Source organism: Topomyia yanbarensis, chromosome 1 (genome assembly GCF_030247195.1).
Source record: "Topomyia yanbarensis strain Yona2022 chromosome 1, ASM3024719v1, whole genome shotgun sequence".
Lineage (NCBI taxonomy): Eukaryota > Metazoa > Arthropoda > Insecta > Diptera > Culicidae > Topomyia > Topomyia yanbarensis.
Genome location: NC_080670.1, coordinates 86,135,351 through 86,207,439, shown reverse-complemented (window position 1 = coordinate 86,207,439; position 72,089 = coordinate 86,135,351). Strand labels below are relative to the sequence as shown.

Genomic DNA, 72,089 nt, shown 5'->3' with positions numbered 1-72,089 from the left:
AAAAAAGAAATGGAGGTCATAAAAATAAAAGTACGCGACAATTTGACATTCCCGGAAGCACGCAAACGAGCGGAACATCTAAGTAAAGGCAGCTATGCTCAGGCCACAGCACAACCGAATGAGATCCTTAGCAAGCTGAAAGAGTTGGAACTGGCAATGAAGAAGAAGGACGAAACGATCGCAAAACTTCTGGCGGAGACCAAACGAAAAGACGAAAAAATCGAGCAAATGTTGGCGTACATCCATCAGATGAAACAACAGTCCGCCAGCCAAGAAAAACCACAACACAACAAAGAACAGAAGCAAACGAGCCAACCAATCGGGCCTGTGACGAGATCCAGGAACAACTCACCAGCGATAACTACGGACTCAAAACGAGGAAGACCACAGAAACAACACACCCCGTTCAGCAAACCAACGACAACCTCACCGGATAACCTAAGCCCACCACCAAAAAGAACCGCTGCCACTACCACCAACGAAACTATGGAATATTCAGACGATGAAATTGAGATTACCGAGACGCCTCCTAGCCAGCCTCTTCGATGATTCTCATTTTCATCAACGTTTGGATACCAACGACAACCCACGCACGAATACTGACCACGAGATAGATCGGTTTGGAAGAGAGGAAAGTGTAGTACTCCTTCCAACGCAAGCACAGCAGGATGAAGGAACTATCCGGGCCGTCATACCCCAACCCGTTGATAGTGAATTCACCTCTGTGGCCGATAGGAACACCGATTTCACCACTACAACTTGTAAACCAGCAGACCAAAAACCCACGATCGACAAACAGAAGGAGATCAGCAGAACTACACAAAGTCTATCCCCAGTGCCGACCGCAGTCGGTGTTCGTGAGCATAATAGTGTAGTTTGTACGACAGCGGTTGGCACTGTGGGGCTGGACCTTCCTCAGGTCAGTTCCGAAATTGTCAATCCCCTTGCAGGTACTGCTTGTTCTGATGTTCTTCCAGGTTTGACTGACAACATCGACGACACGCTCCTTCCACATCACCACTCGCTGACGCCCGGAGAAGGTCCATCGAGATATCCGTTTCGAGATGGAACAGCTGTCACCACAACAGTAGCGTCGAAGCAGACAACGAAAACTACACAAAGTCTTTCCCCAGTGCCGGTCGCTGTCGGCAGTTCTGGAAGCAATCGTGTAGTAGTTTCGACAGCGGCTGGCACTGTGGGGCTAGACGTCCCACAGGTCAGTCCTATTCCACCTCGCTCACGAACGGATTCTGTTGCGGTTTATCCCGTTACAGATGTGATCAGCACGCATCGAACGAATAACCGGTTTGGGGAAGAAGAGAAGAAAGTAGCTTCCCCACTTCATCACGAAGGGATCGACCGGGGGGAAGAGGACTGTCCCTACCTCCCGGATATACAGTCCTCGCAATTCTCCTCCTGGCTTTCCGCCGGTGAAGGCACATCACAACAGCAGCTCCAGAACACCGATCTACCAACCACGTCGAGGAACCCTATCGGCGAGCCAATACGATCTCGTAGACGTTCGCCATCAACATCGTCTTCGTCAGCGACAATCACCACTCGTAATAGCAAAAGTTTCGCACTGCAGTGGAACATTCGGGGTCTGCGCTCCAATATCAGTGACCTTAAGCAGCTGATCGCCCAATACGAACCGAGCTTGATAGCGTTACAAGAAACAAAGCTGGACAACCGAGTGATCTCAGCAGATTTCGTCGGTAACAACTACACTCTACTACTTGAGACTGGGAGTCGCCGATACTGGCAACAAGGGGTAGGGCTCGCCATTCGGGATGGTGTACCCTTCGAGAGACTTGAGGTCGGTGGCAATATTCAAGCAATCGCTGTTCGGATACAACTGCCACATCAAATGACGGTGGTGTCGATCTACGTCCCTCCCAGTACTCAACAATGTCAAGAGCAGCTGGGAGAATTCTTTGAGCAGCTCCCACGTCCGGTACTTGTACTGGGCGACTTCAACGCGCACCATATCTGCTGGGGTTCCAATAAATCTACTGCACTAGGCTACTTTATCGCCGAGAAAACATTATCGGAAAGACTAGTCATTCTCAACGACGGATCGCATACCCGGATTGATCCAGCTACCGGTGTCACTTCAGCTATTGACCTCTCGATCTGTTCTGAAACTGTAGCCTCGAAATTTATTTGGCGAACTCTCCCGGACACCCATAATAGTGACCATTTTCCAATTCTCGTTTCCACTCCCGGACTGTCACATACTCCAACGAAAAGACAGAAATGGATTTACGACCAAGCGGATTGGACAACTTACGAACGTCTAACCGCCAGCGCTATTCGACCGGGTGCCGAAATATCAATTGACTGTTTCGTTGACCGTTTGATTAAAGCAGCAAACACTGCGATACCCCGCACAACCGGCAGAGTCGGTCCCAAAGCGGTTCCGTGGTGGTGTCCGGAGGTTAAATCGGCCATCAAAACGAGAAGAAAAACACTGAGAGCACTAAGGCGTATTCAAGCAGAAGACCCACGGAAAGCTGATGCACTTAAACACTTCCAAGAGGCGCGTGCAGCTGCAAGAAAGTCGATCCATGATGCCAAACAGCGATCGTGGGAGGAATTCGTCGCGAAGATATCTCCAAGTTCCAGTGCGACGGAGATGTGGCAGACAGTGAACAGGTTGAGAGGGAAACGTCAGCATCGACCAACTGTCATCAAGCGATCCAGCGGCTACACGGATAAGGCTGAAGAAGTAGCTGAAGAACTGGCACAACACTACAGCGAAAGATCCGCAACCTCCAGCTATTCATCGTTGTTCCAGAGGGAGAAAGAAAAGGCCGAACGAAACCGCATAAACTTCTCGCCAGATAGCGATGATATTTACAATTCGGACTTCACCCTGAATGAGTTGCTGTGGGCACTAGACAGAGGAAGAAGTGGCTCTTCAGGACCGGACTGCATCGGCTATCCAATGCTTCAGCGACTGCCATTGTCTGTGAAAACTGCCATGTTGGAACTTTTCAACAGAATATGGCGCAGTGGCGTATTCCCACCCTGTTGGCGAACCGGAATCATCGTTCCAATTCCAAAGCCAAGCTCGGATGACGCGGGTCCAGCTGCATTCCGTCCAATCACGTTAACTAGTTGCATGGCGAAGGTGTTCGAGCGAATTGTCAACCGACGGTTAACCACCGAACTAGAGTCGAACGGGCGTCTCGACAAACGACAACATGCCTTCAGATCCGGTCGGGGTACTGACACATACTTTGCGGAGCTGGAGAAGTCATTACCCGACCGTGACGAGCACTGTCTGATAGCGTCGCTAGACTTGGCCAAGGCGTACGACACCACTTGGAGATATGGCATCCTACGAACACTGCAGAAATGGCAAATACGCGGAAGGATGATAAACATTGTCAACAGCTTTCTGGCAGAGAGAACGTTCCAGGTCAACGTAGAGGGGCATTTGTCGCCAGCACATCCGCTGGAAAACGGTGTACCACAGGGCTCAGTGCTCTCTGTTACACTATTTCTCGTGGCTATCCAACCCATCTTCCGTGTCGTTCCGAATTCCGTACAAGTGTTGCTGTACGCCGACGATATCCTGCTCCTTGTATGGGGGAAGAAAGACCAGTCGCTCTACCGAAAACTTCAGGCCGCAGTGAAAGCCGTCGATAAATGGTCGAGAAGTGTTGGATTTACGATATCTGCAACGAAATCCAGCATCTTCTATTGCAGCCCTAACGTACGCCGTGAACCCATACAGGCGATAAAGGTAGATGGTGTAGCCGTTCCAACACAAACGCTGCTGAGAACCCTCGGTGTTACTCTCGACCGATCGCTCAACTTTAAAGCGCATTGCAAAGTGGCGAAGAAAACGTGCGAATCCAGGCTGCGTATCTTGAAGATGATTGGCGCCAAGCTACCCCGTGGTCAACGCGCTTCTTTACTTCAAATCGGGTCAGCAATTGTCACCTCTCGATTACTATATGGCATGGGGCTCGTAAGCAGCGGAGGAGATGCCGTCGTCCAAACACTCGCACCTACATACAACAGAATGGTAAGGTTTGCATCTGGTGCATACGTCACGAGTCCAATTCTAGCCATTATGGCTGAAGCAGGTACTTTGCCGTTCGATCTGCTTGTCCTCCAAACCATCGCACGATTGGCTATCCGTATGTTAGAGAATAGTGGGGATAATGCTGCTCTTCCCTTGGTACATAGAGCTTCCAGTCGTTTGATGGAGATAGTCGGAACGCCTCTTCCAAATATCTGCTCCCGCACGCGGCTAACTACCCGAAAGTGGTACGAAGCCAGACCCCAGATCGTGTGGGACATCAAGAAACGCGTAAAAGCCGGAGATCCTTCGGATACTGTCCGTCCAGTCGTCCAGAAGCTACTGACAGAACGTTTCAGCCGATCAACAGTCGTCTACACAGATGGGTCGAAAGACGATATCGCTGTCGGCGCGGGAGTTTTCGGAGAACACTATCAACAGTCGCTAGCTCTTCCACAGCAATGCAGCGTCTTCTCAGCCGAGGCATTTGCAATAAAAACAGCGCTAACAGCATACCACACGTCTAGCGATTTGCTGATCATGTCAGATTCGGCTAGCTGTTTATCAGCAATCGAAGCCGGCACATCCCAGCACCCGTGGATCCAACAGATTGAAAACATGCTTCGGAACCGTCCAATCAATCTTTGCTGGATCCCAGGTCACACTGGCATCCGCGGTAACGAAGAAGCAGACCGACTTGCAGGAGAAGCCAGGGGCGTTCCCCCATTGGATATATCCGTTCCCGGAGCAGATGCCGTTAGTCAAATCAAAACAACTATCCGAAATCGATGGTACCAGCGGTGGTCAGCGTCCACCGAGGTGAAACTACGCGAAGTAAAATTCAACACAACAAAGTGGACAGACCGCGAGAATTCGGCCGACCAACGAGTGCTAACGCGATTGCGAATAGGGCACACCCGATTGACGCACGAATTCCTGCTGAAGAGGACCTCTCCACCAGTATGCGACTGCTGTGGAGTCACCTTAGACGTTCGTCATGTGATCCTTCACTGCAGGATATACGACGAAACGAGGAAAAAGCACGACATCGAGCCGACGAGTTTACGAGCGGCGTTATGCAACGACAACGACAGTGAGCAGAAAGTTTTAAACTTCCTTAAAGAAGCAAACTTGTATAAAAAAATTTGAAGAAAAACTGAATTGTAAAATATTATTTCTATGTTAATGAAAGCGAAATTGAAACTATTTTTTCCGACACGAATGCACCTTTCTGGTGTAAAGTGTCTTTAATAAAGAACAACAACAACAACAATTATTATTATTATTATTATTATTATTATTATTATTATTATTATTATTATTATTATTATTATTATTATTATTATTATTATTATTATTATTATTATTATTATTATTATTATTATTATTATTATTATTATTATTATTATTATTATTATTATTATTATTATTATTATTCATCTGAGTTGGAAACACCGTTCCGTACGGTACATACAACGCGCTTTCGAAAATTTCACACTGTGTTTTTTCGGTGTTTTTCGCGATATTCGCGGTTTATTTTTGAGCGAAAACACGAGTGAAGTGGTTTTTTAGTGACTGACAGTGAAAGTTTCACGAAAATCGGTGAAGAAACGGCTGAAATAAGTGGATTTTAGTTTACCCACGCGGCAATAAAATCAAAACAACCAGCCATCGCTGTGGCTACCAGTACGATCGCCCGGCTAGTTTCATTCACTGGCTGTGCCGGCTGCGTGTGTGACGGTGACGGTGGGCTGGAAGCAAGTTTTTTTTCGAGTTTGGAAAACTGACGAAAAGTTTTTAAAAAAAGAAAAATATTTTTTTTCTTGCTTGATCTACCAAAAAGAGTGGTACAGTATGGTACAGTGCGAATTGGACGCGCCACAGTGCATGCCAAAAGTGTCGAAACAGCGAAAAAAGGAAAAAATTGAAAAGTGATTTTTTTACACGTTTAATTCATTGAAGGCAACGTAGAAAAAAAAAAGGTAGCTGCGATTCTGCCTGCCTACAGTGTGGCCCAAAAGTGTTGGAACACTTCGAAAAAGTCGACGTTGAAGGGGCAAATAAGGTAAGATCTTTCCTTTTCTTCACCTTTTTTGTCCATTTGGGGTTGGTATCGGGTGACCGTGCCACATAGCAGTTTCCAACGTCTGGTGGTGTAATCCAAGATGGCGGCCGCTAGTAGCGGTGATCCGGGAGGGTCAAGCCAAAGGAGATTACCGGAATTTATGGATCCGACAAACAAATTTGGTGAACTGACATTCCTGCAGCTGACAGGTAAAGACGGCGTACCATTGCCAAGAAACCCGTTCGTCATTGGTAAATCGGTGGAGGTTGTCGCTGGAGGCCCAATTGAAGGTGCGAATACCGAAGCTCAAGGGACACGGTATACCCTTCGAGTTCGGAACCCAGTCCAAGTTACCAAATTAATGAAGATGACCAAGCTCATTGACGGTACTGATGTTGTGGTTGAATCCCATCCGAATCTGAACGTAAGCAGATGTGTTATTTCCTGCTACGATCTGATTCACCTTGAAGAGAAGGAGGTTTTACAAGAAATTATAAGCCAGGGTGTGATTCGTGTACAGCGAATTACACGAAAGGAAGAGGAGAAAAGAGTGAATACGCCAGCGCTTATCTTGACCTTCTGCAAGACCACATACCCGGAATACATGAAGATCGGTTTGCTTCGCGTCCCTACCCGCCCGTACTTCCCAAACCCGATGCTTTGTTATGGATGCTTCAAATACGGTCATACGCGTGTTCGCTGTCCTGGCCCGCAACGTTGTCCTAATTGCTCTGGAGAACATCAAGGTGAAGAGAAATGTCAAGCAGCCCAGTTCTGCCTAAATTGTAAAGGTGATCACCAACCAACAAGCCGCCAATGTCCAAATTATAAAAAGGAAGTAGAGGTCATAAAAATAAAAATCCGCGACAATTTGACATTCCCGGAAGCGCGCAAACGAGCTGAACAGCAAAATCTTGGAAGTTACGCCCAGGCTGCAGCGCAACCGAACGAGATCCTGAATAAATTGAATGAACTGGAGCAGACAATGAAGAAGAAGGATGCGCAGATCGTTAAACTTCTGGCAGATAACAAACGCAAGGACGAGAAAATTGAGCAAATGATGGCGTACATCAAACAACAGTCCGCCAGCCAAGAAAAACCACAGCACAGTAAAGAACAAAAACCAACGAATCAGACGGCCGGGCCAATAACACGATCCAGGAACAACTCACCAGCGATAAATACGGACTCAAAACGAGGAAGACCACAGAAACAACACACCCCTCTCAGCAAACCAACGACAACCTCACCGGATAACTTAAGCCCGCCACCAAAAAGAACCGCTACCACTACCACCAACGAAACTATGGAATATTCAGACGATGAAATTGAGATTACCGAGACGCCTCCTAGCCAGCCTCTTCGATAATTCTCATTTTCATCAACGTTTGGATACCAACGAAAACCCACGCACGAATACTGACCACGAGATAGATCGGTTTGGAAGAGAGGAAAGTGTAGTACTCCTTCCAACGCAAGCACAGCAGGATGAAGGAACTATCCGGGCCGTCATACCCCAACCCGTTGATAGTGAATTCACCTCTGTGGCCGATAGGAACACCGATTTTACCACTTCAACTAACAAAACTACAAACCAGAGCAACCCGATCGTCATCTACGAGAGAACGAGCATAACTACACAAAGTCTATCCCCAGTGCCGACCGCAGTCGGTGTTCGTGAACATAATAGTGTAGTTAGTACGACAGCGGTTGGCACTGTGGGGCTGGACCTTCCCCAGGTCAGTTCCGAAGTTGTCAATCCCCTCGCAGGTACTGCTTGTTTTGATGTTCTTTCAGGTTTGAAGGACAACATCGACGATACGCTCCTTCCACATCATCACTTGCTATCGCCCGGAGAAGGCCCATCGAGATCATCACTTCGAGATAGAACAGCTGTAACAACGAAAACTACACAAAGTCTTTCCCCAGTGCCGGTCGCTGTCGGTAGTTCTGGAAGTAATCGTGTAGTAGTTTCGACAGCGGCTGGCACTGTGGGGCTAGACGTCCCACAGGTCAGTCCATCTTCAATTTACCTCCGAACGAATTCTGCTGCGGCTTCTACCGTTACAGATGCGACCAGCAGTAACCGGTTTGGGGAAGAAGAGAAGAAAGTAGCTTCCCCACTTCATCATGAAGGGATCGACCGGGGGGAAGAGGACTGTCCCTACTTCCCAGATATACAGTCCTCGCAATTCTCCTCCTGGCTTTCCGCCGGCGAAGATACACCGCAAGAACAGCTGAAGCACCATAGCACCGATATCCCGGTTGAAATCAGCGCAACCACGTCCCGGTACCAACGGAATACACCGGCGAGAACCCGCAGACAACCACCTTCGCTATCAACATCGTCTTCGTCAGCGACTTTCACCAATCGAGACAGCAGATGCTTCGCCCTTCAATGGAACATTCGGGGCCTGCGAACCAACATCAGCGAGCTTAAACAGCTGATCTGCGAGTACGGACCGAGCCTGATAGCGCTTCAGGAAACAAAAGTTGACAGCCGAGTAGTCGCAGCAGATTTCATCGGCAACAACTACACTCTTTTGCTGAAAACTGGGAGTTGTCGATACTGGCAACAAGGAGTAGGTCTTGCCATTCGGGATGGTGTTCCATTCGAACGAATTGATATCGACGACAGTATACAAGCTATCGCAGTTCGGATCCAACTGCCACAGCAAATGACGGTGGTGTCGATCTACGTCCCTCCCAATACTCAACAGTGTCAAGAACAGCTGGGTGACTTCCTCGAAACGCTTCCACGTCCAGTGCTGGTACTAGGCGACTTTAACGCGCACCATATTTGCTGGGGTTCTACGAAATCTACCGCACTAGGCCACTTCATCGCCGAAAAAACGCTATCGGAACGATTACTCATCCTCAACGACGGATCGCACACTCGGATTGATCCAGCTACCGGTATCACTTCGGCTATTGACCTCTCGATCTGCTCCGAATCAGTGGCTTCGAAATTTGTTTGGCGAACACTTCCGGACACCCACAGCAGTGATCACTTTCCCATTCTCGTTTCCATTCCCGGACTGTCGACTATCCCAACGAAAAGACAGAAATGGATTTACGACCAGGCAGATTGGGCAACCTACGAGCGATTGACCGCCAACGCTATTCGACCGGGCGTCGAAATATCAATCGACTGTTTCGTTGACCGGTTGATTAGAGCAGCAAACACCGCGATACCTCGCACTACCGGCAGAGTCGGTCCCAAAGCAGTTCCGTGGTGGTGTCCTGAGGTGAAAGTAGCTATCAAAAATCGGAGAAAAGCACTTAGAGCACTGAAGCGTATACCAGCAGAGGACCCACGAAAAGCGGATGCACTGAAAAGCTTCCAGGAATCACGGGCAACAGCAAGAAAGTCTATCCATGACGCCAAGAAAAAATCATGGGAAGACTTCGTCGCGAAGATATCTCCAAGTTCAACTACGTCGGAGATGTGGCAGACAGTCAACACGTTGAGAGGGAAACGCCAACACCGCCCAACTGTCATCAAGCGGTCCGGTGGTTACACGGATAAGCCAGAAGAAATAGCTGAAGAACTGGCGCAACACTACAGCGAAAGATCCGCAACCTCCAGCTATTCGTCGTTGTTCCAGAGGGAGAAAGAAAAGGCCGAACGAAACCGCATAAACTTCTCGCCAGATAGCGATGATATTTACAATTCGGACTTCACCCTGAATGAATTGCTGTGGGCACTCGACAGAGGAAGAAGTGGCTCTTCAGGACCGGACTGCATCGGCTATCCAATGCTTCAGCGACTTCCATTGTCTGTGAAAACGGCCATGTTGGAACTTTTCAACAGAATATGGCGCAGTGGTGTATTCCCACCCTGTTGGCGAACCGGAATCATCGTACCAATTCCAAAGCCAAGCTCGGATGACGCGGGTCCAGCTGCATTCCGTCCAATCACGTTAACTAGTTGTATGGCAAAGGTGTTCGAACGAATTGTCAACCGACGGTTAACCACCGAACTAGAGTCGAACGGGCGTCTCGACAAACGACAACATGCCTTCAGATCTGGTCGGGGTACTGACACATACTTTGCGGAGTTGGAGAGGTCATTACCCGACCGTGACGAGCACTGTCTGATAGCGTCGCTAGACTTGGCCAAGGCGTACGACACCACCTGGAGATATGGCATCCTACGAACACTGCAGAAATGGCAAATACGTGGAAGGATGATAAACATTGTCAACAGTTTTCTGGCAGAGAGAACGTTCCAGATCAACGTATAGGGGCATTTGTCACCAGCACGTCCGCTGGAAAATGGTGTGCCGCAGGGCTCAGTGCTCTCTGTGACACTATTTCTCGTGGCTATCCAACCCATCTTCCGCGTGGTTCCGAACTCTGTACAAGTGTTGCTGTACGCCGATGATATTCTGCTTCTTGTGTGGGGAAAGAAAGAACAGTCGCTCCTTCGGAAACTTCAGGCCGCAGTAAAAGCCGTCGATAAATGGTCGAGAAGTGTTGGATTTACGATATCTGCAACGAAATCCAGCATCTTCTATTGCAGCCCTAACGTGCGCCGTGAACCCATGCAGGCGATAAAGGTAGATGGTGTAGCCGTTCCGACACAAACGCTGCTGAGAACCCTCGGTGTCAATCTCGATCGATCACTCAACTTTAAAGCACATTGTAAAATGACGAAGAAGACGTGTGAATCCAGGCTGTGTATCTTGAAGATGATCGGTGCCAAGCTACCCCGTGGTCAACGTGCTTCTTTACTTCAAATCGGGTCCGCAATTGTTACCTCGCGACTCCTCTACGGTATGGGACTTGTAAGCAGAGGAGGAGATGCCGTCATCCAAACGCTCGCTCCTACATACAATAGGATGGTAAGGTTTGCATCCGGTGCATACGTCACGAGCCCAATCGTAGCCATAATGGCAGAAGCTGGAACCCTACCATTCGACCTACTCGTTCTTCAAAATATAGCCCGGTTGGCCATCCATACGTTGGGAAAAAGCAAGGACAATGCCGATCTCCCACTGGTACATCGAGCATCCGAACGTCTGACAGAGGTGATCGGAATCCCTCTTCCAGCTATTTGCAATCGTACACGTTTAGCTGCACGAAGATGGTGCGAACCCAAGCCCCAGATCGTGTGGGACATAAAGAGACGTGTGAAAGCTGGCGACCCCTCGGAAATTGTTCGGCCTGCTTTTCAGGAGCTCCTAGCAGGTCGTTTCAACCGTTCAACTATCGTCTACACGGATGGCTCGAAAGACGACAATGCAGTAGGTGTGGGAGTGTATGGAGAATACTTCCAACAATCGGTTGGTCTTCCATCGTCATGCAGCGTCTTCTCGGCAGAAGCGTTTGCAATCAAAACGGCGCTAGCAACACATAACACGGTCAGTGATTTGGTGGTTATGTCTGACTCGGCCAGTTGCTTATCGGCATTAGAAGCTGGCACATCGCAACACCCGTGGATTCAGCAGATTGAAAACATGCTACGAGGCCGTCCAATCAAGCTGTGCTGGATTCCGGGTCATGCTGGTATCCATGGAAACGAAGAGGCAGACCGCCTCGCAGGAGAAGCCAGGGGTAATGCCCCCTTGCAAATAGCCGTTCCGGGAGCAGACGCGAACAACCAAATGAAAACAGCTATCCGAAATCAGTGGTGCCGTCGATGGTCTGCGTCCACTGAAGTAAAACTTCGCGAAGTTAAATTCGACACAGGGAAGTGGACTGACCGCGAGAATTCGGCTGAACAGCGAGTACTTACCCGGCTTCGCATAGGGCATACCCGGCTAACACACGACTTTCTGCTAAAGAAAACTTCACCACCAGTGTGCGACTGCTGTGGGATCATTGTAGATGTCCGCCATGTGATCCTCCACTGCAGAAAATACGACGACGCTAGAAGGAAGCACGATATCGAGTCGACTAGTCTGCGAGTGGCTCTGCGCAACGATAGGAAAAATGAGGAGAGTATGGTAAAATTTCTCAAGGAAACTAACCTATTTAAAATGTTATAAAATTTTATTTTGATTTGTAACTGCATAACTGATAACTGCATTGTAAAATTTACTGGTAAAATAATTTCTTCCGACACGAATGCACCCTTCCTTGGTGTAAAGTGTCGTTAATAAACAACAACAACAACAACAATTATTATTATTATTATTATTATTATTATTATTATTATTATTATTATTATTATTATTATTATTATTATTATTATTATTATTATTATTATTATTATTATTATTATTATTATTATTATTATTATTATTATTATTATTATTATTATTATTATTATTATTATTACTATTATTATTATTATTATTATTATTATTATTATTATTATTATTATTATTATTATTATTATTACTATTATTATTATTATTATTCATCTGAGTTGGAAACACCGTTCCGTACGGTCTAAACAGCGCGCGTTCTCGAATTTTACACGGTGTTTTTGGCGTGTTTTTCGCGATCGCCGCGATCCAATCAAGTGCAAAAAGACGAGTGAAGTGGTTCTTAAGTGACTAACAGCGAAAAATTGGTGCAAATCGGCGAAGAAACGGCTGAAATAAGTGCATTTTAGTTTACCCACGCGGCAATAAAAACAAAACAAACAGCCATCGCTGTGGCTGCCAGTGCGGTCGCCCGGCTAGTTTCATTCACTGGCTGTGCCGGTTGCGTGTGTGACGGTGACGGTGGGCTGGAAGCAAGTTTTTTTTTCAAGTTGGAAAATTGACGAAAAGTTTTAAAAAAAGAAAATTTTTTTTTTCTTGCTGTGATCTGCCGAAGAGAGTGGTACAGTGTGAATTGGACGCCACAGTGCGTGCCAAAAGTATTGGAACGGCGAAAAAAGGAATAAATTGCAAAGTGTTTTTTTGCGCGTTTTATTCATTAAAGGAAACGTAGAAGCGAACAAAAAGGTAGTTGCGAGTCTGCTTACCTACAGTGTGTCCCAAAAGTGTGGGAACACTTCGAAAAAGTCGACGTTGAAGGGGCAAATAAGGTAAGATCTTTCTTTTTCTTCACCTTTATTGTCCATTTGGGGTTGGTATCGGGTGACCGTGCCACAGCGTATTCTCCAACGTCTGGTGGTGTGATTCAAAATGGCGGCCGCTAGTAGCGGTGACCCGGGAGGGTCGCGAACGAGAAGACTACCAGAGTACATGGACCCTACGAACAAATTCGGCGAATTGACGTTCCTGCAGTTAACCGGCAAAGACGGTGTACCATTGCCTAGAAACCCGTTCATCATCGGTAAATCGGTAGAGGTTGTCGCTGGAGGTCCAATTGAAGGTGCGAATACCGAAGCTCAAGGGACACGGTATACCCTTCGAGTTCGGAATCCTGCCCAAGTTGCTAAGTTGCAGAAAATGACCCAGCTCATTGACGGCACTGAAGTAGTGGTCGAAGCTCATCCGAATCTGAACGTAAGCAGATGCGTAATTTCCTGCTACGATCTGATTCATATGGAAGAGAAGGATGTTTTACAGGAAATCATAAGCCAGGGAGTGATTCGTGTACAGCGAATTACACGAAAGGAAGCCGAGAATAGAGTAAATACGCCAGCGCTAATATTGACCTTCTGCAAGACCACATACCCGGAATACATAAAGATCGGTTTGCTTCACGTTCCTACTCGCCCATACTTCCCGAACCCGATGCTTTGTTATGGATGCTTTAACTACGGCCATACACGCGTTCGATGTCCTGGTCCCCAGCGATGTTTTAACTGCTCGAAAGATAAACACGGCGAAGATAAATGCAAAGAAACGGCGTACTGTCGGAATTGTGAAGGCGATCACCAACCAACTAGCCGCGAATGTCCTGTTTATAAAAAAGAAATGGAGGTCATAAAAATAAAAGTACGCGACAATCTAACATTCCCGGAAGCACGCAAACGAGCGGAACATCTAAGTAAAGGCAGCTATGCTCAGGCCACAGCACAACCGAATGAGATCCTTAGCAAGCTGAAAGAGTTGGAACTGGCAATGAAGAAGAAGGACGAAACGATCGCAAAACTTCTGGCGGAGACCAAACGAAAAGACGAAAAAATCGAGCAAATGTTGGCGTACATCCATCAGATGAAACAACAGTCCGCCAGCCAAGAAAAACCACAACACAACAAAGAACAGAAGCAAACGAGCCAACCAATCGGGCCTGTGACGAGATCCAGGAACAACTCACCAGCGATAACTACGGACTCAAAACGAGGAAGACCACAGAAACAACAAACCCCGTTCAGCAAACCAACGACAACCTCACCGGATAACCTAAGCCCACCACCAAAAAGAACCGCTGCCACTACCACCAACGAAACTATGGAATATTCAGACGATGAAATTGAGATTACCGAGACGCCTCCTAGCCAGCCTCTTCGATGATTCTCATTTTCATCAACGTTTGGATACCAACGACAACCCACGCACGAATACTGACCACGAGATAGATCGGTTTGGAAGAGAGGAAAGTGTAGTACTCCTTCCAACGCAAGCACAGCAGGATGAAGGAACTATCCGGGCCGTCATACCCCAACCCGTTGATAGTGAATTCACCTCTGTGGCCGATAGGAACACCGATTTCACCACTACAACTTGTAAACCAGCAGACCAAAAACCCACGATCGACAAACAGAAGGAGATCAGCAGAACTACACAAAGTCTATCCCCAGTGCCGACCGCAGTCGGTGTTCGTGAGCATAATAGTGTAGTTTGTACGACAGCGGTTGGCACTGTGGGGCTGGACCTTCCTCAGGTCAGTTCCGAAATTGTCAATCCCCTTGCAGGTACTGCTTGTTCTGATGTTCTTCCAGGTTTGACTGACAACATCGACGACACGCTCCTTCCACATCACCACTCGCTGACGCCCGGAGAAGGTCCATCGAGATATCCGTTTCGAGATGGAACAGCTGTCACCACAACAGTAGCGTCGAAGCAGACAACGAAAACTACACAAAGTCTTTCCCCAGTGCCGGTCGCTGTCGGCAGTTCTGGAAGCAATCGTGTAGTAGTTTCGACAGCGGCTGGCACTGTGGGGCTAGACGTCCCACAGGTCAGTCCTATTCCACCTCGCTCACGAACGGATTCTGTTGCGGTTTATCCCGTTACAGATGTGATCAGCACGCATCGAACGAATAACCGGTTTGGGGAAGAAGAGAAGAAAGTAGCTTCCCCACTTCATCACGAAGGGATCGACCGGGGGGAAGAGGACTGTCCCTACCTCCCGGATATACAGTCCTCGCAATTCTCCTCCTGGCTTTCCGCCGGTGAAGGCACATCACAACAGCAGCTCCAGAACACCGATCTACCAACCACGTCGAGGAACCCTATCGGCGAGCCAATACGATCTCGTAGACGTTCGCCATCAACATCGTCTTCGTCAGCGACAATCACCACTCGTAATAGCAAAAGTTTCGCACTGCAGTGGAACATTCGAGGTCTGCGCTCCAATATCAGTGACCTTAAACAGCTGATCTGCGAGTACGGACCGAGCCTGATAGCGCTTCAGGAAACAAAAGTTGACAACCGAGTAGTCGCAGCAGATTTCATCGGCAACAACTACACTCTTTTGCTGAAAACTGGGAGTTGTCGATACTGGCAACAAGGAGTAGGTCTTGCCATTCGGGATGGTGTTCCATTCGAACGAATTGATATCGACGACAGTATACAAGCTATCGCAGTTCGGATCCAACTGCCACAGCAAATGACGGTGGTGTCGATCTACGTCCCTCCCAATACTCAACAGTGCCAAGAACAGCTGGGTGACTTCCTCGAAAAGCTTCCACGTCCAGTGCTGGTACTAGGCGACTTTAACGCGCACCATATTTGCTGGGGTTCTACGAAATCTACCGCACTAGGCCACTTCATCGCCGAAAAAACGCTATCGGAACGATTACTCATCCTCAACGACGGCTCGCACACTCGGATTGACCCAGCTACCGGTATCACTTCGGCTATTGACCTCTCGATCTGCTCCGAATCGGTGGCTTCGAAATTTGTTTGGCGAACACTTCCGGACACCCACAGCAGTGATCACTTTCCCATTCTCGTTTCCATTCCCGGACTGTCGACTATCCCAACGAAAAGACAGAAATGGATTTACGACCAAGCAGATTGGACAACCTACGAGCGATTGACCGCCAACGCTATTCGACCGGGCGTCGAAATATCAATCGACTGTTTCGTTGACCGGTTGATTAGAGCAGCAAACACCGCGATACCTCGCACTACCGGCAGAGTCGGTCCCAAAGCGGTTCCGTGGTGGTGTCCGGAGGTGAAAGCAGCTATCAAAAATCGGAGAAAAGCACTTAGAGCACTGAAGCGTATACCAGCAGAGGACCCACGAAAAGTGGATGCACTGAAAAGCTTCCAGGAATCACGGGCAGCAGCAAGAAAGTCTATCCATGACGCCAAGAAAAAATCATGGGAAGACTTCGTCGCGAAGATATCTCCAAGTTCAACTACGTCGGAGATGTGGCAGACAGTGAACACGTTGAGAGGGAAACGCCAACACCGCCCAACTGTCATCAAGCGGTCCAATGGTTACACGGATAAGCCAGAAGAAATAGCTGAAGAACTGGCGCAACACTACAGCGAAAGATCCGCAACCTCCAGCTATTCGTCGTTGTTCCAGAGGGAGAAAGAAAAGGCCGAACGAAACCGCATAAACTTCTCGCCAGATAGCGATGATATCTACAATTCGGACTTCACCCTGAATGAATTGCTGTGGGCACTCGACAGAGGAAGAAGTGGCTCTTCAGGACCGGACTGCATCGGCTATCCAATGCTTCAGCGACTGCCATTGTCTGTGAAAACTGCCATGTTGGAACTTTTCAACAGAATATGGCGCAGTGGCGTATTCCCACCCTGTTGGCGAACCGGAATCATCGTCCCAATTCCAAAGCCAAGCTCGGATGACGCGGGTCCAGCTGCATTCCGTCCAATCACGTTAACTAGTTGCATGGCGAAGGTGTTCGAGCGAATTGTCAACCGACGGTTAACCACCGAACTAGAGTCGAACGGGCGTCTCGACAAACGACAACATGCCTTCAGATCTGGTCGGGGTACTGACACATACTTTGCGGAGCTGGAGAAGTCATTACCCGACCGTGACGAGCACTGTCTGATAGCGTCGCTAGACTTGGCCAAGGCGTACGACACCACTTGGAGATATGGCATCCTACGAACACTGCAGAAATGGCAAATACGCGGAAGGATGATAAACATTGTCAACAGCTTTCTGGCAGAGAGAACGTTCCAGGTCAACGTAGAGGGGCATTTGTCGCCAGCACATCCGCTGGAAAACGGTGTACCACAGGGCTCAGTGCTCTCTGTTACACTATTTCTCGTGGCTATCCAACCCATCTTCCGTGTCGTTCCGAATTCCGTACAAGTGTTGCTGTACGCCGACGATATCCTGCTCCTTGTATGGGGGAAGAAAGACCAGTCGCTCCACCGAAAACTTCAGGCCGCAGTGAAAGCCGTCGATAAATGGTCGAGAAGTGTTGGATTTACGATATCTGCAACGAAATCCAGCATCTTCTATTGCAGCCCTAACGTACGCCGTGAACCCATACAGGCGATAAAGGTAGATGGTGTAGCCGTTCCAACACAAACGCTGCTGAGAACCCTCGGTGTTACTCTCGACCGATCGCTCAACTTTAAAGCGCATTGCAAAATGGCGAAGAAAACGTGCGAATCCAGGCTGCGTATCTTGAAGATGATTGGCGCCAAGCTACCCCGAGGTCAACGCGCTTCTTTACTTCAAATCGGGTCAGCAATTGTCACCTCTCGATTACTATATGGTATGGGGCTCGTAAGCAGCGGAGGAGATGCCGTCGTCCAAACACTCGCACCTACATACAACAGGATGGTAAGGTTTGCATCTGGTGCATACGTCACGAGTCCAATTCTAGCCATTATGGCTGAAGCAGGTACTTTGCCGTTCGATCTGCTTGTCCTCCAAACCATCGCACGATTGGCTATCCGTATGTTAGAGAATAGTGGGGAAAATGCTGCTCTTCCCTTGGTACATAGAGCTTCCAGTCGTTTGATGGAGATAGTTGGAACGCCTCTTCCAAATATCTGCTCCCGCACGCGGCTAACTACTCGAAAGTGGTACGAAGCCAGACCACAGATCGTGTGGGACATCAAGAAACGCGTAAAAGCCGGAGATCCTTCGGATACTGTCCGTCCAGTCGTCCAGGAGCTACTGACAGAACGTTTCAGCCGATCAACAGTCGTCTACACAGATGGGTCGAAAGACGATATCGCTGTCGGCGCGGGAGTTTTCGGAGAACACTATCAACAGTCGCTAGGTCTTCCACAGCAATGCAGCGTCTTCTCAGCCGAGGCATTTGCAATAAAAACAGCGCTAACAGCATACCACACGTCTAGCGATTTGCTGATCATGTCAGATTCGGCTAGCTGTTTATCAGCAATCGAAGCCGGCACATCCCAGCACCCGTGGATCCAACAGATTGAAAACATGCTTCGGAACCGTCCAATCAATCTTTGCTGGATCCCAGGTCACACTGGCATCCGCGGTAACGAAGAAGCAGACCGACTTGCAGGAGAAGCCAGGGGCGTTCCCCCATTGGATATATCCGTTCCCGGAGCAGATGCCGTTAGTCAAATCAAAACAACTATCCGAAATCGATGGTACCAGCGGTGGTCAGCGTCCACCGAGGTGAAACTACGCGAAGTAAAATTCAACACAACAAAGTGGACTGACCGCGAGAATTCGGCCGACCAACGAGTGCTAACGCGATTGCGAATAGGGCACACCCGATTGACGCACGAATTCCTGCTGAAAAAAGAATCCCCACCGGTTTGCGACAGCTGCGGGGTAACTACTGACGTCCGTCATGTGATCCTCCACTGTAGGAGGTACGACGAAGCCAGGAAGAAGAACGATATTGAATCGACGAGTCTACGAGTGACTTTATGCAACAACAGAGACAACGAAGAGAAATTGCTAAACTTCCTCAAGGAAACAAATCTGTATAAACAAATTTGAAAAATCTGTATTGTAAATTAATGTTTGTGAAAGCGAAATTGAAACTAACTTTCCGACACGAATGCACCCTTCTGGTGTAAAGTGTCATTAATAAACAACAACAACAACAACAATTATTATTATTATTATTATTATTATTATTATTATTATTATTATTATTATTATTATTATTATTATTATTATTATTATTATTATTATTATTATTCATCTGAGTTGGAAACACCGTTCCGTACGGTACATACAACGCGCTTTCGATAATTTCACACTGTGTTTTTTCGGTGTTTTTCGCGATATTCGCGGTTTATTTTTGAGCGAAAACACGAGTGAAGTGGTTTTTCAGTGACTGACAGTGAAAGTTTCACGAAAATCGGTGAAGAAACGGCTGAAATAAGTGGATTTTAGTTTACCCACGCGGCAATAAAATCAAAACAACCAGCCATCGCTGTGGCTACCAGTGCGGTCGCCCGGCTAGTTTCATTCACTGGCTGTGCCGGCTGCGTGTGTGACAGTGACGGTGGGCTGGAAGCAAGTTTTTTTTTTTCGAGTTTGGAAAACTGACGAAAAGTTTTTAAAAAAAGAAAAATATTTTTTTTTCTTGCTTGATCTACCAAAAAGAGTGGTACAGTGCGAATTGGACGCCACAGTGCGTGCCAAAAGTGTCGAAACAGCAAAAAAAGGAAAAAAATTGGAAAGTGATTTTTTTTGCACGTTTAATCCATTGAAGGCAACGTAGAAGAGAAAAAAACGTAGCTGCGATTCTGCCTGCCTACAGTGTGGCCCAAAAGTGTTGGAACACTTCGAAAAAGTCGACGTTGAAGGGGCAAATAAGGTAAGATCTTTCCTTTTCTTCACCTTTTTTTGTCCATTTGGGGTTAGTATCGGGTGACCGTGCCACATAGCAGTTTCCAACGTCTGGTGGTGTAATCCAAGATGGCGGCCGCTAGTAGCGGTGATCCGGGAGGGTCAAGCCAAAGGAGATTGCCGGAATTTATGGATCCGACGAACAAATTTGGTGAACTGACATTCCTGCAGCTGACAGGTAAAGACGGCGTACCATTGCCAAGAAACCCGTTCGTCATTGGTAAATCGGTGGAGGTTGTCGCTGGAGGCCCAATTGAAGGTGCGAATACCGAAGCTCAAGGGACACGGTATACCCTTCGAGTTCGGAACCCAGTCCAAGTTACCAAACTAATGAAGATGACCAAGCTCATTGATGGTACTGATGTTGTGGTTGAATCCCATCCGAATCTGAACGTAAGCAGATGTGTTATTTCGTGCTACGATCTGATTCACCTTGAAGAGAAAGAGGTTTTACAAGAAATTATAAGCCAGGGTGTGATTCGTGTACAGCGAATTACACGAAAGGAAGAGCAGAAAAGAGTGAATACGCCAGCGCTTATCTTGACCTTCTGCAAGACCACCTACCCGGAATACATGAAGATCGGTTTGCTTCGCGTCCCTACCCGCCCGTACTTCCCAAACCCGATGCTTTGTTATGGCTGCTTCAAATACGGCCATACTCGTGTTCGCTGTCCTGGCCCGCAACGTTGTCCTAATTGCTCTGGAGAACATCAAGGTGAAGAAAAATGTCGAGCAGCCCAGTTCTGCCTAAATTGTAAAGGTGATCACCAACCAACAAGCCGCCAATGTCCAAATTACAAAAAGGAAGTAGAGGTCATAAAAATAAAAATCCGCGACAATTTGACATTTCCGGAAGCGCGCAAACGAGCTGAACAGCAAAATCTTGGAAGTTACGCCCAGGCTGCAGCGCAACCGAACGAGATCCTGAATAAATTGAAAGAACTAGAGCAGACAATGAAGAAGAAGGATGCGCAGATCGTTAAACTTCTGGCAGAGAACAAACGCAAGGACGAGAAAATTGAGCAAATGATGGCGTACATCAAACAACAGTCCGCCAGCCAAGAAAAACCACAGCACAGTAAAGAACAAAAACCAACGAATCAGACGGCCGGGCCAATAACACGATCCAGGAACAACTCACCAGCGATAAATACGGACTCAAAACGAGGAAGACCACAGAAACAACACACCCCTTTCAGCAAACCAACGACAACCTCACCGGATAATTTAAGCCCACCACCAAAAAGAACCGCTGCCACTACCACTAACGAAACTATGAAATATTCAGACGATGAAATTGAGATTACCGAGACGCCTCCTAGCCAGCCTCTTCGATAATTCTCATTTTCATCAACGTTTGGATACCAACGACAACCCACGCACGAATACTGACCACGAGATAGATCGGTTTGGAAGAGAGGAAAGTGTAGTACTCCTTCCAACGCAAGCACAGCAGGATGAAGAAACTATCCGGGCCGTCATACCCCAACCCGTTGATAGTGAATTCACCTCTGTGGCCGATAGGAACACCGATTTTACCACTTCAACTAACAAATCTACAAACCAGAGCAACCCGATCGTCATCTACGAGAAAACGAGCATAACTACACAAAGTCTATCCCCAGTGCCGACCGCAGTCGGTGTTCGTGAGCATAATAGTGTAGTTTGTACGACAGCGGTTGGCACTGTGGGGCTGGACCTTCCCCAGGTCAGTTCCGAAGTTGTCAATCCCTTCGCAGGTACTGCTTGTTTTGATGTTCTTTCAGGTTTGAAGGACAACATCGACGATAAGCTCCTTCCACATCATCACTTGCTATCGCCCGGAGAAGGCCCATCGAGATCATCACTTCGAGATAGAACAGCTGTAACAACGAAAACTACACAAAGTCTTTCCCCAGTGCCGGTCGCTGTCGGTAGTTCTGGAAGTAATCGTGTAGTAGTTTCGACAGCGGCTGGCACTGTGGGGCTAGACGTCCCACAGGTCAGTCCATCTTCAATTTATCTCCGAACGAATTCTGTTGCGGCTTCTACCGTTACAGATGCGACCAGCAGTAACCGGTTTGGGGAAGAAGAGAAGAAAGTAGCTTCCCCACTTCACCATGAAGGGATCGACCGGGGGGAAGAGGACTGTCCCTACTTCCCAGATATACAGTCCTCGCAATTCTCCTCCTGGCTTTCCGCCGGCGAAGATACACCGCAAGAACAGCGGAAGCATCATAGCACCGATATCCCGGTTGAAATCAGCGCAACCACGTCCCGGTACCAACGGAACACACCGGCGAGAACCCGCAGACAATCACCTTCGCTATCAACATCGTCTTCGTCAGCGACTTTCGCCAATCGAGACAGCAGATGCTTCGCCCTTCAATGGAACATTCGGGGCCTGCGAACCAACATCAGCTGATCTGCGAGTACGGATCGAGCCTGATAGCGCTTCAGGAAACAAAAGTTGACAACCGAGTAGTCGCAGCAGATTTCATCGGCAACAACTACTCTTTTGCTGAAAACTGGGAGTTGTCGATACTGGCAACAAGGAGTAGGTCTTGCCATTCGGGATGGTGTTCCATTCGAACGAATTGATATCGACGACAGTATACAAGCTATCGCAGTTCGGATCCAACTGCCACAGCAAATGACGGTGGTGTCGATCTCCCAATACTCAACAGTGTCAAGAACAGCTGGGTCACTTCCTCGAAACGCTTCCACGTCCAGTGCTGGTACTGGGCGACTTTAACGCGCACCATATTTGCTGGGGTTCTACGAAATCTACCGCAATAGGCCACTTCATCGCCGAAAAAACGCTATCGGAACGATTACTCATCCTCAACGACGGATCGCACACTCGGATTGATCCAGCTACCGGTATTACTTCGGCTATTGACCTCTCGATCTGCTCCGAATCGGTGGCTTCGAAATTTGTTTGGCGAACACTTCCGGACACCCACAGCAGTGATCACTTTCCCATTCTCGTTTCCATTCCCGGACTGTCGACTATCCCAACGAAAAGACAGAAATGGATTTACGACCAGGCAGATTGGGCAACCTACGAGCGATTGACCGCCAACGCTATTCGACCGGGCGTCGAAATATCAATCGACTGTTTCGTTGACCGGTTGATTAGAGCAGCAAACACCGCGATACCTCGCACTACCGGCAGAGTCGGTCCCAAAGCGGTTCCGTGGTGGTGTCCGGAGGTGAAAGCAGCTATCAAAAATCGGAGAAAGGCACTTAGAGCACTGAAGCGTATACCAGCAGAGGACCCACGAAAAGCGGATGCACTGAAAAGCTTCCAGGAATCACGGGCAGCAGCAAGAAAGTCTATCCATGACGCCAAGAAAAAATCATGGGAAGACTTCGTCGCGAAGATATCTCCAAGTTCAACTACGTCGGAGATGTGGCAGACAGTGAACACGTTGAGAGGGAAACGCCAACACCGCCCAACTGTCATCAAGCGGTCCGATGGTTACACGGATAAGCCAGAAGAAATAGCTGAAGAACTGGCACAACACTACAGCGAAAGATCCGCAACCTCCAGCTATTCATCGTTGTTCCAGAGGGAGAAAGAAAAGGCCGAACGAAACCGCATAAACTTCTCGCCAGATAGCGATGATATTTACAATTCGGACTTCACCCTGAATGAGTTGCTGTGGGCACTAGACAGAGGAAGAAGTGGCTCTTCAGGACCGGACTGCATCGGCTATCCAATGCTTCAGCGACTGCCATTGTCTGTGAAAACTGCCATGTTGGAACTTTTCAACAGAATATGGCGCAGTGGCGTATTCCCACCCTGTTGGCGAACCGGAATCATCGTTCCAATTCCAAAGCCAAGCTCGGATGACGCGGGTCCAGCTGCATTCCGTCCAATCACGTTAACTAGTTGCATGGCGAAGGTGTTCGAGCGAATTGTCAACCGACGGTTAACCACCGAACTAGAGTCGAACGGGCGTCTCGACAAACGACAACATGCCTTCAGATCCGCTCGGGGTACTGACACATACTTTGCGGAGCTGGAGAAGTCATTACCCGACCGTGACGAGCACTGTCTGATAGCGTCGCTAGACTTGGCCAAGGCGTACGACACCACTTGGAGATATGGCATCCTACGAACACTGCAGAAATGGCAAATACGCGGAAGGATGATAAACATTGTCAACAGCTTTCTGGCAGAGAGAACGTTCCAGGTCAACGTAGAGGGGCATTTGTCGCCAGCACATCCGCTGGAAAACGGTGTACCACAGGGCTCAGTGCTCTCTGTTACACTATTTCTCGTGGCTATCCAACCCATCTTCCGTGTCGTTCCGAATTCCGTACAAGTGTTGCTGTACGCCGACGATATCCTGCTCCTTGTATGGGGGAAGAAAGACCAGTCACTCCACCGAAAACTTCAGGCCGCAGTGAAAGCCGTCGATAAATGGTCGAGAAGTGTTGGATTTACGATATCTGCAACGAAATCCAGCATCTTCTATTGCAGCCCTAACGTACGCCGTGAACCCATACAGGCGATAAAGGTAGATGGTGTAGCCGTTCCAACACAAACGCTGCTGAGAACCCTCGGTGTTACTCTCGACCGATCGCTCAACTTTAAAGCGCATTGCAAAGTGGCGAAGAAAACGTGCGAATCCAGGCTGCGTATCTTGAAGATGATTGGCGCCAAGCTACCCCGTGGTCAACGCGCTTCTTTACTTCAAATCGGGTCAGCAATTGTCACCTCTCGATTACTATATGGCATGGGGCTCGTAAGCAGCGGAGGAGATGCCGTCGTCCAAACACTCGCACCTACATACAACAGAATGGTAAGGTTTGCATCTGGTGCATACGTCACGAGTCCAATTCTAGCCATTATGGCTGAAGCAGGTACTTTGCCGTTCGATCTGCTTGTCCTCCAAACCATCGCACGATTGGCTATCCGTATGTTAGAGAATAGTGGGGATAATGCTGCTCTTCCCTTGGTACATAGAGCTTCCAGTCGTTTGATGGAGATAGTCGAAACGCCTCTTCCAAATATCTGCTCCCGCACGCGGCTAACTACTCGAAAGTGGTACGAAGCCAGACCCCAGATCGTGTGGGACATCAAGAAACGCGTAAAAGCCGGAGATCCTTCGGATACTGTCCGTCCAGTCGTCCAGGAGCTACTGACAGAACGTTTCAGCCGATCAACAGTCGTCCACACAGATGGGTCGAAAGACGATATCGCTGTCGGCGCGGGAGTTTTCGGAGAACACTATCAACAGTCGCTAGGTCTTCCACAGCAATGCAGCGTCTTCTCAGCCGAGGCATTTGCAATAAAAACAGCGCTAACAGCATACCACACGTCTAGCGATTTGCTGATCATGTCAGATTCGGCTAGCTGTTTATCAGCAATCGAAGCCGGCACATCCCAGCACCCGTGGATCCAACAGATTGAAAACATGCTTCGGAACCGTCCAATCAATCTTTGCTGGATCCCAGGTCACACTGGCATCCGCGGTAACGAAGAAGCAGACCGACTTGCAGGAGAAGCCAGGGGCGTTCCCCCATTGGATATATCCGTTCCCGGAGCAGATGCCGTTAGTCAAATCAAAACAACTATCCGAAATCGATGGTACCAGCGGTGGTCAGCGTCCACCGAGGTGAAACTACGCGAAGTAAAATTCAACACAACAAAGTGGACAGACCGCGAGAATTCGGCCGACCAACGAGTGCTAACGCGATTGCGAATAGGGCACACCCGATTGACGCACGAATTCCTGCTGAAGAGGACCTCTCCACCAGTATGCGACTGCTGTGGAGTCACCTTAGACGTTCGTCATGTGATCCTTCACTGCAGGATATACGACGAAACGAGGAAAAAGCACGACATCGAGCCGACGAGTTTACGAGCGGCGTTATGCAACGACAACGACAGTGAGCAGAAAGTTTTAAACTTCCTTAAAGAAGCAAACTTGTATAAAAAAATTTGAAGAAAAACTGAATTGTAAAATATTATTTCTATGTTAATGAAAGCGAAATTGAAACTATTTTTTCCGACACGAATGCACCTTTCTGGTGTAAAGTGTCTTTAATAAAGAACAACAACAACAACAACAATTATTATTATTATTATTATTATTATTATTATTATTGTTATTATTATTATTATTATTATTATTATTATTATTATTATTATTATTATTATTATTATTATTATTATTATTATTATTATTATTATTATTATTATTATTATTATTATTATTATTATTATTATTATTATTATTATTATTATTATTATTATTATTATTATTATTATTACTATCCATCTGAGTTGGAAACACCGTTCCGTACGGTACATACAACGCGCATTCGTAAATTTCATACCGTGTTTTTCCGTGTTTTTCGCGATAACCGCGGTCCAATTTACGACAAATAGACGAGTGAAGTGGTTCTCTAGTGGTGAACAGTGAAAGATTGACGTAAATCGGTGAAGAAACGGCTGAAAAAAGTGAATTCTTAGTTTTGCCCACGCGGTGCTATAGGTAAACAAACAGCCATCGCTGTGCCTACCCGCGTGGCTGCCCGGCCAGTTCATTCACTTGCTGTAGATGCCAGTCGTGAGAGTGACGGTGCCCTGAACGGGAGATATTATTGAAGACATAAAAAACGTGAAAAGTTTTGGAAAATTTGGAAAAAATTTTTTGACTTGTTATTTGGTGGTAGTTGAGTATAATACAGTGCGTATTGAAAAATTTGGACGTTACAGTGCGTACCAAAAAAGTTGGAACAATAAAAAGGGCGGAATCCATTAAGTGCGTTTTTTCTTGGCGAAATTCATTCAGTTCGCTTCTCTTGGCTGTGTAGAAGTGGAAAACAAGCAGTAGCGACACTGCTCACCTACAGTGTGTCCTAAAAGTGTGGGAACACTTCGAAAAAGTCGACGTTGAAGGGGCAAATAAGGTAAGATCTTTCCTTTTCTTTACCTTTTTGTCCATTTGGGGTTGGTATCGGGTGACCGTGCCACATAGCAGTTTCCAACGTCTGGTGGTGTGATCCAAGATGGCGGCCGCTAGTAGCGGTGACCCGGGAGGGTCAAGCAAAAGAAGATTACCGGAGTATATGGACCCGACGAATAAATTCGGCGAATTGACGTTTCTGCAGCTGACAGGTAAAGACGGTGTACCTTTGCCAAGAAACCCGTTTATCATTGGAAAATCGGTTGAGGTTGCCGCTGGTGGTCCAATCGAAGGTGCGAATACCGAAGCTCAAGGGACACGGTATACCCTTCGAGTTCGGAACCCTGCCCAAGTTGCTAAGTTGCAGAAAATGAACCAGCTCATTGACGGCACTGAAGTAGTGGTTGAAGCCCATCCGAATCTGAACGTAAGCAGATGCGTAATTTCCTGCTACGATCTGATTCATATGGAAGAGAAGGATGTTTTACAGGAAATCATATGCCAGGGAGTGATTCGTGTACAGCGAATTACACGAAAGGAAGCCGAGAATAGAGTAAATACGCCAGCGCTAATATTGACCTTCTGCAAGACCACATACCCGGAATACATAAAGATCGGTTTGCTTCACGTTCCTACTCGCCCATACTTCCCGAACCCGATGCTTTGTTATGGATGCTTTAACTACGGCCATACACGCGTTCGATGTCCTGGTCCCCAGCGATGTTTTAACTGCTCGAAAGATAAACACGGCGAAGATAAATGCAAAGAAACGGCGTACTGTCGGAATTGTGAAGGCGATCACCAACCAACTAGCCGCGAATGTCCTGTTTATAAAAAAGAAATGGAGGTCATAAAAATAAAAGTACGCGACAATCTAACATTCCCGGAAGCACGCAAACGAGCGGAACATCTAAGTAAAGGCAGTTATGCTCAGGCCACAGCACAACCGAATGAGATCCTTAGCAAGCTGAAAGAGTTGGAACTGGCAATGAAGAAGAAGGACGAAACGATCGCAAAACTTCTGGCGGAGACCAAACGAAAAGACGAAAAAATCGAGCAAATGTTGGCGTACATCCATCAGATGAAACAACAGTCCGCCAGCCAAGAAAAACCACAACACAACAAAGAACAGAAGCAAACGAGCCAACCAATCGGGCCTGTGACGAGATCCAGGAACAACTCACCAGCGATAACTACGGATTCAAAACGAGGAAGACCACAGAAACAACACACCCCGTTCAGCAAACCAACGACAACCTCACCGGATAACCTAAGCCCACCACCAAAAAGAACCGCTGCCACTACCACCAACGAAACTATGGAATATTCAGACGATGAAATTGAGATTACCGAGACGCCTCCTAGCCAGCCTCTTCGATAATTCTCATTTTCATCAACGTTTGGATACCAACGACAACCCACGCACGAATACTGACCACGAGATAGATCGGTTTGGAAGAGAGGAAAGTGTAGTACTCCTTCCAACGCAAGCACAGCAGGATGAAGGAACTATCCGGGCCGTCATACCCCAACCCGTTGATAGTGAATTCACCTCTGTGGCCGATAGGAACACCGATTTCACCACTACAACTTGCGAACCAATAAACAAAAGAATCCCGAGCGACGAACAGAAGGAGATCAGCAAAACTACACGAAGCCTTTCCCCAGTGCCGACTGCAGTCGGTGTTTTTAAACATGATAGTGTAGTTTGTACGACAGCGGTTGGCACTGCGGGGCTTGACCCTCCACAGGTCAGTTCTGACTTTGCCAAACCTATTACGGATACTGCTGCGCTAAATTCCTTTACAGAGTCGACTAACATCACCGTACCCATACATCTCTGGAACCAACCATTGCTTTCACCTGGAGAAAGCATATCTACAGGAATGTTCCACGTTGGCTCAGCAACTCTAGCGTCGAAGCAGCAATCAACGAAAACTACACGAAGTCCTTCCCCAGTGCCGATCGCAGTCGGTGTTTTTGAACATGATAGTGTAGTTTGTACGACAGCGGTTGGCACTGTGGGGCTGGACCTATCTCAGGTCAGTTCCAAGTCTGCTAACCCTTTCACAGATACTGCTGCGCTAAACGTTTTTACAGATCCGGTTGGCAACACTGTTCTTGCTGAACCTTGGCACCAACCGCTGCTTTCACCCGGAGAAGGCACATCGACAAGACTATACCACAACGAATCAGCAACCCGATCGTCGAAGAAGCAATCCACTAAAACTACACAAAGTCTTTCCCCAGTGCCGGTCGCTGTCGGTAGTTCTGGAAGAAATCGTGTAGTTGTTTCGACAGCGGCTGGCACTGTGGGGCTAGACGTCCCACAGGTCAGTCCAATATCGCTTCATCTACGCGCAAATGCTGCTGCTGCTTCCTCTGTTGCAGATGTTACCAGTTCGAGTCCAACGAGTAACCGGTTTGGGGAAGAAGAGAAGAAAGTAGCTTCCCCACTTCATAATGAAGGGATCGACCGGGGGGAAGAGGACTGTCCCTACCTCCCTGATATACAGTCCTCGCAATTCTCCTCCTGGCTTTCCGCCGGCGAAGATACATCGCAACATCACAACCAGTACCAGAGTACCGATCGTTCCGTGGATATCAGCACACGCAACGTGCCAGCTGGACATCGAAGGTCTATTTCGTCTTTATCATCGTCTTCGTCAACGACTTCCGCCAGACGAGATAGTAGATGTTTCGCACTTCAGTGGAACATTCGGGGGCTGCGAACCAATGTCAGCGAGCTTAAACAGCTCATCACTGAATACGAACCGAGCCTAATAGCACTACAGGAAACCAAAGTGGACAATCGAGTGATCCCAGCCGACTTCATTGGCAAGAACTATACTCTGTTGCTTCAGACTGGTAGCTGTCGACACTGGCAACACGGAGTGGGCCTGGCCATTAGGGATGGAGTGCCCTTTGAGCGGATTGACGTCGATAAGGATATCCAAGCGATCGCAGTTCGGGTTCAACTACCACAGCAAATGACGGTGGTATCAATATACATTCCTCCCAGTACCCAACAGTGCCAAGAAAAACTATGTGACCTCCTCGAACAGCTCCCACGTCCTATGTTAGTGCTAGGTGACTTCAATGCTCATCACATATGCTGGGGATCCAACAAATCGTCCGCACTAGGTCAATTCATCGCAGAAAAAACGTTGGAAGAACACCTAGTTATACTTAACAATGGGTCGCATACACGAGTCGACCCAGCCACCGGTGCTACTTCAGCTATCGACCTGTCAATCTGCTCCGTTACTGTGGCCTCGAAATTCACCTGGCGAACGCTTCCAGATACCTATAACAGTGACCACCTGCCAATAACCGTTTCCATCCCCGGGTTCTCACATGTTCCAACAAAAAGGCGACAATGGATTTATGACCAAGCGGACTGGACAGCTTACGAACGATTGACCGCCAACGCCATACAACCGGGCGTCGAAATGTCAATCGACCGTTTTGTCGATCATTTGATCACTGCAGCAAACACTGCAATACCCAGAAGCAGCGGAAAGGTCGGACCTAAGGCAGTTCCTTGGTGGTGTCCGGAGGTAAAAGCAGCCATAAAAAGTCGAAGAAAAGCACTCAGAGCACTGAAGCGTATCGAAATGGAGGACCCACGAAAACCTGAAGCACTGAAAAGCTTTCAGGAAGCGCGGGCAGCAACAAGAAAATCAATCCGTGATGCCAAACAACGATCGTGGGAGGAATTCGTCGCGAAAATATCCCCAAACTCCACTGCATCGGAAATGTGGCAGACAGTGAACGCATTAAGAGGAAAACGTCAGCATCGCCCAGCCGTCATTAAACGTTCAGCTGGCTACACGGATAATGCAGAAGAAGTGGCTGAAGAACTAGCAGAGCATTACAGCGCAATATCGGCAACATCCAGCTACCCTCCTTCGTTTCAAATTGAGAAGGAAAAGGCCGAACGAAACCGTTTCAACTTTTCACTCGAGACCGACGGCATCTATAACTCCGACTTCACTTTGAATGAGCTTGTATGGGCGCTCGACAGAGGACGAAGTAATTCTACAGGTCCGGATTCAGTCGGCTATCCAATGCTACAACGACTACCATTGTCGGTGAAAACTGCTTTATTGGAGCTTTTCAACAGGGTTTGGCGCAGTGGCGTATTTCCATCCTGTTGGCGAACTGGAATTATTGTGCCAATCCCAAAGCCGAATTCGAGCGACACAGGTCCATCTGCTTTCCGACCGATCACGTTAACGAGCTGTATGGCGAAGGTATTCGAGCGGATGGTGAATCGACGGTTAACTACCGAGCTTGAATCGAACGGGCGGCTAGACACTCGACAACATGCCTTCAGATCCGGCCGAGGTACTGACACATATTTTGCGGAGTTGGAGAGGTCATTACCCGACCGTGACGAGCACTGTCTGATAGCATCGCTTGACTTGGCTAAGGCGTACGACACCACTTGGAGATACGGCATCCTGCGAACATTACGAAAGTGGCAAATACGCGGAAACATGATAAACATGCTCACTAGCTTTCTTTCAGAGCGAACGTTCCAGGTAAACGTCGATGGGCATTTATCGCGCAAGCTGCCGCTGGAAAATGGTGTACCACAGGGTTCTGTGCTCTCAGTTACCCTATTCCTCGTAGCAATCCAACCTATCTTCCGGGTGGTTCCGAATACCGTGACAGTGCTATTGTACGCCGATGACATCCTCCTTGTAGTGCGGGGCAAAAAAGAACAACCACTCTATCGGAAACTACAGTCAGCAGTAAAAGCCGTTCATAGATGGGCGAAAAGTGTTGGATTCACGATATCAGCAACAAAATCCAGCATCTTTTACTGTAGCCCGAATGCCCGCCGTGAGCCCACGCAATCCATCAGGATAGATACAGTAGCTATACCATCACAAAATCAACTGAAAACCCTCGGTATCACTCTCGACAGATCGCTGAACTTCAAAGCGCATTGCAAGCTAACGAAGAAGGCATGTGAATCCAGGCTGCGTATCCTGAAAATGATCGGAGCAAAGCTACCACGTGGTCAACGGACTTCTTTGTTACAAATCGGCTCCGCCATTGTCACTTCGCGACTATTGTATGGGATGGGACTCGTTAGTCGGGGCGGAGATGTCGTCACCAAAACTCTCGCGCCCGCCTACAACAGAATGGTAAGATTTGCATCTGGTGCATTCGTTACAAGTCCGATCTTAGCCATCATGGCCGAAGCAGGCACCTTACCATTTGATCTCCTCGTTCTCCAAAGCATAACCCGATTGTCCATCCGTTTGTTGGAAAAAAGCAGAGATAATGCGGATCTCCCACTAGTACGTCGAGCTTCCGAAGAACTGTCAGAGGTGATCGGAATGCCCTTACCAAATATTTGTACTCGAACGCGACTAGCCACCCGAAAGTGGTACGAGCCCAAGCCCCACGTCGTGTGGGATATCAAAAGAAGTGTGAATGCCGGAGATCCCTCTGAGGTGGTCCGTCCTGTCGTTCAGGAGCTCCTGAATGCTCGCTTCAGCAACTCAACGGTTGTGTATACTGACGGATCGAAAGACAACGACGCAGTAGGCGCGGGAATGTTTGGAGAACATCTCCAGCAGTCGACTGGTCTTCCGCAACAGTGCAGCGTGTTCTCAGCCGAGGCGTTTGCAATTAAAACAGCGGTAACTTCGTACTACACTTCCAACGATCTGCTAATAATGACAGACTCAGCCAGTTGTTTATCGGCAATTGAAGCTGGCACGTCCCAGCATCCGTGGATCCAGGAGATTGAAACCATGATACGACATCGTCCAATCAATCTGTGCTGGATTCCAGGACACGCTGGAATTCGCGGGAATGAAGAGGCAGACCGCCTCGCAGGAGAAGCCAGGGGTAATGCCCCTTTGCAAATAGCCATTCCGGGAGCAGACGCCAACAATCAGGCAAAATCAGCTATCCGAAATCACTGGTACCGTCGATGGTCTGCATCCACTGAAGTGAAGCTTCGCGAAATAAAATTCGATACGGTAAAGTGGACTGACCGCGAGAGTTCGGCTGATCAACGAGTGCTCACCCGGTTGCGAATAGGGCATACCCGATTGACGCACGACTTCCTTTTGAAGAGAGAAACCCCACCAGTTTGCGACTGCTGCGGGGTAACCGTAGATGTACGTCATATAATTCTTCAGTGCCGAAAACACGACGATGCTAGAAGGATGCACAACATCGATTCGACCAGCCTGCGAGTGGCTCTAGGCAACGACGGGGACACCGAAGACAAACTGCTAAGCTTCCTCAAGGAAACTAATTTGTACAAACGAATATAAAAATACTGAATTGTAAATTATTATGAGATGTTAATACGAGTATAGAAACCAATTTTCTTCCGACACGAATGCACCCTTAGGTGTAAAGTGTCGTTAATAAACAACAACAACAACAACAACAATTATTATTATTATTATTATTATTATTCATCTGAGTTGGAAACACCGTTCCGTACGGTATAAACAGCGCGCATTCGGGAATTAAACACAGTGTTTTTTCGGTGTTTTTCGCGATATTCGCGGTTTATTTTTCGACAAAAACGTGAACGAAGTGCTTCTCTAGTGGTGAACAGTGAAAGTTTGGTGAAAATCGGTTCAGAAACGGCTGAAAAAGTGAATTTTAGTTTTGCCCACGCGGTGCGATAGGTAAACAAACAGCCATCGCTGTGCCTACCCGCGTGGTTGCCGGGCCGATCTTGCATTCACTCACTGGTGGAGTGTGACGGTGTGCTGAACGGGCGATATTTTTCGAGTCGCAAAAAACGTAAAAAGTTTTTGAAAAATTATTGAATTTTTTTTTTAACGTTGGATTTGGTGGTATTTGAGATACCAGTACAGTGTATACCGATATTTGTACGGTACAGTGCGGGCCAAAAGTGTATGAACGGCAAAAAATAAAAATTGGAAAAGCGCGTTTTTCTTGCTTGTTTTGCTATTTAGAGGCTGTGTAGAAGCAAGCAAGCGAACAGATTCACCACTGCGCATCTACAGTGTGTCCCAAAATTGTGGGAACGCTTCGAAAAAGTCGACGTTGAAGGGGCAAATAAGGTAAGATCTTTCCTTTTCTTCACCTTTTTTGTCCATTTGGGGTTGGTATCGGGTGACCGTGCCACATAGCAGTTTCCAACGTCTGGTGGCGTAATCCAAGATGGCGGCCGCTAGTAGCGGTGATCCGGGAGGGTCAAGTCAAAGAAGATTGCCGGTATACATGGATCCGACGAACAAATTCGGCGAATTGACGTTCCTGCAGCTGACAGGCAAAGACGGTGTACCTTTGCCAAGAAACCCGTTCGTCATTGGTAAATCGGTGGAGGTTGTCGCTGGAGGCCCAATTGAAGGTGCGAATACCGAAGCTCAAGGGACACGGTATACCCTTCGAGTTCGGAACCCAGTCCAAGTTACCAAATTAATGAAGATGACCAAGCTTATTGACGGTACTGATGTTGTGGTTGAATCCCATCCGAATCTGAACGTAAGCAGATGCGTAATTTCCTGCTACGATCTGATTCACCTTGAAGAAAAGGAGGTTTTGCAAGAAATTATAAGCCATATATGTACAGCGAATTACACGAAAGGAAGAGGAGAAAAGAGTGAATACGCCAGCGCTTATCTTGACCTTCTGCAAGACCACATACCCGGAATACATGAAGATCGGTTTGCTTCGCGTCCCTACCCGCCCGTACTTCCCAAACCCGATGCTTTGTTATGGTTGCTTCAAATACGGCCATACTCGTGTTCGCTGTCCTGGCCCGCAACGTTGTCCTAATTGCTCTGGAGAACATCAAAGTGAAGAAAAATGTCGAGCAGCTCAGTTCTGCCTAAATTGTAAACAACCAACAAGCCGCCAATGTCCAAATTACAAAAAGGAAGCAGAGGTCATAAAAATAAAAATCCGCGACAATTTGACATTCCCGGAAGCGCGCAAACGAGCTGAACAGCAAAATCTTGGAAGTTACGCCCAAGCCGCAGCGCAACCGAGCGAAATTCTTAATAAACTAAAAGAGCTGGAGCTGACAATGAAGAGGAAGGATGAGCAGATCGCAAAACTTCTGGCGGAGGCCAAAAGAAAGGATGAAAAAATCGAACAAATGATAGCGTACATACACCAGATGAAACAACAGTCCGCTAGTCAAGAAAAACCACAGCAAAGTAAAGAACAAAAACCAACGAACCAGACAGCCGGGCCAATAACAAGATCAAGGAATAACTCACCAGCGACTAACACGGACTCGAAGCGAGGAAGACCACAGAAACAACACACCCCGTTCAGCAAACCCACGACAACCCCACCGGATAACTTGAGCCCACCACCAAAAAGAACCGCTACCACTACCACCAACGAAACGATGGAATGTTCAGACGATGAAATTGAGATTACCGAGACGCCTCCTAGCCAGCCTCTTCGATAATTCTCATTTTCATCAACGTTTGGATACCAACGACAACCCACGCACGAATACTGACCACGAGATAGATCGGTTTGGAAGAGAGGAAAGTGTAGTACTCCTTCCAACGCACTTCAACTAACAAATCTACAAACCAGAGCAACCCGATCGTCATCTACGAGAGAACGAGCATAACTACACAAAGTCTATCCCCAGTGCCGACCGCAGTCGGTGTTCGTGAGCATAATAGTGTAGTTTGTACGACAGCGGTTGGCACTGTGGGGCTGGAACTTCCCCAGGTCAGTTCCGATGTTGTCAATCCCCTCGCAGGTACTGCTTGTTTTGATGTTCTTTCAGGTTTGAAGGACAACATCGACGATACGCTCCTTCGACATCACCACTTGCTATCGCCCGGAGAAGGCCCATCGAGATCATCACTTCGAGATAGAACAGCTGTAACAACGAAAACTACACAAAGTCTTTCCCCAGTGCCGGTCGCTGTCGGTAGTTCTGGAAGTAATCGTGTAGTAGTTTCGACAGCGGCTGGCACTGTGGGGCTAGACGTCCCACAGGTCAGTCCATCTTCACTTTGTCTCCGAACGAATTCTGTTGCGGCTTCTACCGTTACAGATGCGACCAGCAGTAACCGGTTTGGGGAAGAAGAGAAGAAAGTAGCTTCCCCACTTCATCATGAAGGGATCGACCGGGGGGAAGAGGACTGTCCCTACTTCCCAGATATACAGTCCTCGCAATTCTCCTCCTGGCTTTCCGCCGGCGAAGATACACCGCAACAACAGCTGAAGCATCATAGCACCGATATCCCGGTTGAAATCAGCGCAACCACGTCCCGGTACCAACGAAAAACACCGGCGAGAACCCGCAGACAATCACCTTCGCTATCAACATCGTCTTCGTCAGCGACTTTCGCCAATCGAGACAGCAGATGCTTCGCCCTTCAATGGAACATTCGGGGCCTGCGAACCAACATCAGCGAGCTTAAACAGCTGATCTGCGAGTACGGACCGAGCCTGATAGCGCTTCAGGAAACAAAAGTTGACAACCGAGTAGTCGCAGCAGATTTCATCGGCAACAACTACACTCTTTTGCTGAAAACTGGGAGTTGTCGATACTGGCAACAAGGAGTAGGTCTTGCCATTCGGGATGGTGTTCCATTCGAACGAATTGATATCGACGACAGTATACAAGCTATCGCAGTTCGGATCCAACTGCCACAGCAAATGACGGTGGTGTCGATCTACGTCCCTCCCAATACTCAACAGTGTCAAGAACAGCTGGGTGACTTCCTCGAAACGCTTCCACGTCCAGTGCTGGTACTAGGCGACTTTAACGCGCACCATATTTGCTGGGGTTCTACGAAATCTACCGCACTAGGCCACTTCATCGCCGAAAAAACGCTATCGGAACGATTACTCATCCTCAACGACGGATCGCACACTCGGATTGATCCAGCTACCGGTATTACTTCGGCTATTGACCTCTCGATCTGCTCCGAATCGGTGGCTTCGAAATTTGTTTGGCGAACACTTCCGGACACCCACAGCAGTGATCACTTTCCCATTCTCGTATCCATTCCCGGACTGTCGACTATCCCAACGAAAAGACAGAAATGGATTTACGACCAGGCAGATTGGGCAACCTACGAGCGATTGACCGCCAACGCTATTCGACCGGGCGTCGAAATATCAATCGACTGTTTCGTTGACCGGTTGATTAGAGCAGCAAACACTGCGATACCTCGCACTACCGGCAGAGTCGGTCCCAAAGCGGTTCCGTGGTGGTGTCCGGAGGTGAAAGTAGCTATCAAAAATCGGAGAAAAGCACTTAGAGCACTGAAGCGTATGCCAGCAGAGGACCCACGAAAAGCGGATGCACTGAAAAGCTTCCAGGAATCACGGGCAGCAGCAAGAAAGTCTATCCATGACGCCAAGAAAAAATCATGGGAAGACTTCGTTGCGAAGATATCTCCAAGTTCAACTACGTCGGAGATGTGGCAGACAGTGAACACGTTGAGAGGGAAACGCCAACACCGCCCAACTGTCATCAAGCGGTCCAACGGTTACACGGATAAGCCAGAAGAAATAGCTGAAGAACTGGCGCAACACTACAGCGAAAGATCCGCAACCTCCAGCTATCCGTCGTTGTTCCAGAGGGAGAAAGAAAAGGCCGAACGAAACCGCATAAACTTCTCGCCAGATAGCGATGATATTTACAATTCGGACTTCACCCTGAATGAATTGCTGTGGGCACTCGACAGAGGAAGAAGTGGCTCTTCAGGACCGGACTGCATCGGCTACCCAATGCTTCAGCGACTGCCATTGTCTGTGAAAACTGCCATGTTCGAACTTTTCAACAGAATATGGCGCAGTGGCGTATTCCCACCCTATTGGCGAACCGGAATCATCGTACCAATTCCAAAGCCAAGCTCTGATGACGCGGGTCCAGCTGCATTCCGTCCAATCACGTTAACTAGTTGTATGGCGAAGGTGTTCGAACGAATTGTCAACCGACGGTTAACCACCGAACTAGAGTCGAACGGGCGTCTCGACAAACGACAACATGCCTTCAGATCTGGTCGGGGTACTGACACATACTTTGCGGAGTTGGAGAGGTCATTACCCGACCGTGACGAGCACTGTCTGATAGCGTCGCTAGACTTGGCCAAGGCGTATGACACCACCTGGAGATATGGCATCCTACGAACACTGCAGAAATGGCAAATACGTGGAAGGATGATAAACATTGTCAACAGTTTTCTGGCAGAGAGAACGTTCCAGGTCAACGTAGAGGGGCATTTGTCGCCAGCACATCCGCTGGAAAATGGTGTGCCGCAGGGCTCAGTGCTCTCTGTGACACTATTTCTCGTGGCTATCCAACCCATCTTCCGCGTGGTTCCGAACTCTGTACAAGTGTTGCTGTACGCCGATGATATTCTGCTTCTTGTGTGGGGGAAGAAAGACCAGTCGCTGCTCCAAAAACTTCAGGCCGCAGTAAAAGCCGTCGATAAATGGTCGAGAAGTGTTGGATTTACGATATCTGCGACGAAATCCAGCATCTTCTATTGCAGCCCTAACGTACGCCGTGAACCCATGCAGGCGATAAAGATAGATGGTGTAGCCGTTCCGACACAAACGCTGCTGAGAACTCTCGGTGTCAATCTCGACCGATCGCTCAATTTTAAAGCACATTGTAAATTGACGAAGAAGACGTGTGAATCCAGGCTGCGTATCTTAAAGATGATCGGTGCCAAGTTGCCCCGTGGTCAACGCACTTCTTTACTGCAAATCGGGTCCGCAATTGTTACCTCGCGACTCCTCTACGGTATGGGACTTGTAAGCAGAGGAGGAGATGCCGTAATCCAAACGCTCGCTCCTACATACAACAGGATGGTAAGGTTTGCATCCGGTGCATACGTCACGAGCCCAATCGTAGCCATTATGGCAGAAGCTGGAACCCTACCATTCGACCTACTCGTTCTTCAAAATATAGCCCGCTTGGCCATCCATACGTTGGGAAAAAGCAAGGACAATGCCGATCTCCCATTGGTACATCGAGCATCCGAACATCTGACAGAGGTGATCGGAATCCCTCTTCCAGATATTTGCACTCGTACACGTTTAGCTGCACGAAGATGGTACGAACCCAAGCCCCAGATCGTGTGGGACATAAAGAGACGTGTGAAAGCTGGTGACCCCTCGGAAATTGTTCGGCCTGCTTTTCAGGAGCTCCTAGCAGGTCGTTTCAACCGTTCAACTATCGTCTACACGGATGGCTCGAAAGACGACAATGCGGTAGGTGTGGGAGTGTATGGAGAATACTTCCAACAATCGGTTGGTCTTCCATCGTCATGCAGCGTTTTCTCGGCAGAAGCGTTTGCAATCAAAACAGCGCTAGCAACACATAACACGGTCAGTGATTTGGTGGTTATGTCTGACTCGGCCAGTTGCTTATCGGCATTAGAAGCCGGCACATCGCAACACCCGTGGATTCAGCAGATTGAAAACATGCTACGAGGCCGTCCAATCAAGCTGTGCTGGATTCCGGGTCATGCTGGTATCCATGGCAACGAAGAGGCAGACCGCCTCGCTGGAGAAGCCAGGGGTAATGCCCCTTTGCAAATAGCCGTTCCGGGAGCAGACGCGAACCACCGAATGAAAACAGCTATCCGAAATCAATGGTTCCGTCGATGGTCTGCGTCCACTGAAGTAAAACTTCGCGAAGTTAAGTTCGACACAGGGAAGTGGACTGACCGCGAGAATTCGGCCGAACAGCGAGTGCTTACCCGGCTTCGAATAGGGCATACCCGGCTAACACACGACTTTCTTCTAAAGAAAACCTCACCACCAGTGTGCGACTGCTGTGGGATCGTTGTAGATGTCCGCCATGTGATCCTCCACTGCAGAAAGTACGACGACGTTAGAAGGAAGCACGACATCGAGTCGACTAGTCTGCGAGCGGCTCTGCGCAACGACAGGAAAAATGAGGAGAGTATGGTAAAATTCCTCAAGGAAACTAACTTGTTTAATATGTTGTAACTTGTAATTTGAATTGTAACTGATAACTGACAACCGCATTGAAACATTTTTCAGGTAAAATATTTTTTCTTTCGACACGAATGCACCACTTCTTGGTGTAAAGTGTCGTTAATAAACAACAACAACAACAACAACATTATTATTATTATTATTATTATTATTATTATTATTATTATTATTATTATTATTATTATTATTATTATTATTATTATTATTATTATTATTATTATTATTATTATTATTATTATTATTATTATTATTATTATTATTATTATTATTATTATTATTATTATTATTATTATTATTATTCATCTGAGTTGGAAACACCGTTCCGTACGGTATAAACAGCGCGCATTCGGGAATTAAACACAGTGTTTTTTCGGTGTTTTTCGCGATATTCGCGGTTTATTTTTCGACAAAAACGTGAACGAAGTGCTTCTCTAGTGGTGAACAGTGAAAGTTTGGTGAAAATCGGTTCAGAAACGGCTGAAAAAGTGAATTTTAGTTTTGCCCACGCGGTGCGATAGGTAAACAAACAGCCATCGCTGTGCCTACCCGCGTGGTTGCCGGGCCGATCTTGCATTCACTCACTGGTGGAGTGTGACGGTGTGCTGAACGGGCGATATTTTTCGAGTCGCAAAAAACGTAAAAAGTTTTTGAAAAATTATTGAATTTTTTTTTTAACGTTGGATTTGGTGGTATTTGAGATACCAGTACAGTATATACCGATATTTGTACGGTACAGTGCGGGCCAAAAGTGTATGAACGGCAAAAAATAAAAATTGGAAAAGTGCGTTTTTCTTGCTTGTTTTGCTATTTAGAGGCTGAGTAGAAGCAAGCAAGCGAACAGATTCACCACTGCGCATCTACAGTGTGTCCCAAAATTGTGGGAACGCTTCGAAAAAGTCGACGTTGAAGGGGCAAATAAGGTAAGATCTTTCCTTTTCTTCACCTTTTTTGTCCATTTGGGGTTGGTATCGGGTGACCGTGCCACATAGCAGTTTCCAACGTCTGGTGGCGTAATCCAAGATGGCGGCCGCTAGTAGCGGTGATCCGGGAGGGTCAAGTCAAAGAAGATTGCCGGTATACATGGATCCGACGAACAAATTCGGGGAATTGACGTTCCTGCAGCTGACAGGCAAAGACGGTGTACCTTTGCCAAGAAACCCGTTCGTCATTGGTAAATCGGTGGAGGTTGTCGCTGGAGGCCCAATTGAAGGTGCGAATACCGAAGCTCAAGGGACACGGTATACCCTTCGAGTTCGGAACCCAGTCCAAGTTACCAAATTAATGAAGATGACCAAGCTTATTGACGGTACTGATGTTGTGGTTGAATCCCATCCGAATCTGAACGTAAGCAGATGCGTAATTTCCTGCTACGATCTGATTCACCTTGAAGAAAAGGAGGTTTTGCAAGAAATTATAAGCCATATATGTACAGCGAATTACACGAAAGGAAGAGGAGAAAAGAGTGAATACGCCAGCGCTTATCTTGACCTTCTGCAAGACCACATACCCGGAATACATGAAGATCGGTTTGCTTCGCGTCCCTACCCGCCCGTACTTCCCAAACCCGATGCTTTGTTATGGTTGCTTCAAATACGGCCATACTCGTGTTCGCTGTCCTGGCCCGCAACGTTGTCCTAATTGCTCTGGAGAACATCAAGGTGAAGAAAAATGTCGAGCAGCTCAGTTCTGCCTAAATTGTAAACAACCAACAAGCCGCCAATGTCCAAATTACAAAAAGGAAGCAGAGGTCATAAAAATAAAAATCCGCGACAATTTGACATTCCCGGAAGCGCGCAAACGAGCTGAACAGCAAAATCTTGGAAGTTACGCCCAAGCCGCAGCGCAACCGAGCGAAATTCTTAATAAACTAAAAGAGCTGGAGCTGACAATGAAGAGGAAGGATGAGCAGATCGCAAAACTTCTGGCGGAGGCCAAAAGAAAGGATGAAAAAATCGAACAAATGATAGCGTACATACACCAGATGAAACAACAGTCCGCTAGTCAAGAAAAACCACAGCAAAGTAAAGAACAAAAACCAACGAACCAGACAGCCGGGCCAATAACAAGATCAAGGAATAACTCACCAGCGACTAACACGGACTCGAAGCGAGGAAGACCACAGAAACAACACACCCCGTTCAGCAAACCCACGACAACCCCACCGGATAACGGAGCCCACCACCAAAAAGAACCGCTACCACTACCACCAACGAAACCATGGAAATTGAGATTACCGAGAAGCCTCCTAGCCAGCCTCTTCGATAATTTTCATTTTCAACAACGTTTGGATACCAACGACAACCCACGCACGAATACTGACCACGAGATAGATCGGTTTGGAAGAGAGGAAAGTGTAGTACTCCTTCCAACGCAAGCACAGCAGGATGAAGGAACTATCCGGGCCGTCATACCCCAACCCGTTGATAGTGAATTCACCTCTGTGGCCGATAGGAACACCGATTTCACCACTACAACTTGTAAACCAGCAGACCAAAAACCCACGATCGACGAACAGAAGGAGATCAGCAGAACTACACAAAGTCTATCCCCAGTGCCGACCGCAGTCGGTGTTCGTGAGCATAATAGTGTAGTTTGTACGACAGCGGTTGGCACTGTGGGGCTGGACCTTCCTCAGGTCAGTTCCGAAATTGTCAATCCCCTTGCAGGTACTGCTTGTTCTGATGTTCTTCCAGGTTTGACTGACAACATCGACGACACGCTCCTTCCACATCACCACTCGCTGTCGCCCGGAGAAGGTCCATCGAGATATCCGTTTCGAGATGGAACAGCTGTCACCACAACAGTAGCGTCGAAGCAGACAATGAAAACTACACAAAGTCTTTCCCCAGTGCCGGTCGCTGTCGGCAATTCTGGAAGTAATCGTGTAGTAGTTTCGACAGCGGCTGGCACTGTGGGGCTAGACGTCCCACAGGTCAGTCCTATTCCACCTCGCTCACGAACGGATTCTGTTGCGGTTTATCCCGTTACAGATGTGACCAGCACGCATCGAACGAATAACCGGTTTGGGGAAGAAGAGAAGAAAGTAGCTTCCCCACTTCATCATGAAGGGATCGACCGGGGGGAAGAGGACTGTCCCTACCTCCCGGATATACAGTCCTCGCAATTCTCCTCCTGGCTTTCCGCCGGTGAAGGCACATCACAACAGCAGCTCCAGAACACCGATCTACCAACCACGTCGAGGAACCCTATCGGCGAGCCAATACGATCTCGTAGACGTTCGCCATCAACATCGTCTTCGTCAGCGACAATCACCAGTCGCAATAGCAAAAGTTTCGCACTGCAGTGGAACATTCGGGGCCTCCGCTCCAATATCGATGAACTTAAGCAGCTGATCGCCCAACACGAGCCAAAACTGATAGCGCTACAGGAAACAAAAGTGGACAACCGAGTAGTTCCAGCAGATTTCATCGGTAACAACTATACCCTGCTGCTGAAAACTGGTAGCTGTCGATACTGGCAACAAGGAGTAGGTCTGGCCATTCGGGATGGTGTACCCTTCGAACGAATCGATGTCGACGACAATATACAGGCAATCGCAGTTCGGATCCAACTGCCACAACAAATGACGGTGGTATCGATCTACGTCCCTCCCAATACTCAACAGTGTCAAGAACAGCTGGGTGACTTCCTCGAAACGCTTCCACGTCCAGTGCTGGTACTAGGCGACTTTAACGCGCACCATATTTGCTGGGGTTCTACGAAATCTACCGCACTAGGCCACTTCATCGCTGAAAAAACGCTATCGGAACGATTACTCATCCTCAACGACGGATCGTACACTCGGATCGATCCAGCTACCGGTATTACTTCGGCTATTGACCTCTCGATCTGCTCAGAATCGGTGGCTTCGAAATTTGTCTGGCGGACACTTCCGGACACCCAAAGCAGTGATCATTTTCCCACCCTCGTTTCCATTCCCGGACTGTCGACTATCCCAACGAAAAGACAGAAATGGATTTACGACCAAGCAGATTGGACAACCTACGAGCGATTGACCGCCAACGCTATTCGACCGGGCGTCGAAATATCAATCGACTGTTTCGTTGACCGGTTGATTAGAGCAGCAAACACCGCGATACCTCGCACTACCGGCAGAGTCGGTCCCAAAGCGGTTCCGTGGTGGTGTCCGGAGGTGAAAGCAGCTATCAAAAATCGGAGAAAAGCACTTAGGGCACTGAAGCGTATACCAGCAGAGGACCCACGAAAAGTGGATGCACTGAAAAGCTTCCAGGAATCACGGGCAGCAGCAAGAAAGTCTATCCATGACGCCAAGAAAAAATCATGGGAAGACTTCGTCGCGAAGATATCTCCAAGTTCAACTACGTCGGAGATGTGGCAGACAGTGAACACGTTGAGAGGGAAACGCCAACACCGCCCAACTGTCATCAAGCGGTCCGGTGGTTACACGGATAAGCCAGAAGAAATAGCTGAAGAACTGGCGCAACACTACAGCGAAAGATCCGCAACCTCCAGCTATTCGTCGTTGTTCCAGAGGGAGAAGGAAAAGGCCGAACGAAACCGCATAAACTTCTTGCCAGATAGCGATGATATCTACAATTCGGACTTCACTCTGAATGAATTGCTGTGGGCACTCGACAGAGGAAGAAGTGGCTCTTCAGGACCGGACTGCATCGGCTATCCAATGCTTCAGCGACTGCCATTGTCTGTGAAAACTGCCATGTTGGAACTTTTCAACAGAATATGGCGCAGTGGCGTATTCCCACCCTGTTGGCGAACCGGAATCATCGTACCAATTCCAAAGCCAAGCTCGGATGACGCGGGTCCAGCTGCATTCCGTCCAATCACGTTAACTAGTTGTATGGCGAAGGTGTTCGAGCGAATTGTCAACCGACGGTTAACCACCGAACTAGAGTCGAACGGGCGTCTCGACAAACGACAACATGCCTTCAGATCTGGTCGGGGTACTGACACATACTTTGCGGAGTTGGAGAGGTCATTACCCGACCGTGACGAGCACTGTCTGATAGCGTCGCTAGACTTGGCCAAGGCGTACGACACCACTTGGAGATATGGCATCCTACGAACACTGCAGAAATGGCAAATACGCGGAAGGATGATAAACATTGTCAACAGTTTTCTGGCAGAGAGAACGTTCCAGGTCAACGTAGAGGGGCATTTGTGGCCAGCACATCCGCTGGAAAATGGTGTGCCGCAGGGCTCAGTGCTCTCTGTTACACTATTTCTCGTGGCTATCCAACCCATCTTCCGCGTGGTTCCGAACTCTGTACAAGTGTTGCTGTACGCCGATGATATTCTGCTTCTTGTGTGGGGAAAGAAAGAACAGTCGCTCCTTCGGAAACTTCAGGCCGCAGTAAAAGCCGTCGATAAATGGTCGAGAAGTGTTGGATTTACGATATCTGCAACGAAATCCAGCATCTTCTATTGCAGCCCTAACGTGCGCCGTGAACCCATGCAGGCGATAAAGGTAGATGGTGTAGCCGTTCCGACACAAACGCTGCTGAGAACTCTCGGTGTCACTCTCGACCGATCACTCAATTTTAAAGCGCATTGTAAAATGACGAAGAAGACGTGTGAATCCAGGCTGCGTATCTTGAAGATGATCGGTGCCAAGCTACCCCGTGGTCAACACACTTCTTTACTGCAAATCGGGTCCGCAATTGTTACCTCGCGACTCCTCTACGGTATGGGACTTGTAAGCAGAGGAGGAGATGCCGTCATCCAAACGCTTGCTCCTACATACAACAGGATGGTAAGGTTTGCATCCGGTGCATACGTCACGAGCCCAATCGTAGCCATTATGGCAGAAGCTGGAACCCTACCATTCGACCTACTCGTTCTTCAAAATATAGCCAGGTTGGCCATCCATACGTTGGGAAAAAGCAAGGATAATGCCGATCTCCCTCTGGTACATCGAGCATCCGAACGTCTGACAGAGGTGATCGGAATCCCTCTTCCAGATATTTGCACTCGTACACGTTTAGCTGCACGAAGATGGCACGAACCCAAGCCCCAGATCGTGTGGGACATAAAGAGACGTGTGAAAGCTGGAGACCCTCAGGAAATTGTTCGGCCTGCTTTTCAGGAGCTCCTGGCAGGTCGTTTCAACAGTTCAACTATCGTCTACACGGATGGCTCGAAAGATGACGATGCAGTAGGTGCGGGAGTGTATGGATAATACTTCCAACAATCGGTTGGTCTTCCCTCGCCATGCAGCGTCTTCTCGGCAGAAGCGTTTGCAATCAAAACAGCGCTAGCAACACATAACACGGTCAGTGATTTGGTGGTTATGTCTGACTCGGCCAGTTGCTTATCGGCATTAGAAGCTGGCACATCGCAACACCCGTGGATTCAGCAGATTGAAAACATGCTACGAGGCCGTCCAATCAAGCTGTGCTGGATTCCGGGTCATGCTGGTATCCATGGCAACGAAGAGGCAGACCGCCTCGCAGGAGAAGCCAGGGGTAATGCCCCCTTGCAAATAGCCGTTCCGGGAGCAGACACGAACAACCAAATGAAAACAGCTATCCGAAATCAGTGGTGCCGTCGATGGTCTGCGTCCACTGAAGTAAAACTTCGCGAAGTTAAATTCGACACAGGGAAATGGACTGACCGCGAGAATTCAGCTGAACAGCGAGTGCTTACCCGACTTCGAATAGGGCATACCCGGCTAACACACGACTTTCTGCTAAAGAAAACTTCACCACCAGTGTGCGACTGCTGTGGGATCATTGTAGATGTTCGCCATGTGATCCTCCACTGCAGAAAATACGACGACGCTAGAAGGAAGCACGATATCGAGTCGACTAGTCTGCGAGCGGCTCTGCGCAACGATAGGAAAAATGAGGAGAGTATGATAAAATTCCTCAGGGAAACTAACTTGTTTAAAATGTTGTAACTTTATACTTTGAATTGTAAATGATAACTGACAACTGCATTGAAAAATTTTTCAGGTTAAATATTTTTCTTTCGACACGAATGCACCACTTCTTGGTGTAAAGTGTCGTTAATAAACAACAACAACAACAACAACATTATTATTATTATTATTAATATTATTATTATTCATCTGAGTTGGAAACACCGTGCTGTATGGTATGAACAACGCGCATGCGCAAATAACACATAGTGATTTTCCGTGTTTTTTGCGATATCCGCGTACGAATTGTGGACGAATAGTCGAGTGAAGTGGTTCTCCAGTGGCAAACGTTTAAAGTTTCAGTTAACCCACGCGGTAACATAAACATCATCTAAGTTGGAAACACCGTTCCGTACGGTATCAACAACGCGCATACGGGAATTAAACACAGTGTTTTTTCAGTGTTTTTCGCGCTATCCGCGGTCTAGTTGCTGACAAATAGCTGAGTGAAGTGATTCTCCAGTGATTAAAGTTGAAAGAATTGTGAAAATCGGTGAAGAAACGGCTAAATTAAGTGGTTTTTAGTTTTTACCCACGCGGTACTAAGGTATAAATAAACAGCCATCGCAGTGCTACCTACTGGGCCGACCGGCCCGTGTCATTCACTCGCTGTGGATGCCGGTCGCGTGTGTGACGGTGTGCTGAACGGGGGATATTTTTGAAGCCGTAAAAAAGTGAAAAGTTTTTAAAAAATATTGAATTTTTTTTTTACGTTGGATTTGGTGGTATTTGAGATACCAATACAGAGTGTATCAATATTAGTACGGTACAGTGCGTGTCAAAAGTGTTGGAACGGCACAAAAATCAAAATCGTCAAAGTGCGTTTTTCTTGCTCGTATTACTATCTAGTGACTGCGTAGTAGCTAGTAAGCGAGCAGATTCATCACTGCGCACCTACAGTGTGTCCCAAAATTGTGGGAACACTCGTAAACCGTCGACGTTGAGGGGGCAATTAAGGTAGGATCTTTCTTTTTTTGCCTTTTTGTCTATTTGGGGGTGGTATCGGGTGACCGTGCCAAAGAGTATTTTCCAACGTCTGGTGGTGTAATCCAAGATGGCGGCCGCTAGTAGCGGTGATCCGGGTGGGTCGAGAACGAGAAGACTACCAGAGTACATGGACCCAACGAACAAATTTGGTGAACTGACATTCCTGCAGCTGACAGGTAAAGACGGTGTACCATTGCCAAGAAACCCGTTTATCATAGGGAAATCGGTTGAGGTTGCCGCTGGAGGTCCAATTGAAGGTGCGAATACCGAAGCTCAGGGGACACGGTATACCCTTCGAGTTCGGAACCCAGCCCAAGTTGCCAAACTTATGAAAATGACCAAGCTCATTGACGGTACTGATGTTGTGGTTGAATCCCATCCGAATCTGAACGTAAGCAGATGCGTAATTTCCTGCTACGATCTGATTCACTTGGAAGAAAAGGAAGTCTTACAAGAAATTCTAAGCCAGGGAGTGATTCGTGTGCAGCGAATTACACGTAAAGAAGCCGAAAACAGAGTGAATACGCCAGCACTCATCTTGACTTTCTGCAAGACCACATACCCGGAATACATGAAGATCGGTTTGCTTCGCGTCCCAACTCGCCCGTACTTCCCAAACCCGATGCTCTGCTATGGTTGCTTTAAATACGGCCATACGCGTGTTCGCTGTCCTGGCCCGCAACGTTGTCCTAACTGCTCTGGAGAACATCAAAGCGAAGAAAAATGTCGAGCACCCCAGTTTTGTCTAAATTGTAAAGGAGATCACCAATCAACAAGCCGCCAATGTCCAAATTACAAAAAGGAAGCAGAGGTTATAAAAATAAAAATCCACGACAATTTGACATTCCCGGAAGCGCGCAAACGAGCTGAACAGCAAAATCTAGGAAGTTACGCCCAGGATGCAGCGCAATCAAATGAGATCCTGAATAAATTGAAAGAACTGGAGCAGACAATGAAGAAGAAGGATGAGCAGATCGTTAAGCTTCTGGCAGAGAACAAACGCAAGGACGAGAAAATTGAGCAAATGATGGCGTACATCAAACAACATTCCGCCAGCCAAGAAAAACCACAGCACAGTAAAGAACAAAAACCAACGAATCAGACTGCCGGGCCAATAACACGATCCAGGAACAACTCACCAGCGATAAATACGGACTCAAAACGAGGAAGACCACAGAAACAACAAACCCCGTTCAGCAAACCAACGACAACCTCACCGGATAACCTAAGCCCACCACCAAAAAAAACCGCTGCCACTACCACCAACGAAACTATGGAATATTCAGACGATGAAATTGAGATTACCGAGACGTCTCCTAGCCAGCCTCTTCGATGATTCTCATTTTCATCAACGTTTGGATACCAACGACAACCCACGCACGAATACTGACCACGAGATAGATCGGTTTGGAAGAGAGGAAAGTGTAGTACTCCTTCCAACGCAAGCACAGCAGGATGAAGGAACTATCCGGGCCGTCATACCCCAACCCGTTGATAGTGAATTCACCTCTGTGGCCGATAGGAACACCGATTTCACCACTACAGCTTGTAAACCAGCAGACCAAAAACCCACGATCGACGAACAGAAGGAGATCAGCAGAACTACACAAAGTCTATCCCCAGTGCCGACCGCAGTCGGTGTTCGTGAGCATAATAGTGTAGTTTGTACGACAGCGGTTGGCACTGTGGGGCTGGACCTTCCTCAGGTCAGTTCCGAAATTGTCAATCCCCTTGCAGGTACTGCTTGTTCTGATGTTCTTCCAGGTTTGACTGACAACATCGACGACACGCTCCTTCCACATCACCACACGCTGTCGCCCGGAGAAGGTCCATCGAGATATTCGTTTCGGGATGGAACAGCTGCCAACACAACAGTAGCGTCGAAGCAAACATCGAAAACTACACAAAGTCTTTCCCCAGTGCCGGTCGCTGTCGGCAATTCTGGAAGTAATCGTGTAGTAGTTTCGACAGCGGCTGGCACTGTGGGGCTAGACGTCCCACAGGTCAGTCCTATTCCACCTCGCTTACGAACGGATTCTGTTGCGTTTTATCCTGTTACAGATGTGAACAGCACGAATCGAACGAGTAACCGGTTTGGGGAAGAAGAGAAGAAAGTAGCTTCCCCACTTCATCATGAAGGGATCGACCGGGGGGAAGAGGACTGTCCCTACCTCCCGGATATACAGTCCTCGCAATTCTCCTCCTGGCTTTCCGCCGGTGAAGGCACATCACAACAGCAGTTCCAGAACACCGATCTCCCAACCACGTCGAGGAACCCTGTCGGCGAGCCAATACGATCTCGTAGACGTTCGCCATCAACATCGTCGTCGTCAGCGACAATCACCACTCGCAACAGCAAAAGTTTCGCGCTGCAGTGGAACATTCGGGGTCTGCGCTGCAATATCAGTGACCTTAAGCAGCTGATCGCCCAATACGAACCGAGCTTGATAGCGTTACAAGAAACAAAGCTGGACAACCGAGTGATCTCAGCAGATTTCGTCGGTAACAACTACACTCTACTACTTGAGACTGAGAGTCGCCGATACTGGCAACAAGGGGTAGGGCTCGCCATTCGGGATGGTGTACCCTTCGAGAGACTTGAGGTCGGTGGCAATATTCAAGCAATCGCTGTTCGGATACAACTGCCACATCACATGACGGTGGTGTCGATCTACGTCCCTCCCAGTACTCAACAATATCAAGAGCAGCTGGGAGAATTCTTTGAGCAGCTCCCACGTCCGGTACTTGTACTGGGCGACTTCAACGCGCACCATATCTGCTGGGGTTCCAATAAATCTACTGCACTAGGCTACTTTATCGCCGAGAAAACATTGTCGGAAAGACTAGTCATTCTCAACGACGGATCACATACCCGGATTGATCCAGCTACCGGTGTCACTTCAGCTATTGACCTCTCTATCTGTTCTGAAACTGTAGCCTCGAAATTTATTTGGCGAACTCTCCCGGACACCCATAATAGTGACCATTTTCCAATTCTCGTTTCCACTCCCGGACTGTCACATACTCCAACGAAAAGACAGAAATGGATCTACGACCAAGCGGATTGGACAACTTTCGAACATCTAACCGCCAGCGCTATTCGACCGGGTGCCGAAATATCAATTGACTGTTTCGTTGACCGTTTGATTAAAGCAGCAAACACTGCGATACCCCGCACAACCGGTAGAGTCGGTCCAAAAGCGGTTCCGTGGTGGTGTCCGGAGGTTAAAGCGGCCATCAAAACGAGAAAAAAAACACTGAGAGCACTAAGGCGTATTCAAGCAGAAGACCCACGGAAAGCCGATGCACTAAAACACTTCCAAGAGGCGCGTGCAGCTGCACGAAAGTCGATCCATGATGCCAAACAGCGATCGTGGGAGGAATTCGTCACGAATATATCTCCGAGTTCCACTGCGACGGAGATGTGGCAGACAGTGAACAGGTTGAGAGGGAAACGTCAGCATCGACCAACTGTCATCAAGCGATCTAGCGGCTACACGGATAAGGCTGAAGAAGTAGCTGAAGAACTGGCACAACATTACAGCGAACGATCCGCCACCTCCAGCTACTCGCCATTGTTCCAAAGTGAGAAGGAAAAGGCCGAACGAAACCGCGTGAATTTCTCGCCAGATACCGACGATACTTACAACACAGACTTCACTCTGAACGAGCTGCTTTGGGCACTCGATAGAGGACGAAGTGGCTCTTCAGGCCCGGACTGCATCGGTTATCCAATGCTTCAGCGACTGCCATTGTCGGTGAAAACTGCCATGTTGGAACTATTCAATAGAATATGGCGTAGTGGCGTGTTTCCACCCTGTTGGCGAACTGGAATCATCGTACCAATTCCAAAGTCAAACTCGAATGACGCGGGTCCAGCTGCATTCCGTCCAATAACCCTAACGAGCTGTATGGCGAAGGTTTTCGAGCGAATAGTCAACCGACGGCTGACCACCGAACTAGAGGCGAACGGGCATCTCGACAAACGACAACATGCCTTCAGGTCCGGTCGGGGCACTGACACATATTTTGCGGAGTTGGAGAGGTCATTACCCGACCGTGACGAGCACTGTCTGATAGCGTCGCTTGACTTGTCCAAGGCTTACGATACCACGTGGAGGTATGGCATACTACGAACACTAAAGAAATGGCACATACGCGGTAGAATGATCAACGTGTTGAACAGCTTCCTGACAGAAAGATCGTTCCAGGTTAATGTAGAGGGTTACTTATCGCCAGCGCATCCGCTGGAAAACGGTGTGCCACAAGGCTCAGTGCTCTCGGTTACGCTGTTTCTCGTGGCCATTCAACCCATCTTTCGCGTGGTTCCGAACACTGTGAAGATCTTGTTGTACGCCGACGATATCCTACTCGTAGTTTGGGGGAAGAAAGACCAGCCGCTTTATCGAAAGCTTCAGTCAGCAGTAAAAGCCGTCCATGAATGGGCAAGAAGTGTTGGATTTACGATATCTGCAACAAAATCCAGCATCTTCTATTGTAGCCCTAATGCCCGTCGTGCACCCAGTCAAGCAATCACGTTAGATCGAGTTGCTATACCGACAGAAACACGCCTGAAAATTCTCGGCGTTACCCTCGATCGATCACTCAACTTCGCAGCGCACTGCAAATTGACGAAGAAGGCATGCGAATCTAGGCTGCGCATCCTGAAGATGATCGGTGCCAAACTTCCCCGTGGTCAACGCTCATCTTTACTGCGAATTGGATCCGCAATTATTACTTCGCGACTTTTGTACGGTATAGGAATCGTTAGTAGGGGTGGAGATGCTGTCATCAAAACCCTTGCACCCGCATACAACAAGATGATCAGATATGCATCTGGAGCATACGTCACCAGTCCGATCATAGCCATTATGGCTGAAGCAGGTACTCTACCGTTAGATCTTCTCATTCTCCAAACTGTAGCCCAATAAGCCATCAGAATGTTGGGAAACAGCAGGGAGAATGCTGACCTTCCCCTGGTTTGCCGAGCTTCCGAACGTTTGACAGAAATAGTCGGAACTCCTCTCCCAAACATCTACACCCGAACGCGACTATCTGATCGAAAGTGGTACGACCGCACACCCCAGATCCTTTGGGAAATCAAGAAGCGCGTAAAAGCTGGAGACCCCTCGGGTATTGTTCGTCCAGTTGTTCAAGAGCTCCTGACAAATCATCTCAGCCGTTCAACAATCGTCTACACAGATGGCTCGAAAGACGATACCGCAGTAGGTGCCGGAGTTTTTGGAGAACACTTCCAACAGTCACTTGGTCTTCCACAGCAATGCAGTGTCTTCTCGGCAGAGGCATTCGCAATAAAAACAGCGCTAACAACATTCAACACGGTCAGCGACTTAGTAATAATGTCCGATTCGGCCAGCTGTTTATCGGCAATCGAAGCCGGCACATCCCAGCACCCGTGGATCCAGGAAATTGAAAACCTGCTACGAAATCGTTCAATCAAGCTTTGCTGGATTCCAGGTCACGCTGGCATCCGTGGCAACGAGGAGGCAGACAGACTCGCTGGAGAAGCGAGGAACATTGCTCCGTTAGCTATATCTGTTCCGGGGGCAGACGCCGTCAAGCATATAAAAACAGCTATCCGAAACCAATGGTACCGTCGGTGGTCAGCGTCCACTGAAGTAAAACTTCGTGAAGTTAAATTCGACACAGTGAAGTGGACTGACCGCGAGAATTCGGCCGAACAGCGAGTTCTTACCAGGCTTCGAATAGGGCATACTCGGCTAACACACGACTTTCTGCTAAAGAAAACTTCACCACCAGTGTGCGACTGCTGTGGGATCGTTGTAGATGTCCGCCATGTGATCCTCCACTGCAGAAAATACGACGACGTTAGAAGGAAGCACGACATCAAGTCGACTAGTCTGCGAGTGGCTCTGCGCAACGACAGGAAAAATGAGGAGAGTATAGTAAAATTCCTTAAGGAAACTAACCTATTTAAATTGCTATAAATGTATATTTTGATTTGTAACTCCATAACTGATAACTGCATTGTAAAATTAACAGGTAAAATATTTTCTTCCGACACGAATGCACCCTTCCTTGGTGTAAAGTGTCGTTAATAAACAACAACAACAACATAAACATAACAAACAGCCATCGCTGCGGCTGCCCGGCCGAGCCCGGCCGAGTTTTCATCCTACCCTACCATTCGACCTACTCGTTCTTCAAAATATAGCCCGGTTGGCCATCCATACGTTGGGAAAAAGCAAGGACAATGCCGATCTCCCACTGGTACATCGAGCATCCGAACGTCTGACAGAGGTGATCGGAATCCCTCTTCCAGCTATTTGCAATCGTACACGTTTAGCTGCACGAAGATGGTACGAACCCAAGCCCCAGATCGTGTGGGACATAAAGAGACGTGTAAAAGCTGGTGACCCCTCGGAAATTGTTCGGCCTGCTTTTCAGGAGCTCCTAGCAGGTCGTTTCAACCGTTCAGCTATCGTCTACACGGATGGCTCGAAAGACGACAATGCAGTAGGTGTGGGAGTGTATGGAGAATACTTCCAACAATCGGTTGGCCTTCCATCGTCATGCAGCGTCTTCTCGGCAGAAGCGTTTGCAATCAAAACAGCGCTAGCAACACATAACACGGTCAGTGATTTGGTGGTTATGTCTGACTCGGCCAGTTGCTTATCGGCATTAGAAGCTGGCACATCGCAACACCCGTGGATTCAGCAGATTGAAAACATGCTACGAGGCCGTCCAATCAAGCTGTGCTGGATTCCGCGTCATGCTGGTATCCATGGCAACGAAGAGGCAGACCGCCTCGCTGGAGAAGCCAGAGGTAATGCCCCTTTGCAAGTAGCCGTTCCGGGAGCAGACGCGAACAACCGAATGAAAACAGCTATCCGAAATCAATGGTTCCGTCGATGGTCTGCGTCCACTGAAGTAAAACTCCGCGAAGTTAAGTTCGACACAGGGAAGTGGACTGACCGCGAGAATTCGGCCGAACAGCGAGTGCTTACCCGGCTTCGAATAGGGCATACCCGGCTAACACATGACTTTCTGCTAAAGAAAACCTCACCACCAGTGTGCGACTGCTGTGGGATCGTTGTAGATGTCCGCCATGTGATCCTCCACTGCAGAAAGTACGACGACGTTAGAAGAAAGCACGATATCGAGTCGACTAGTCTGCGAGCAGCTCTGAGCAACGACAGGAAAAATGAGGAGAGTATGGTAAAATTCCTCAAGGAAACTAACTTGTTTAATATGTTGTAACTTGTTTAATATGTTGTAACTTGTATTTTGAATTGTAACTGATAACTGACAACCGCATTGAAACATTTTTCAGGTAAAATATTTTTCTTTCGACACGAATGCACCACTTCTGGGTGTAAAGTGTCGTTAATAAAAAACAACAACAACAACAAGTTAACCCACGCGGTAACATAAACATAACAAACAGCCATCGCTGCGGCTGCCCGGCCGAGTTTTCATCCACTCGCTGTGAATGCCGGCTGCGAGAGTTACGGTGCGCTGAACGGAAGATTTTGATTGAGTCAAAAAATTAAAGGGTTGTGTACAGGACACGACCACAGTGACATTAAAAATGAAGCTTTTTTCAAGAGCGTGCAAATGAATTTTATCTATCACACATATCGACTCACGTTCTTGCTCACTCGTCTATTTTCATATGTTACAATTTGCTATATACCCTCCCCATTAAAACATAATTTATTGAAGGTCATTTAACGGTTATCTATTATTACAATTAATCAAGTATCTCACTAGGTGATTGGCATTATTTGGCTGATCCATCTAGTAAAAATAGGCTGGTCTGTCCAGAAAATATATTCAAAAGAAAAGTTCCATATTGAGAACTGTGATGAGGAAGCACACGCAGAGTCTCCATGAAATATGAAATTTCATTTTCCATTTAAATTTTCAATAATGTACTAATGAACTTAAGTAAACAATCTTAAGGTTAAGTATTTCTTGATCGATTAGTGGTTGAACAAATGAAATTATTTGATAAATTACGTTGTTATATAACGTTCGCACTACCGGTTAAAACGGGTTTTTATGCTATCTTGGTGACATTTTTCTTGTTGCTAATTATTATAACGTGTTATAACTCTGTAGTGTAAAAATTGTATTATTAAACCAGTTCTGCAGCGTTTTATGTTATATAGGTGTTTTATGTTGTAATAGGACTGACATAATTATATCTTCAGTACAGCGGTTTGTTTCATAATTTAAAACAGATCTATTTTAAAATTTAAATTGGTATACCTAACCGTTCTATTTGTTGTATACTTTGAAACGCGATTAGAACTGTGTTTCAAATACATAGAGCAGGACAGATACTCTGACTGCATAAACTGGGAAAACAGTTTTAAGTCCAGTAACGCTTAAGACATGGCTTGAATTTGAATCGAAAAAGAACACCCGCTTAAATTGCTGCTGGGACGGTAAGTTCTGTTTTAAAATTTTCCGTTGTGTGCAGTACGAAACAAAAGTGTTTGAAATTAGAAAACAAAAAGTTCTGCTGGGAATGTGATTGTTTCCGATGCAATTACAGGTTTCTTTTACGCGGGGGATACAGGCCGCGCAAAATGAAAACCGCGTAAATTTCAAAAACCGCGCAAAAAAATCGCGTAAAAACCTGAGTGTACTCTCCTATATAAAATACTACGCTGCTGAACAGTGCAATAACTACAGAAGCACGTTGTCAGATGCCTTACTGATAAAAAACATATAACCGAAATATGAAACATATGAAAGCCAATAGGCTCTTTACCCTACGCAGCTACAAAGCGCCGTAAACATGGATTAACAAGTTATAATGCACACGCATGCATAAAAATAAATATTTTTTTTTCAACGCAACACTCTCAAGCAGCACACATAAGTCGCATCCTGCCGTATTGAATTAAATCCAAACCCCCCACCCACCCACTTTGCAAATCATTCTGTGACACCGTGCTGGTACCCGATAAATCCGCACACGGCCACCGCTTAGCGTAGCGCCCAGACGCTGCAGCCATGATCTTACCCGTTCGACATAAGAACAAAAACTGATTCAAACGTGTACGTGTCACCTCTATTTATAAACTAACCGTATATAGCTTAGTCACTTAGGTACGAGTGTGTGCAAATGCCAAAGTTGCCGAAAATCGATAGCGCTTATTGCATCGCCCGTAGACGATGTTGCTCGTATGGGATAAGAGCAACAACTGATTTAAACGGAAATGCGTCGCTTCTATTTATGACTTTTCGTGTTTGATTGAGCGACTAAGGTACCCTCTAATGACGGCTGTGTCTGAGAAATCTGCCTCACGAATGGTAATTTTCCCGTTTTTCGTGAACTTTTTAATTTTACCAATTTCCAAAAGTCTACTTTTATTGGGGAGATATTAAATTATTAACAATATGTAAGTTAGGTGTTTCTGAATCGGTTGGTGTATGAATGATTAAAATCCATCTAGTAATATCGGAGTTATAAGCGTGCAAACCTTACATAGTTTCGTTACATGGGAGATAGTTTAGATTTTAGAATGACACCTAGCCCCAGATAGTGGAGTAAGACATTTTTAATGTCAAAAGTTGCGAAAAGTTTTCGAAAATTAGTGAAATATTTTCGACTTGCTATTTGTTGGTATTGAAGGTTGTGATACAGTGCGCATCAAAAGTTACACGCTACAGTGCGTGCCAAAAGAGTGGGAACGGTGAAAAAAGAGAAAAAAGTAGAAGGTGCTTTTTTCTTCTTCCCTTGCGCGTTGGAGTCGTTAAAGGTAACGCAGAGGCTGCAGAACAAGCTGTTTTAATACTGCTCACGCACAGTGTGTCCCAAAATTGTGAAAACACCTTGGAATAATCGACGTTGAAGGGGCAAATAAGGTAGGATCTTTCTTTTTTTTGCCTTTTTGTCCATTTGGGGTTGGTATCGGGTGACCGTGCCAAAGAGTTTCCAACGTCTGGTGGTGTAATCCAAAATGGCGACCGCTAGTAGCGGTGACCCGGGTGGGTCAACTAGGAGAAGATTGCTAGACTATATGGACCCGACGAACAATTTCGGCGAGTTAACGTTTCTGCAGTTGACAGGCAAAGACGGTGTACCATTGCCTAGAAACCCGTTCATCGTCGGTAAATCGGTAGAGGTTGTCGCTGGAGGTCCAATCGAAGGTTGCTAAGTTGCAGAAAATGAACCAGATCATTGACGGCACTGAAGTAGTGGTCGAAGCTCATCCGAATATGAACGTAAGCGGATGCGTTATTTCCTGCTACGATCTTATTCAGATGGAAGAGAAGGATGTCTTACAAGAAATTATGAGCCAGGGAGTGATTCGTGTACAGCGAATTACAAGAAAGGAAGCTGAGATAAGAGTGAATACGCCAGCGCTAATCTTGACCTTCTGTAAAACCACATACCCAGAATACATAAAGATCGGTTTGCTTCACGTTCCTACTCGCCCATACTTCCCGAACCCGATGCTTTGTTACGGATGCTTCAACTACGGCCATACACGTATTCGATGTCCTGGTCCTCAGCGATGCTTTAATTGCTCGAAAGAACAACACGGCGTAGAAAAATGTAAAAAACAGCGTACTGTCGGAATTGTGAAGGCGATCACCAACCAACAAGCCGCGAATGTCCTGTTTATAAAAAAGAAATGGATGTCATAAAAATAAAAATCCGCGACAATCCAACATTCCCGGAAGCACGCAAACGAGCGGAACATCTAAGTAAAGGCAGCTATGCTCAGGCCCCAGCACAACCGAATGAGATCCTTAGCAAGCTGAAAGAGTTGGAACTGGCAATGAAGAAGAAGGACGCATCGATCGCAAAACTTCTGGCGGAGACCAAACGAAAAGACGAAAAAATCAAACAAATGTTGGCGTACATCCATCAGATGAAACAACAGTCCACCAGCCAAGAAAAACCGCAGCACAGCAAAGAACATAATCTAACGAACCAGGCAATCGGGCCCGTAACGAGATCCAGGAACAACTCACCAGCGATAACTACGGATTCGAAACGAGGAAGATCGCAGAAGCAACACACCCCGTCCAGCAAACCAACGACAACCTCACCGGATAACTTTAGCCCACCACCAAAAAGAACCGCTGCCACTACCACCAACGAAACGATGGAATATTCAGACGATGAAATTGAGATTACCGAGACGCCTCCTAGCCAGCCTCTTCGATAATTCTCATTTTCATCAACGTTTGGATACCAACGACAACCCACGCACGAATACTGACTACGAGATAAATCAGTTTGGAAGAGAGGAAAGTGTAGTACTCCTTTTTTTTTTATCTTGATGATGATGGTCCCACCTCATACCCCCACAAAGGTGTGAGCTGAACGATTTATCTAAAAGATAATTAATATTTTGATCCATAACAAAACCAGTTAACAAAAAGAAACGGACTGGTTCAATTTGCAGACATAGCCTTTCCTTCAAAAGAACGTAACCAGATACATTTCGAATATTCCGCCAACAACCAGGGTTCATCAAGAAAATTTCCATTCCGGGAAGATACTTGATAGAATCGGGAATTGAACCCAATAGCTTCCATTTCCGATAATTCTCTGTAAGACTCCTCCCGCCTGACCAAGGCATCGGTACTACCACCTGCTAAGGTGAGCAGTGACGAGCCTAGTGGCAGTGCAGAGTCCGGTCGAGTTATATCATCCACATCAGACCCCTTTATTGAAAGTTTCCTACCATTAACCCAAGGCAATTAAGGGATACTCCTATCCGAGAACATCCTTGATTGATCAGGAATTGAACCCGATATCTAGTAGTTATCAGAAGGAGTCATCAAGCCCCATTCTCAACGTGCTAACTCCGTTATTACCACTATCGCAGCAATAACCGAAATTAACTCTATTGTCGAGCAAACAACTCCATCATCAAATCAGACCCTGATCACAACAAAAGTCTAAAAGCTTCGATTCAACCCGATGAGCTTTTAGTGCTGGTCACCATGTTCGATTTCAAGTTAGTCTCTATCTGCTTAGCGCGCGCGTGGCTCAGACTTTTGTAGACATCTCATTATTTTTTAATAACTTTAATAAACAATTAACAAAAATCCATCATCATCATAGCGAATATAATAACTTAGTGTGACTAAATGCAAATAATAGAAGAGAAAAAAATACAATTTTCGTGTTATTACATAGTTATTCAAATAACTCCAAAATATAAAAATTCAAAAAATCTGTCTACAAAGCAGATTTTACGTGTGAAATACATAGTGTTTTGAACTCCGCTAATGTTGCTGCACGTTTAATATGCCTAGGCATCGAATTGAAAAAGCTTATTCCTTTGTACAACAAGGAGTTCTGTGATCTACTAAATAAAAACGCAAGCACAGCAGGATGAAGGAACTATCCGGGCCGTCATACCCCAACCCGTTGATAGTAAATTCACCTCTGTGGCCGATAGGAACACCGATTTCACCACTACAACATGCGAATCAGCCAACAAAAAAATCCCAATCGACGAACAAAAGGAGATCAACAAAACTACACAAAGTCTATCTCCAGTGCCGACCGCAGTCGGTGTTCGTGAGCATAGTAGTGTAGTTAGTACGACAGTGGTTGGTACTGTGGGGCCGGTCCTCTCTCAGGTCAGTTTTATGTTTGCCAACCCACCCACAGGTACTGCTGCGCTAAACGTTTTTTCAGATATAATTGACAATACTCTTCACATGGATTCCTGGCACCACTCGCCGCCCTCACCCGGAGAAGGCCCATCAACAAGATCATGGCCAAAGAAGCATCCAACGAAAACTACACAAAGTCTTTCCCCAGTGCCGGTTGCTGTCGGTAGTTCTGGAAATAATAGTGTAGTTTTTACGACAGCGGCTGGCACTGTGGGGCTAGACGTCCCACAGGTCAGTCCCATTTCAGTACACTTACGAACGGATTCTGTTGCGGTTTATCCCGTTACAGATGTGACCAGCACGCATCAAACGAATAACCGGTTTGGGGAAGAAGAGATGAAAGTAGCTTCCCCACTTCCAATCATGGTAGGGACTGATCGGGGGAAAAGGAGTGTCCCTACCTCTCAGATACACAGTCTTTGCAATTCTCCTCCCGACTTTCCGCCGGTAAACCATCATCGAGTCAAAGAGCACCAACACGTAACAAGTCAGTAGAATCGGCATCGTCATCTGCTTCAAACAACTCCTCTTGTTTCGCGCTGCAGTGGAATCTGCGTGGACTGCGAGCGAACATCGATGAATTAATGCAGCTGGTTGCGGAACATAATCCGTACATACAGTTTGCTTTTGAAGTCCAAAAGCGATCATTACTGGCAGCACGGTGTTGGACTAGCGATACGAGAGGGGATACCGTTTGAACGAGTGCAAATTACCACGAGTTTGCATCTTATCGCTGTGCGAATTCACAAACGGATCCTGGCAACGGTTGTGTGTATACGTTCCCCCAAGTGCCCAACAATGCCAATCTGCTTGCTTGAGTACCAAAGTGTGCTGACGTCGACCGCCACGCTGGGTTTTCACTGTGCGCCATAGTTCAGTAGTCGTGCTGTTCGGTGAGATTTATTCCACAAAATTCTCCCAGGACTGCCGTTTGGCTGTTTTAACCGCTTTCCGTGCTGTTGCCTTCGCCTCCTGGGACCTTTTCAAGGCTGCGGGTTTTTCAGGATCGGTGGTCTGCATACGACGTAGGGCTCGAAGATGTTTGCGTCGTTGTTTGATAGTTTCTTTCACCTCGGGACACCACCATGGAAACGCTTTTGGACCAACTCGACCGCTGGATCGTGGTATACACTTGATGGCTGCTTCAATGATTTTCTCCGTGAAATTTTCGATATCCCACTCGACGTCTGCGCGGATTGAAGTGGTTGTGGTTTGTTCGTATAGAGGCCAGTCTGCTTGGTCAAAAAGCCACTTGCGTCGTGTTGTCGTGGCTAATGACCATCCTGGGATGGAGATTGTTATCGGAAAATGATCAGTTACATGTATCCGGTAGTGTTCGCCAAGTAAGCCTTCTGGCCAGATTTTCAGAGCAGAATGAGATATCGATGGCCGACGTGTTGCCTGAGACCGGATCGATACGAGTGGGTGAACCATTGTTTAGAATTACAAATTTTCTTGTTAGAGTAGTCTCTGCGATGAACCGACCGAGCGCGTTAGTTGACTGTGACCCCCACGCTAAGTGGTGGGCATTGAAATCGCCTAGGAATATTATTGGTCCGTCCAGCTCTTCGAAGAGGTCATTAAAATAGATTAACCCAAAGATTTTTGATATCATGGCATTAAAATTTTAAATAATGTTCAACATAGTCAAAATACCACGCATTTGCACACAGAAGGCTGTGCTTCCCTAGTCTGGAACGATAGATTTATGTACCTAACGCGCAACGCTTCTATGAATGACGTCATCATCGACTATTTAAAGAGCAGATTTGGTTGGGCAAGCTCAGTTGCCTCTTGGATGGCAGGCAGAGCAGATCACTGCGCTGCATGCTCCCACAGCCAGTGTACCAGAGGCTAGCATCGTAGTACTATTTGTCTCTTTCGCTCCACCCATCATCACCAGCGTTAACTCATTTTGCTTGATGCGTATCTTCCATTCGTGAACGGATACGATGTACTGGCACAGCTTTTTGATTCAAGCACGGTTTTTCATTCCTTGCTAGGCTGACTTTTGTGCTAGCCTCTACCATACCATGTGAGGCTGACTTTTGTGCTCACCCTTAACATGCCGTGTGAGACTGACTTGGATGCTCACCCTTTCACTCCTCTGCCACGCCATGAGGCATCGATAGCTAAGTCCCAACATACTACGCTACGACCCTCCCATCTTGGCATGAGGCAGTCCACTTATACGCCTATACACTCACTCTTCTGTCTTGCTTCGGGGTGGCTGGGTCAAACCTGCCTCGGCATGAACAGACCATTCACTCCCTTTTTTGCGCTTGGCCATTTTCGCTCCAGCTAACCAATCACTAGTTAACCGTGCCCGTCGTCTGTTGCTCGGTTCGCCAGATTACCTGTAGCCTACTGGCAATCTGGATGGTAGCAGCCGAGACTGCGTTCCACTTTTCCACCGATTGACACATCCGCTGAATAAGGGTATCAGGGGTTGTGTCCCAGCCACAGACGTCAAGCATTGCTCTTCTTTCGACGTCGAACCGATGACATACGAACAGTATGTGTTCGGCAGTTTCGTCTACACCTGGACAGTCCGGGCAGACTGGGACCTCCGCGTGCCCGAAGCTGTGGAGGTACTGTCGGAAACAGCCATGGCCTGACAGGAATTGTGTCAGGTGGAAGTGAACTTCCCCATGGGGTCTTCCCACCCAGCTCGATATGCTAGGTATCAGCATATCGAGCTGGGTGGGTCCACCTACCTTTCGAGGAGTTGTCCCACTCACGCTGCCATCTGGCGACCGAGGTCACCCTGGTGCGCTCGCGGGCTCCCCTATTTCCACGTAGCTCGAAGCACTCCTCATCTTCCCGAATGACCAGCCCGACTGGCATCATGCTCGCTATCACGCAGGATGCATCGTGTGATACCGTGCAGTAGGCAGATATCACTCTGAGGCACATCACGCGGTAGGTGTTCTCCAGTTTCTGTAGGTAATTGGTTACCCTCAGTGCTCTTGACCATGACGGGCCGCCGTACCTGAGGATAGATATGGCAACGCCTGCCAGTAACCTACGTCTACTGGCGCACACCTTTGAGCTGTTGGACATCATCCTCGATAGAGCCGCAACAGCAGTCGACGCTCTCTTGCATGTATAGTCGACATGGCTATCGAAGGTCAGCTTGTCGTCCATAATGACTCCGAGAGACTTCAGACTTCGCTGTGAAGTGATCGCGACTTCTCCCACATGGATAACTGCATGTTGTGCCGACTTGCGGTTGTTGACGATAACTACCTCCGTCTTATGATGAGCGAGCTCCAGGCCTCTCGCGCTCATCCATTCCTCCACCGTGCTGATCGCGTGTTCTGCGGTTAGTTCTACCTCTGGAATTGACTCCCCGTAGACCTCCAAGGTTACGTCGTCAGCAAAGCCGACGATCTTGACCCCAGGAGGGAACTTCAGTCTCAGAACCCCGTCATACATGAGGTTCCATAGCACCGGGCCTAGGGTAATCGGAACCCTTTTCTGACCGGCATCGGTCTCGTATAGCAGTACGCGGTTCTGGAAGTAACTTTCCAAGATCCGGTACAGACCCACCGGTAGGCTAAGCCGGTGTAACGAGAGCGCGATGGCATCTCAGCTTGCGCTGTTGAATGCGTTCTTCACGTCAAGTGTCACTAACGCACAGTATCGAATACCTCGCCTTTTCCGTTGGATTGCTATCTCGGCAGTATTTATCACTGAGTTGAGAGCATCCACTGTGGACTTACCCTTCCGAAAGCCAAACTGGTTGCTTGACAGACCGTCCGTACCTTCCGCGTACGAGGTTAGCCTGTTGATCCTCTCAAGCAGTTTGCCAGTCGTGTCGATCAGGCAGATTGGTCTGTACGCCGATGGGTCGCCTGGCGGCTTCCCGGGCTTCGGCAACAGCACCAATTTCTGCCTTTTCCATCTATCGGGGAAACGGCACTCGTCAAGGCATCTCTGCATAGCTAGCCTGAACATGTTCGGGTTCGCTATGATCTCTGCCTTGAGAGCGTTGTTTGGAACTCCAAGCGGCCCTGGAGCTTTGTTCATTGCTAGGGATTTAGCCACTGCGAGTGAGGCGAATGTGTAAGTATATCCAAGTGTTGCGTGTATGATAGAAATCTGAGCTTTCGTTGCGCGAAGCGAAAGCTTTCGTTTTTTCTTTGTGTTGTCATCTCCATGACAGGGAAAAGAGACGAAAACTTTCTTCGAATGGATAGAAGAAAGTGCAACGAAGATTTATTATTTACGTTTCATCAATTTATTGATTCCACGAGATTCCTTTCCACTCAACCTATCCCACTTTGATTCTACCAATACATAGGTACTACAAAGCCTATTTATGAATGGATGCACTGTTAGTTAAAAAATCGCTACAAAAAATGCATCTAAGTCCAATGTTGCTTCATAATCTTCATCGCGACGAAGCACGGTGAATATGAATCACCGGCATTCGTCCCACATCGTTCTTCGCTGTTATATTCAACTTGCTGTTGATATTCATCCACGAATGAAGCCGACTACCAATCCGTGTTTATCCGAATGCCTTATCCATATGTTCTTGCCTTGCTACTCATCGAACGACCGAATGAACTGCACGAAGAAGCTATGAAGTGAATGACGAATAAACGAATCAGCAAACCATTCCTCACCATAGCGATGATCGTTTACAACTTTTGGCGAAGATGACTTCAATTTTATCTTCGCAGATGGCTCGCGAAGAACTATATTTGTATTCTGATGCGTTGTAGTACTGTTCGGAACAAGCCAATGCGCTACTGGTTCTTCAGTACAAAACTATGGGTTAAATTAACAGCCGAATCAAGGCAATATTTGTTAAATATAGTACAATCTTAATAGAAGCCTTGTGTGTCAAGTATTCAAAGGAGATTGAACCCATGTTTGGTGATAAAACTCGGCATAAGCAAAACAAAATTCTTTTGGATGAAGCTTTGATTTTAATCTGCACATGGTGTTATATCACAATAATTTACCCTATTGCGCATGTTTTGCTAGTATCACGACGAAATCGCTTAATCAGCACGGTTGTTTAAAAATAAATTAGCTGTAGAATGAACAGTTACTTCTTGTTCCCCCATCGGGAAAGACTTGGCATAAAAAACGTGCTGTAATTATTTTACTCCATATTGTCGAGATCCTTAGATACCAACAAAAAATATAAAATGTTTGATTTTCGATTCTTTAATGCATTCCCTTCTAGGGATTAGCTATAATGATTACATTGCATGTGCACATCTCACGAATTCAACCATGACTGCTAACTTTGTTAACTAGTGCTATAAAGATAGATTGATGTTTAAGGTGAGATTTTTTGTGACGTGGTTAACAATAACAGTAGGTACCACAGTTTGATAAAAAATACATCATTTAACGCAAATTTATTAATTAGGGGTCATACACTAATTACGTAAGGACATATGGGGGGAGTGGGTGTTTCAAAATATCTTACCAATTCTCACCTGGGGGAGGGAAGGTTTGTCCTTTCTTAAGTAATATCATAAAACATGTATGAAAAATGAAATCGATAAGAAAAATATTCTTCTCGTAAAAAAAGAAACTATTTCTTATTTGTGCCATGAACATTTTATATTTCAAACAAAATGAGCACATACTGTACATCATGGTCATGGAAACGCAGACCTCAAATTGAAATGTTTTGCAGCGACAGAATATGATTGTTAAATTAGTTATGGAATTTATTGTTGCCAACGTAAGGGGCGGCTTAATTGTCAATGGTTTTGGAGCAGTTACAGAAATTTCTTGACTCTTGGTGGTACATTGTTCTGATCGGGAACTGGAGTCACAATCTGCTTTACTAGTTAAGAAGTGTTGAGACCCTTCGTGTTGTTAGGCCAACATCCTTCTTTTCAAACTTTCGCTTCAAACCCGCAAGGTATACGAAAAATTTTCTGTCATGTGATTGTCAAAGAACTTGTTGGCCGTACAGTTCCAGAGTGTGAACTGTATTTTACTTCAAGAAAGTCGAAGGTAGCCATGTCGGAACTATGCGTACGATAAGCGTTATAGTTGGAACTCCGAACAAATTCACACCAGAAGAGGTTATAAATTCTTTTGAGTTCTACATCACAAAGAAATAGATTCAAAGGAAGTGGAATATAGCGAAGCAAATTATGTGGAACAAATCGGAGTTTCTAAATATCTCCCAAAATTTATTCTGAAATTTCTACTGAGCGAGATTAGGATGCAAATGAAATTTATGCAGATGATTATACACACACTTAGAAAAAATCGTATAAATTTACGTCTCCTGATCCTGACATATACGTGCATCAACTGACTTAGTATTACGTTTGATTTTAATTTTAAATGCATTGAATTTCGTAAATCATGTAATTTTGCTCCACATATGGCGTTTGTTCTGAATGAGAGTAAGTGTAATTTTATGTCATTGCGCATGGAAAATGCGTTTCATGTAAAATTAAATGGAACACGATAATGTTTAGTCATTTTGTGAATTATGGTTTGTTAAATTGTGTCATGTTTGCAATTACGTCAATGATAAAATTTATAATTTTTTGGTGTGTAGTTGAATTTTGTCCTGAGTTCTCTTTTAATAATTCAATAAGTATCATTTTCGCTATCGAATAATTTAATGAATTAACAATATGATTTTTAATTACACAAAGCATGATAAAATCTTATGTAGGGGGAGAGGGAGTTCACCAAAATCATACGAACTCTTATCTGGGGGAAGGGGGAGGTTGAATAGTTCTAAAAAAGCCTTACGTAATTAGTGTACGGCGGCCCCGAGCAGAATATTTTCTATGATGAAAGGATTTTTCATTTCAAACATTTATAACACCTTAAGGGATCGAAACAAGTATAAAATTTTTTTAAAAAAATTAAAAACCAAATAGAATACGTTATAGCCAAATGTAGAATATTACGCTTGGTCAAGTCTCCCCATGTTCCCCTACTCTATCGTCGGAGCAATTAAATTTACGTACATTTTCGAAATATGCTAGAAGTACCAAGTTCCAATCAATCCTACATTTAAGATTCACCCACTTAAAATAAACAACTTGATCAAATTTAGTAACTCATGCTTCAAGATAATTAAGCATTTCGCGGAACGCATTTTCACGCTAAACATTTTGCATTTATTTATAAAACTGTTATGAACACTTTTTCATTAAAAATATTTCTGTTTAATATTCCAGTAGCACTGATTATGGCAAGCAAAGCTTATTTCCGTTCAACTTCATAGTATGTCATGACTTGTAGAACACTTGAGCGATATTGGAAAATATTGATATTTTTAACGTTCATTTCTCAAATTATTTAGGCGCTTCTCCACAAAAGAAATTTTGAAGTTTTAGAAGAAAACTTTTGCCTTTAAAAATCTGGCCTAGAGGATTGATATGTCTTGACAACTGTTAATTTAAAAAAATTGTTTTGGCATTTTCAGGCCATTTTTTTCTAAAAAGTTGTATATTCGTTATGGAAAAAACAGTTTTCACTTTCAGGCACTTTATTCGAAGATGACGAAGTTCTTATAACTTTCCAATGAAAATAGTGTAGTGGTTGGTGTCCTTAAACATCTCATGCTCTCTAAAATATTTTTTAATATGTCCAGAGATTACATTTATGTTAAATAATAATTACTAAATTTATCTAAAAACGGTTTTAAAGTGTCACAGCACTGTAGAATAAAAAAAAGTCGCTTTTCAATTTATTAATCAAAAGTGGCTTTAGAATGTTAAAAATCATATCCCAAAACATGGAAGACGAAAACAATACATAAATATTCAGATTTCCAATTCTACCGCAATGCCTCTTATGTATATCTCGTGTGTACTGAAAACTTTAACCGCTTTTTTCTCGAAGCCACTTTTTTTGAGCTGGCCGCAAATGTAACTCGAACAAATGATTTTTGAACGCTTGGAAATTTTCACAGTATATTCAAAATTGATTTCTCCAGCGACGTACGTAGGATTTTTTTTTATTCCTTAGCTTTTTTTAATTAATTTTGTGTCGATTTTTATGACATGTTTGGCGTGCTCTACAGTGGTGTAGCCCCTTAATAGAATATATCCAAATTTTATTTCTTGATGTCATGTCAAGTGAGATATACATATTCAGCCCTTTGTTTGTTGTACAACTTTATTGAAAACATGCTAGATTTTGCTGAAATTAAAACCATAATAGCTGCTATTTTAGCTAAAGAATAGTCTTTCATGGTGCAAAAACTTATGCTTACAAGCAACAATTGAAGTTTTATAGCACGCTACAAGTGCAATTTAAATGTTATGAGTGGCTATAAAAGTACGATAAAACCTCAATTGATACTAGGGTATAAGACTAACCGGTTCAGTTTTGGCAAAAGTTTTATATTTGCTAAGTTTGGTTGAAATCGGAATGCATCGATTTGTCAAAAACTTGTGGCTTAATTATACTTCTATAGATATAGAAATTATATTATATAAGAGTATATCGTCTTAAGGTTGCTATTTGTTGTCATTAAACGTAGATTCAAGGAAACTATCACCCAGTGTTAATTCATCATTAGAAAAACCTCTTTTAATCCACCTAGCGGTGCAATTGTGCCTTTCTCATTTCTCAAAACTATGGCACGGAGGCTTTTTATGTTCAACATAATTGTGGAAATGTCCATTACATTCTTAGTACACTTTGCACTTATACACAATGGCATGCCAGCCACGAACTTGATGAGCTACGTGTCGACGGTGAAACACTTGAAACAAAAAAATATCATACTCCATTAGCCTAATCAGCATTAGATCAATGTTATCTGCTTGCTAACTCATTTTGTCATGCGGGGCTGGGTATGTGAAGAGGGCGAAAGTCCCATGACCGAACGACTCCCCAGCTTAAATTGGTATGCTTTGTGATACAGTGGTGGTTTAAAGATGATGGGGTTGAAAGGGAGGGGTATGAGGGCTGGAGGGGGTGGTGGTCTGAGGGGTGATTTAAGGAGATTTTTAAAGGAGGGGCGCGAACAGTACAGGGGGGGGGGGGGTGTAACCCCTCTCCGTAAACCATCAACTACGCCCCTGTTAAAATCCAGAAACCCTAAACGAGTCGAAAAAAAAATTAGGTTGACGTTTTTCAGAGTGATTGCATAACCTTTCTATATGAGAAAGGCAAAAATGTGCCAAAATCCAAAAAAGTGAATCGTAGTCAAATTTTTTTTTCGAGTTTGCATCAAATCTCGACGTTTCATGCACCTTGAACACATTTAGCATCAAAAATAAAAATTCTATTTTTAATTTTTCCTATAGTTTATATGAGAAATTTCTGTGTGGCCGCACTCTGAAACCCGTAATTCCGGAACCAGAATTCCGATCGATCCAAAATTCAATAGCAGCCGATGGGAAGGTTGCACCTTTCATTTGAGACTAAGTTTGGGCAAATCGGTCCAGCCATCTCTGAGAAAAATGAGTGACATTATTTGACACATACGCACATACATACACACACACATACACACACATACACACACATACACACACACATACACACACATACATACATACACACACACATACAGACTTTTTCCGATCTCGACGAACTGAGTCGAATGGGATATGACACTCGGCCCTCCGGGCCGGGATTAGGTTGACGTTTTTCAGAGTGATTGCATAACCTTTCTATATGAGAAAGGCAAAAATGTGCCAAAATCCAAAAAAGTGAATCGTAGTCAAATTTTTTTTTCGAGTTTGCATCAAATCTCGACGTTTCATGCACCTTGAACACATTTAGCATCAAAAATAAAAATTCTATTTTTAATTTTTCCTATAGTTTATATGAGAAATTTCTGTGTGGCCGCACTCTGAAACCCGTAATTCCGGAACCAGAATTCCGATCGATCCAAAATTCAATAGCAGCCGATGGGAAGGTTGCACCTTTCATTTGAGACTAAGTTTGGGCAAATCGGTCCAGCCATCTCTGAGAAAAATGAGTGACATTATTTGACACATACGCACATACATACACACACACATACACACACACATACACACACACATACACACACACATACACACACATACATACATACACACACACATACAGACTTTTTCCGATCTCGACGAACTGAGTCGAATGGGATATGACACTCGGCCCTCCGGGCCGGGATTAGGTTGACGTTTTTCAGAGTGATTGCATAACCTTTCTATATGAGAAAGGCAAAAAGTTATTTGAAGTACCAATAGTCTAGTATGTAGATTCATAATTGTGTTGATTCGGTTTTCGCCCGCGAGACATCCGCAGATTTACAAATGTGATTGATTTGTTTAGCTTTGCTTACGCAGCTTTCCGTTTCAAATCTGATAAAAAACATCAGCAAATAATCATTATGTACTACTAATTGTTTATAGCAAAAGTCATCCTATTCCGAACATAGCAAGCATTTCTGCACCACTTCAGTCATGAAGCTCTGACCCTTCCATCAATGAACAAGAAATTTGTTTTTCTTGGTCGCAATGCAGAAGGAATGAAGAACGAAGAATCCTTAGCGAAGAATGGCTAGTGGTGATTATCACCTAAGCCATTCGTGTGCCGATCCGAACGATGCGTGAAGATGAACATTGCATGAATGGCTAAATTCAACAAACAACGATGCGAACAAGCAGCGAACAGCAGTCATCAGATTCGGATTTTTTGTTTGTTTGTATTATTCATTTTCGCTGATTCTGTACTTTCGTGTGACGAACGGCGCAGCGTTATTCGAGGCATGGGTGAATGACACGACGAATATCGCATCGATGATGAACGAATGGACTAGTTCGGTGAAGAATATTTGCAACATTGTCTAAGTCCATCCATAAAACTAGTTTCGATTCTTGTATATGTTTTGCTTCGATATATGATTAAGACCACTGCATTCGCTACATTTATGTGTACTTTAGGAAAATTACAATAACGGCAAAATAAAACTATGAAGCTGTCCTATACAAGAATTTTTAAGCATCGGTCTGGTTGTTTACCGCTCGCAATAGAAACCCTTTTAAAATTTTAAAGCAGTTCCAGATATTAGTACGGTTTTCCATCGCAGTTTTCTGTCTGCTTTCTTTAATCGGATTCGATCGCCCATTGTAAATAAAATTACCTGATGAGCAAGACGGTTTGATTCATGAAGTGAACTGTAGAAAGAAATATGTTTGATTAATTATTAATCCAAATGTAATAAGAAATTAAATATTTCACGTATTGCTGTCCTACGTCTGCAATTCGTACAACTCCATAGGGCTGTCCCTTATAGTTTTATACGGTGGAAGACGGATAGGGTCGTTCCAAGGCAATTTTCTGACAGCAAATCGTACAAAACTTCTCTGAATGCGCTCCAGTCGGCTATTTTGAACGGCGTTGTATGGCGCCCATACTTGTACAGCATACTCCAAAGTGCTCCGGACCAGTGCGCAGTATAAAGATTTGAGTGCGTAGAAATCCACAAAATCAACTGCAATGTAGCGAAGCCTTGTTGCAGTGATGTGGTCGGCGAAACGAAGTTTTCTGTCGAATACCACTTCCAGGTCACGGATAGAATCCACCCGCTCGATGACACAGGCTTGAAGAGTATATTCGCAACGCCATATATTTGCCGAACGTCCGAAACTTATCATCTTACATTTATCAATGTTGATCTGCATACCGTTCAGCAAGCACCATTCCTCTATATTGGCTCGTCTTGGAGTACAGCAGAGTCGAGTGCTGAAGCAATTG

General features: G+C 46.4%; 1 protein-coding gene across 1 annotated transcript; it reads left to right on the top strand.

The window, feature by feature from the left end:
• Positions 1 to 31,362: 31,362 nt before the first annotated feature.
• LOC131696324 (uncharacterized) lies at positions 31,363 to 33,165 on the top strand. The gene has a single exon (XM_058984871.1). The coding sequence runs from the start codon at positions 31,363 to 31,365 to the stop codon at positions 33,163 to 33,165; it is 1,803 nt and encodes a 600-aa protein (XP_058840854.1).
• Positions 33,166 to 72,089: the final 38,924 nt, after the last annotated feature.

What these genes read in the sequence shown, in the direction of transcription:
- LOC131696324 (XM_058984871.1), top strand. Translation starts at nt 31,363, where the DNA reads ATGATAAACATGCTCACTAGCTTTCTTTCAGAGCGAACGTTCCAGGTA.